At 42.2% G+C, this 72089-nt stretch overlaps 1 protein-coding gene across 1 annotated transcript; it reads left to right on the forward strand.

Moving 5' to 3' along the window:
• Nucleotides 1-26833: 26833 nt before the first annotated feature.
• AKR1E2 (aldo-keto reductase family 1 member E2) lies at nt 26834-46124 on the forward strand. Its single transcript, XM_062180244.1, has 10 exons — nt 26834-26872; nt 28373-28540; nt 31226-31342; nt 33624-33701; nt 35772-35894; nt 38602-38699; nt 40664-40736; nt 41635-41718; nt 45100-45182; nt 46082-46124. The coding sequence occupies exons 1-10, from the start codon at nt 26834-26836 to the stop codon at nt 46122-46124; spliced, it is 906 nt and encodes a 301-aa protein (XP_062036228.1).
• The last annotated feature ends 25965 nt before the right edge of the window (nt 46125-72089 follow it).

Raw genomic sequence — 72089 nt, forward strand, 5'->3', positions numbered from 1 at the left:
CTTCTTCTGGGTCTCCCATGAAGGTTCAGAGGCCCAAGTACTTGGGCCATCTTCTGCTACTTTCCCAGGTAACCAAGCAGGGAGTTGGTTCAGAAAAGGAGCAGCTGGGACTCAGGCAGTGGCTATACCTCTATGCCACAGCACTGAAATGGAGTTGATATTTTTGTATCCCAGGATGTTCACCAGCATAAAGTTGTAATCACGGGTCAAGTGGGACTAGAAACCAGGCACCCTGAAATGATCTGCAGGTGTCTAATCTCCTGGTTTAACTGCTAGGTGAGATTTGGGACCCATAAAGTCTTTGAAGTTCCCTTGAGTTTACAGAAACACACACACAGGAGTGACACAGTAGCGAGGCCGACAACACTAAGGTATGATCATGGCCCAGGTGTCCTCAGTTAAACTGTGGGTGCTGAGCACCTTCTACAGAATGTCCTGATCTTCCAGGGTAACTAGCGAGATTGAGGTTGGGTCAGCTCCCCATGCAGCTGGAATTTTTCTGCAGAGAAATCAGTGACTGATGAGGTTTAAACACCCTCAGGCGGTGACCAATGAAGTTGTAACCAGATACCCTCAGATGATCTCACTTATTCTGATTTGGTACATTCAAATGCCTTTTTCACTTTCTATATACCTTTGAATATTAGGACTTACATTGCAAACTTGTCACAATTGATTATTTTTTATTAAACTTTTATTTAATGAATATAAATTTCCAAAGTATAGCTTATGGGTTACAATGATTTCCCCCCTCCCATACCTTCCCTCCCGCCCGCAACCCTCCCCTTTCCCGCTCCCTTTCCCCTTCCATTCATGTAAAGATTCATTTTCAATTCTCTTTGTATACAGAAGATCAGTTTAGTATATATTAGGTAAAGATTTCAACATTTTGCCCATATAGCAACATCAAGTGAAAAAACTACCATTGGATTACTAATTATAGCATTAAATAGCAATGTACAGCACATTAAAGACAGAAATCCTACATATTTTTTTTTCAAATTAATTAATTTTCTATGCCATTTCCATTTTAACACCAGGTTGTTTTTTTTTTATTTCCAATTCTCTTTATATACAGAAGATCACTTCAGTATATAATTAGAAAAGACCTCATCAGTCTGTGCCCACACAGAAACGCAAAGTATAAAAATACTGTTTCAGTACCAGTCATAGCTTCACTTGGCTTTAGATGACACATTAGGGACAGATCCCACATGGGGTGTAAGTACACAGTGACTCCTGTTGCTGACTTAACAATTTGACACTCCTGTTCATGGCGTCAGTAATCTCCCTAGGCTCTAGTCATGAGTTGCCAATTGATTATTTTGATATGGTCATTACTGAACAGCTAGGATTTCTTAGCATGTGTAGATAAAATTTAATCTTATTCATTATTTGATTCTCTTCATTTGGAAGACTTTTCTAAAATGTCGACAAGCTGCTTGTTTGATTCTGTAGCATGAGATCTAGGCAGGGCCTTATTGACACTTTTGAATGGTGATTGGGCTGGAAATGAAAAGGGGACCAGTGTCCTACCTTTCAGCCTGTGTGCCCTCTAACACTGTGTACCTGCATTGGACACAATGATAGAACCTTACATCAGGGTCACATCACCACCACAAATGAAAACTTATGTATGCACTGGTGATGCACAGGAGAATGGAATTCCTCTCTCCAATAGGCATGAGCCCCACCCTGAGGAGGGGCTTTAAAAGGCAGATGGAGCACATCTTTGAATACCTTGTTTCTAGTTGTGGTTGTGTGATTTTCTTTTTTTTTTTTTTAAGATTTTATTTATTTTACTTGGTAGGTAGAGTTTGAGACAGTAAGAGGGAGAGACAGAGAGAAATGTCTTCCCTACATTGGTTCACTCCCCAAATGGCTACAATAGCTAGAGCTGCACCAATCTGAAGCCAGGAGCCTGGCGCCTCTTTCTGGTCTCCCAAATGAGGGCAGAGACCCAAAGATCCAGGCCATACTCCACTAATTTCCCAGGCCATAGCAGAGAGCTGGATTGGAAGTAGAGCAGCCGGGGCTAGAATCAGCACCCATATGTGATGCCTGTGCGCCAGGCAGAGGATTAACCTACTGCACCACTGTGCTGGGCCTGGCTGTGTGATTTTCATCATTTAGCATTGGAGCATGGGTGTGTCATGGTTGGCCATTCCCTAACACCATGGCTGATCTCTGCTCAGGTTTGCAGTTTTAGGCACCATTTTGAGCTGCACACACAGAATTTTCCACATGAGGCTGCCCTTCTCACCTCATGGAACTTACAATTTAGACATGGCAGGCTAGAATATAAATCTTTCTAAAATATAGGGCTGGCATTTTGGTGGAATGGGATGCCACCATCCCATTAGGGCACTGGTTCACATCCTGTCTGTTCCAGTTCTGATCCAGAACCCTACTAATGAGCCTGGGTAAGCAGTGAAGGATGGCACATGTACTTGGACCTCTGCACCCATGTGGGAAACTCAGATAACTCTCCTGGCTCCTGACTTCTGCCTGGACCATCACAGGTAATTGCAGCCATTTGGGAGTGAACCAGCAGAATGAAGACCTCTCGCCAATTCTCCCACTCTCCATCTGGAACTCTTTTTTCACATAAACAAAACTAAATGTTTCAAAATAAAGAAATGGCAGGTATGAAATGCATTATTTCATAAAGAAGCTTTTTTTTTCATTCACTGTTCATTGCAGAAGGTCAGAGTTCATGCATTGTGATGGTGCAGCCTGTAAGAACTGAAAATACTGTCAAAACTCTCCAGGCATAAAATTCTCCATGTGGTGAATGAAATTTTGTCTGGAATTAACCTTACAAGGAGAAAGGTGTGGTGGCCACATGGCGCATCCCCTCCTAATGGGATTCCCTGTTCCTACTTCCCTCCCTGCCCCTGGGCAAAGTTTTAAAAGGACCTGATCCTGAACATGTCTCTCTCTTTCTCTCTGCTTTGCTCTCTCCAGGACCACATCCATTCATATTTCCATCTCCACCTCCTGACCTCTGTCTCTGTCTCTGTCTCGCCCTTATGCTTTCATTCTGCCTCTTTTCCTTCATTGCCCCTTCCCTCCAGGCTCTCAGGTTTCCCCCAACAAACTCTTTCTATAAAAACAGAGAGAGAGAGAGAGAGAGAGAGAGAATATAGAAGAGAGAGAGAGAGTAGGCTGCAACAAAAAAAAGTTCTGAGCCTGCAAGGAGGGAGATTGTGTTGGAGTGGAAATAAAACATCAGACTACTATGGGACTCTCAAGTCACGAATGTGTGTTTTTAACCATATATTGAGGACAATAAATTTCCTTTAAAGAACACAAGTGTTTTTACATATTTACAAACTTAAATGTAGTCTCCATCAAAAATCATCAAAATAAGCTGGCTAGACATGCATGAAGCTGTGAAGTAATTTTTTTAAACACTCAGGTAGCTGAGAAATGTATCTCAGCACAAATATATTAAACCACATAATTGTAAAGGAGTAATAGCTGCCATAATTAAGGGACTGACAAAATTCAAAAGCAAAAATTTCCCTATTAGGTATCAGCAAAGTGCCCTCACGTGTGTTTTTCCTGATAAGACTTATGCATGTCTAACCAGTATTTGAAAAGGGATTAACATCACTCATCATCTAGGAGAGGCAAATTAGAACTATAGAAAGCGTTCATCACACTTTTTTTTTTGACAGGCAGAGTGGATAGTGAGAGAGAGAGAGACAGAGAGAAAGGTCTTCCTTTTTGCCGTTGGCTCACCCTTCAATGGCCGCTGCGGCCAGCGCATCTCGCTGATCCAAAGCCAGGAGCCAGGTGCTTCTCCTGGTCTCCCATGCGGGTGCAGGGCCCAAGGACTTGGGCCATTCTCCACTGCCTTCCTGGGCCATAGCAGAGAGCTGGCCTGGAAGAGGGGCAACCGGGATAAAATCCAGTGTGCCGGCGCCGCAAGGCAGAGGATTAGTCTGTTAAGCCACAGCGCCGGCCTCATCACACTTCTTAAAATGGATATATGTTTATTTCTTTTTTAAAAAAACCCGTTAGTTTATTTAAGAGTCGGAGAGAGAGAGAGAGAAATAGAGCAGGCAGAATGAGTAAGTTAGAGAGAGACAGATGGAGGTCTTCCACATACTCACTCATTCCTCCAAGTTCCTGCCACAGCGGTGGCTGGGTTGGGTAGAAGTGGGAGCCAGGGATTCTCTGGGGATGCATGCATGGCAGGGATCCAAGATTTGACCAGCGTCAGCTGCCTTGCAGAGGCATTGATTGGAATGGGAGTGTCCGAGAATCTGACAGGCCCACTGCAGTGGATTTGGGCATCACAATCCACAGCTTCACCTGCTGCATCATGAAACCCACCTCAGGTATTATTTTAAAATGTCAAAGATGCGACACCCCACTGACTGCAACAAATAGCCATCTTTGCATTGTTGTGGGGTCCAGCTCCCCACTCATCCACCGCCTCTGCTGCCTTGGAATCCCGCAGCTTGGGCCCCAGTCTCTGCACTCTCACCATGTCAGACCAGACCACCCTGGTCAGACACCCACTCTGAGATCACCACCAATGACTTACAGAGAACAAGGACTACCTGGAGGAGGCTGGGAATGGAAGAGACGCCCCTGCCAAATGGGAACGCTCATGAGGAAAAAGGGGAGTAGGAGGCTCACAAGGAGGTAGGGGTAGAAGGTGGAGAGGAGGAGGGCGAGGAGGAAGAGGGCAATGGAGAGGAAGAGGATGGAGACGAAGGTGAGGAGGCTGAGGCAGCTCCAGGAAACAGGCACCTGAAGATGATGAAGATGACTCGACAGCAGAAAAGGAAAATAAAACTTAAAAAATAAATAAATAAAAGGCAGCAGTGACCCATTTCTCTTCCACTTCTGGTCTCAGAATGCAAACGTGATCACTTTGGAGCAGAGGCCACTGCCACCGCCCCCTGCCTACAACGCGCTCTGTGCACCTCCCAACCAAGATCAAGTGTGTTTGCAATAGGGTAGGGGGAAAAATGAGCTCTGCTTTTATCTGAAAAGTATTTCAGAAGGGGAGGTTCCTTTGTATTTTTTTTTATGATTTGTATTTGTGTACATATTGGTAGGGAGCAGCCATTTTTAATGATCTTGGGATGACCAAACCAGCCTGCAGGGTGTTCTCTGTATGCTTCTGACTGTACTTGTGTTGTGACCATGTTCATTTACATCTCAGAGGAGAAAAAAAACTGTGTAAAACAGTAAAATCAACAACAGAAAATCTTGCATCAAGAATTCCTCTATTTTTTTTGTATGTACTTAGCTGTACTTTAAATTTTTGGTTTGTTTGGTAGAGTGGGCTAAGCATCTGCTTGTGGTGCCAGAATCCCATATGCGTGCCAGGTTCGAGTCCCACATGCCCCTCTTCTAAGCCAGCTCTCTGCTACAGCCTGGGAAAGCATTAGAAAGGGGCCCCAAGGCTTGGACCCTTGCACCTGCATGGGAGAGATGGGAGAAACTCCTGGCTCTCAGCTACAGCTGTTTAGGCCATTTCCAGAGGAACCAGCAGAATGAAGACCTTTCTGTCTGTCTCTCCCTCTGTAACCCTCTCTCTCAAATAAATAAAATTCCCCCACCATAAGCCAAAGGATTTCTTTTCTTTTTCTATGAATTGCTGTTTACTTTTTGCTTTTGGTCTTTGATGCATTTGTGAAACATGTTATCCAACAATAAACCAGAGTTTTATTTTGCTGAGTTCTAAAACAAAGATAAGACATGTAGATAAGGATATGGGTAGAGGAGGATACTTATCCAATGTTGCTGGAATATATGTTATTACAGCCAATATGAAAAACAATGGAGAGGTTGTACCAAAAATAAAAATTTAGCTTTCCTCAGAATATTATAACAAATAATTACCAAAGGAATAAAGCAATTTTAAACTAATACTGCTATAGATCCTGCAAATCCCTATCCTGTGTATAAATCCAAATAAATGAAATCTCTGTGTAGAGAGAGATGGCACCTCACGATTCATACAGAAATGCTCATGAGTAGTGCCAATGTAAGTACCCATCGGCAGACAGATGAGTATGTGCTATCCATATGAAATATTTTATTTCTAGGTTACTCTGGGCATGAGGATCTTCATAGGTTTTTGTAAAAACAAGTTACACAAAAAAATTTCATATATATAATTTCATTTATTTATTTAATTTGTTTATTGACACATAGGGATGGGGAGAAACCGAGAGAGAGAGAGAGAGAGAGAGAGAGAGAAATGTCTTCCTTTAGCATTGGTTCACCCCCCAAAGGACCGCTATTTCTGGCACACTGGGGCCGGCGTGCTGCGCTGATCTGAAGCCAGAAGCTGGTTCTTCCTCCTGGCCTCCCATGCGGGTGCAGGAAACAAGACTTGGGCCATTCTCCACTGCCTTACCAGGCCACAGAGTAGAGTTGAACTGCAAGAGGAGCAACCGGGACAGAATACTGAGCCACAATCAGGACTAGAACCCGGGGTGCCAGCGCCACAGGTGGAGGATTAGCCAAGTGAGCTAAGGCACCAGCCCTGAATAGGTTTTATTTATTTTTCTTTTTTGTTTTCTTTTTTTGGACAGGCATAGTGGATAGTGAGAGACAGAGACAGAGAGAAAGGTCCTTCTTTTTGCCGTTGATTCACCCTCCAATGGCGGCTGTGGCCGGCATATCTCGCTGATCTGAACCAGGAGCCAGGTGCTTCTCCTGGTCTCCCATGCGGGTGTAGGGCCCAAGCACTTGGGCCATCCTCTACTGCCTTCCCGGACCATAGCAGAGAGCTGACCTGGAAGAGGGGGCAACCGGGATAGAATCCAGTGCCCCAACCAGGACTAGAAACCGGTGTGCCGGCGCCACAAGGTGGAGGATTACTCTGTTACACCACAACATGGCCTCTGAATAGGTTTTAAACAACTTCAGGCAGTCACTGATGGGATTGTACACAGACACACTCAGGTGATCTCACTTAATCTAATTTGGCAGCATGGAATGCCTGTTTTCACTTCTCACATTCCTTCGAATATTAACATTTATGTTGTGAACCTGAGGCAATTGATTCTTTTTATATTGTCATTGCTGAACAGCTAGGATTTCTTAGCATGAGTCTAAAATTTAATCCTAGTGAGTATTCTCTTCATATGCAAAACATTTCTTTTTATCTCTTTCTTTCTTTTACTGATCTATTTACTCTTTGAATGGCAGACCTACATGGAGGGCAGAGGCAGAGAGAGCAAGTTCTTCCCTCTGATGGTGCACTCCCCATATGGCTGCCATGGCAGGAGCTGAGCCAATCCAAAGCCAGGAGCCAGAAGCCTCCTCCTGGTCTCCCACGTGGGTGCAGGGGCCCAAGGACCTGGGCCATCCTCCACTTCTCTGCCAGACCACAGTGGAGAGCTGGATAGGACCAGACCAGACCACAGTGGAGTAGCTGGGACAGAAAGCGGCATCCATATGGCATGCCAGCACTTCAGGCGGCAGCTTTACTAGCTATGCCACAGCAATGGAAGCAAATGGAAAACTTTTCTAGAAATGTCTACATGCAGCTTGTTGGATTCTGCAGCTGGAAATCTAGGCAGGGTCTTATTGACACTTTTGGGTGGTAATTGGGCTGGAAGAAATGGGGTCCAGTCACCTGCCTTTTGTCCCAGTGTCCTCTCACACTGTATTTCTGCATTGGACACTAAAAACGGACCTTCCCTCCATGTCACACCACCACAAGTGAAAACTTAGGCATGCACTGGTGATTGACAGGATAAAGGAATTCCTCCCTCCAATAGGCATGAGCCCTGCCCTCAGGAGGGGCTTTAAAAGGCAGATGGAGCAGGGCCATCCTCCCTCTCTGCACACTTGGGCCTGGAACCTTGACCTTCAGGATGGCACAGGAAAGTGCAGACCAGGAAGCGCTTGGGCTCTCAGTTGAGCTGCCCTCTTCCCCACAGAGGTCTGTTAAAGATGGGGGCACAGAGGAAGAGGAGCAACCACCACAAGGACAAGGTGAGACACTGTTTTCTGATTTCTCGGAGAGCTGCCTGCAAAGGCAAGGTAGGTCCTTGGGATGTCAGGGTGAGTGTGGAAGGTGGTTTGGAACCTGGAAACTGGTCTGTGTGTGTGTGTGTGTGTGTGTGATGGAGGGTTTCATTTCAAAATGGGAAATGGGAAACAGCTTGTAGCCCCAGGGGCCTATTGAGAAATGTGGCAGTGAACCTATGGAACTCTAATGTGCTCATTTTCCTTTGATCCTGGCTTAGCTGGCTCGGCCAACAGGATGCCAGAAACTTGAAATCTGAGACAAAATGGGGACCGGGGGTATAAAATGCATCCATGTGATTAGTTTTTCATTCTCATGACAAATATCTGAGACATGTTTCTGTAGAAGGAAAGTTTATTTCAAAGGACATTTTGGAAATTCACAATAAAAGTCTTCACATCCCTAACAGTTCATGACCCTAATGTTCTGGCAGTTTATGAGGGTAGGGGAGGATTCAGAATGAGTATGGAGGAAAACTCATAGGACAATCCAATCTGTCAGAGAGCTTGCTGTGCAAGTGATCTCTCCTTCTTCAGATACCAAGACTCCTACAGCCGGGCTCCTCCTTCCCAACATAACCCAGTCTAAACATTGTCCAAGTCTCAGTGTCAACAACAGAATTAGATCATTCCCCACTCTTCATCCATTTCTATTTTCATTACTTTCCCCCTTAATACTTTTTTGTAAAAGAGATTTATATATTTATCTGAAAGAGGTACACAGAACGAGAAGGAGAAGCAGAGTTTGGGAGAGGTCTTCCATCTGCTGGTTCACTCCCCAATTGGCAGCAAAAGCCAGAGCTGCGCTGGTCTGCAATCAGGAGCCAGGAGCTTCTTCAACATCTCCTTCAAGGGTGCAGGGGCTCAAGAACTCGAGCTATCTTCTCCTGCTTTCCCAGGCCATAGCAGACAGCTGGATTGGAAGCGGAGCCGCTGGGACTCGAACCAGTACCGTAATGAGATGGCAGCACTGCAGAACGTGGTGTTTCCTACTATGCCACAGAGCTGGCCCCTGATATCAGTAAATAACACAGAGTATTTATTATTTATGGAGAGAAGTAGAGACAGATAGAGAGAGGTCTCCCATCCCCTGGTCACTCCCCAGTTGGCCTCAATGGTCTGAGCTGCACCTAACAGAGGCTAGGTTCGAGGGGCTTCTTCCAGGTCTCCCACATGGATGCAGGGACCTTAGGTCTTGGGCCATCTTCTGCTATTTTTCCAGGCCATAGGAGAGAGCTGGATCAGGATGAAGGACTTCTGAAAATTTACCTGCTAAAAAAACTAGGAAGTTTCAAGAAAGGTCAGTTAGTTTCTGGGAAACTGCAACTTAGCAGATAACAGGGAATAGCAGTTTGGAAACCCCCCTTGTGCAATGGTAAAGATAAGTAAAACTGATGTGTACTGAGATAAGCAGGAATGCTGTATACTAAGATAAGTGAAATTACTGTAAACAAAAACCCCCTTCCCCTTTGTATTCATTTGCTTAAGATAACTTTGTGGTTTTTGCCTTTAAATACTGCCTGTAACCCTTGTCCAGTACCTCACTCTCTCAGGAGGGAGGGGTCCGTTTTGCGCAAAACGTAAATAAAGCCACCTCTTGCATTTGCATCGTCTGGTCTGAGGATTTTTGAGTCTGGGGTCGCGATCTAAAGGACCCAGCGGGGATTAGGGTCCTTCATTTGGAGGTCCCACGGAGACTTGACGACCCACAAGCCCTCAAAAGGCCAGCTGGAGGTAAGGCAATCCCCCTCTCTGTGTAAGTGTCGTGACGTTGAAGGGGAATAAAAGAATGAAAGCATTAGGGGAATAAAAGATATTAGGCAGGGAGATATTAGGAAGGTTTAAAATGGAGTTGCTGAGCTAACTGCATATTGTTCTGCTTTTGTACAAAATGCTTTGGCTTGCAAAATGTTTTTTTAAGATAACTAGACTTTAGCTGACCTTGTAACATGTGATGATTGTGCTAATGCCTTTATGAGATAATGGAGCATGTGAGACCACAAAAACAGAAGTTGACTGGAAATGTACCCAACCTATGTCATGATGACCCCGTGTTTGTGCTTGCTCAAGGATTCTGTCCCCTCACCCTGGAAAAACCCTTTTACCTTGTGATGAGTTTGTCATGCTGCGGTTTATCTTGTGATCTTTGGTCATGCTGTTGTTATGCTATGGAGATATGCTAATGTTGTGGTTTTAAGCCTTAAATATTCTGTTCGGTTGATGATCGGGGCCTCTCTTCTTGCACAGAGACGGCCCATCTGCGCAGATGTAATAAACTTCCTCATGCACTTGCAGCGATTGGAATGGATTTCGTGTTTCTGGGGTCGGTAAAAGTGTGAGACACCTGTCGGGGGTCTTACAACGTGTGTTTGTCTCGATTAGCGGCGCCTTCTGAGATTGTGCCTGTACAGGACCTGTATCTGTATCGGACCAGTGGGGGAGACAGACGTGTCCTAAGATCCCTGGTCTTACCGTGGAGGACGCTCCAGCAGTGTTCTGGGGGAAGGAGAGAGACCACGTCTTTCTCCTTCCCGGGGAGAGCCTGGCTGTCGTGCCGCTCCCGTCTGAATATTTGAGTTTTCTGTTTTGTCGTGCCGTGATTGTACGTGTTGTGTCGTTTGTTCTTTGTGTGTCTGTGTTTTTATTTTTATCTTCCCTGACTTTTTCCTTTTGAGACTATGGGACAGAAATTAACCACCCCCTTAAGTTTGACTCTAGGATGTTGGAAGGAGGTGCAGGAACAGGCTTATAACTAGTCCGTGGAAGTGAGGAGGCGAAAGTGGGTGACACTGTGTTCCTCGGAGTGGCCTACTTTCAACGTAGGATGGCCTTCTAACGAGTCTTTTTCCCATAGTCTCTTCCTGCAGGTGAAAGACCGAATCTGCAAACCTGGTCAAGAAGAACACCCGGATCAGTTCCCCTACGTTACAGTATGGGAGGACCTGATATTGGAGCCGCCCTCTTGGGCTTCTCCCTTCTTGCAGGACAAGAAGGACATAAACCACCCCCTCCTTCGGTTGTCCCGATGACTCCCGTCCCCACCCTGCGCCGGCGCCGCCCCCTACCTTTCCTGCCGTCTCTACCTTGTATCCCTTACAGGAGCTGAGAGAACAGAAGCCTCGGAGCCCCCCCCCCGTGCTGCCAGACAGCCAGGGGGACCTCCTGATGCTGGATCCTCCTCCCTATGGACGTCAAGCAGCGAGGCACCCGCCGTCAGACTCTACCACGGAGTCTGAGGAGGGAACAACTCCCACTCCCGCTGACCCATTCTCATCACCCCCAAGCAGCCAATTGCGGTTGCGTAGGAAAATAGGGGAGGGGGGTGGTGGGGAATGGTCTTCCCAGGCTTTTCCCCTGAGGACAGTAGCTGGACAGATACAATATTGGCCGTTTTCTGCCTCTGACCTGTATAACTGGAAAACATATAACCTGTCTTTTTCACAGGATCCACAAGCCCTGACCGGACTCATAGAGTCTATTTTACTAACACATCAGCCTACCTGGGATAATTGCCAGCAGCTCTTGCAGACTTTACTAACCACTGAAGAAAGGCATAGGGTTTATTTGGAAGCCCGTAAAAACGTGCCGGGAAATGACGGGCGACCCACGCAGCTTCCAAATGAGAGAGATAAGGCTTTCCCCTTGACTAGGCCTGACTGGGACTTTAACACCGTGGCAGGAAGGGAAAGACTCAGACTCTACCACCAGATTCTCCTGACCAGTTTGAGGGGAGCGGGGAGGCGCCCCACGAATCTGGCAAAAGGTTAGGGCCATTGTGCAGGAAAGCAAGGAAACCCCAGCAGGATTTTTAGAAAGACTGATGGAAGGGAACAGGATGTACACCCCCTTCGACCCTCTGGCCCCGGACCGGCAAGCCGAGGTCATCATGTCCTTTATTGGACAGTCGGCCCCTGACATCCGGGTGCGCCTTCAGAGGCTGGAGGGGCTTCAGGGGTATACATTGCCTGATTTAGTAAAGGAAACGCCTGAGGAAAGGGAAGACAGGCTAAGGCGGGAGCAGGATTGAAAAAAAAAAAAACGGAGGGAAAAGCGTAGAAGGAAGGAACTGACTAGGATCCTGGCCACCGTAGTTTCCAAAGCAGAGCAAGGGAGGACCAGGTCAGGAAGGGACCCGGGAGACCGGCAAAGGCCCCGTCTTGACCGAGAACAATGCGCGCTGGGCAAAAGAGTGCCCGAAGAAACAAGCTCGTCTGAGATCCGTTCCTGTACTATCTCTGGAGAATGAAGACTAGGAAGGGGATCCAGTGGTGCATGACTGCCATCAAGTCCTTGCTGAAATCCACGGGACTTGAGCCGACCTGACCGACATTTCCCTGCCAAATGCGGACCAACCTGGTATACCGACGGGAGCAGCTTCCTGCAAGACAGCGAGAGAAGAGCCAGGGCAGCGGTGGTGGATGGCCGAACAAGGTCAGTAGTCTGGGCTTCTGCCCTGCCCCCCCAGAACCTCCGCTCAGCGGGCAGAGCTGATCGCTCTGACCCAAGCACTCTGCGCAGCCAAGGGAAAGCGGGTGAACATCTACATGGACAGCAGGTACGCTTTTGCCACTGCCCATGTCCATGGGGAAATCCATAAGCGAAGGGGGCTCCTGACCTCCACGGAAAAGGACATTAAAAACAAACAGGAAATTTTAAACCTCCTAGAGGCCCTGCACCTGCTGCGAGAACCTAGTATCATCCACTGCTTGGGCATCAGAAAGGAGGGGGTCCCGTGGAGGAGGGCAATCGGCTCGCAGACAAAGTGGCTAAAGAGGCAGCCTTGACTAGCCAACTATTGGCTGTAAAGGACTCTCCTAATGCAAGATGGACAAGGGTATTTCATCATTGGACTGGACACTCTCCTTCAACAAATTACTGAGGCCTGTGTACCCTGTGCTAAAGTAAACCCCAAGCACCTCAAACCCCCAGAGGGGGCCAGGATCAGAGGGGCACGACCTGGCGTAAACTGGGAGGTAAATTTTACAGAGATTTGCCCCGGCAGGTATGGAGTTAAATATCTTCTAGTATTTGTAGACAACTTCTCAAAATGGACAGAAGCCTTCCCGACCAAGAAAGAAACCGCGCTAATAGTAGTCAAGAAAATCCTAAAAGAAATATTCCCCCGATTTGGACTACCAAAGGTACTGGGGTCAGACAACGGGCCGGCTTTCGTCTCCCGGGTAAGTCAGATGGTGGCACAGGTGTTGGAAATAAAAAGTTGCATTGTGTTTATAGGGTAAGTCAGATGGTGGCACAGGTGTTGGAAATAAAAAGTTGCATTGTGTTTATAGGGTAAGTCAGATGGTGGCACAGGTGTTGGAAATAGAAAGTTGCATTGTGTTTATAGGGTAAGTCAGATGGTGGTACAGGTGTTGGAAATAGAAAGTTGCATTGTGTTTATAGGGTAAGTCAGATGGTGGTACAGGTGTTGGGAATAGAGTAAAAGTTACATTGTGCTTATAGACCGCAGAGCTCGGGTCAGGTAAAAAGAATAAATAAAACTCTTAAGGAAACTTTAACAAAACTGGTCATGGAGACTGGCACTAGGGACCGAGTCGAATTGTTACCTATGGTGCTGTTCCGGGTTCGAAACACCCCCTCAGCCTTTGGCTTGACGCCCTATGAAATCCTGTATGGGGGGCCCCCACCCATTGCCGATCTGTTGGGTTCCAGCATTGATTGCTATGCTACCTCCCCTGGCTTGCAGACGCGGCTACGCGCTTTGCAACTAGTCCAGGAGTATGTCTGGAAGCCACTAGCAGCAGTCTATCAGCCCCAGAACATGGGAACTCCACACACCTTCCAGTTCGGGGACCAGGTCTACGTGAGGAGACATCAGGTGAAAAGCCTCAAACCTCGCTGGAAAGGACCCTTCACCGTACTTTTAACAACTCCCACAGCGGTCAAGGTGGACGGCATAGCTGCCTGGGTGCATGCCGCACACGTCAAGAGGGCAACTCCAGAGTCCCCAACAGAGGGTCAGACCCCGACACAACCGGAAACGTGGAAATTGCAACGCACACAAACCCCTTAAAGATAAGACTCTTTTTAAAACTGTGTAATACTTGAGACAACTGTAATAGTTTAATTAGAATCTGTTTTGCTGTTATTTGAGAGCCTTTACCCTTCCCTTCAATACCATCCCCTGGCTAAAGTTCATTCCAGAGGGGATGCAGATTTGGATGTAATCTCTCTGCCCCAGGCATTGCAGAAAACTGCTGGCTCTGCTTACACCAGGGTCCCCCCCCCTCTTGCTGTTTTCCTGCCGCTTAATGATACCCTTGGGTTTAATAGCTCTGTTAATTGCCCTCCCATACAGCCTTTCCCTGTCCTTCCTGTTCCAATGGCCTAAAAATGATTCCTTTAACATTAATATGGCCTATACCATTTTACCGGCAAATTGGACTGGTAGCTGTGCATATGCTATGCTTCTGCCCAGTGTAGACATTATTAGTGGAGATACCCCTGTCCCGATTCCTTCCTTCGATTATATTGCAGGAAGACAAAAACGAGCTGTACAATTCATTCCTATATTGGCTACGTTGGGAATTTCCACAGCTATGGTTACAGGATCCGCAGGACTGGGAGTTGCGGTCCAAAACTATAAAGATTTGTCCCAACAACTTATTAATGATGTACAATCCCTATCCTCCACCCTTCAGGACCTCCAAGACCAAATCGATTCCCTAGCGGAAGTGGTCTTACAAAACTGTAAGGGCTTAGACTTGCTTGCCGCTGAACAAGGAGGTATTTGTTTGGCTTTGTAGGAAAGGTGCTGTTTTTATGCTAACAAGTCCGGCATGGTTCGCGACGATCTGGAGTGTTGCCGCCATGCCATGGCTAAAAACCTCCTGTGGACAGGATTCAATGGACTGCTTCCTTACTTGCTACCACTTCTAGGCCCCATTGCTGGTTTGCTTGTTACACTATCTGTGGGTCCTTGTATTCTTAATAAGCTGATGTGGTTTGTTCGTGAACGCCTTTCAACCGTTCAGGCTCAGAGTGCTAAAAACCGCGGAATCTAGCCTGTAAATTTTAGGATTAAAATTTGTACAAAAACAAAAAGTGGGGAATGAAGGACTTCTGAAAATTTACCTGCTAAAAAAACTAGGAAGTTTCAAGAAAGGTCAGTTAGTTTCTGGGAAACTGCAACTTAGCAGATAACAGGGAATAGCAGTTTGGAAACCCCCCTTGTGCAATGGTAAAGATAAGTAAAACTGATGTGTATTGAGATCAGCAGGAATGCTGTATACTAAGATAAGTGAAATTACTGTAAACAAAAACCCCCTTCCCCTTTGTATTCACTTGCTTAAGATAACTTTGTGGTTTTTGCCTTTAAATACTGCCTGTAACCCTTGTCCAGTACCTCACTCTCTCAGGAGGGAGGGGTCCGTTTTGCGCAAAACGTAAATAAAGCCACCTCTTGCATTTGCATCGTCTGGTCTGAGGATTTTTGAGTCTGGGGTCGCGATCTAAAGGACCCAGCGGGGATTAGGGTCCTTCAAGGAGAGGAGCATCTGGGGCTAGAACCAATGCCCATATGGGATGCTGGTACTTCAGGTCAGGGCTTTATCCCACTGCACCACTGTGCCCGCCCCCAACCTCGTGTTTTAATTGTTGGCCTGTGTCCTTGGGCAGGGTCCAAAGCTCTGTGTTACAATCATGGCCCTGTTCTCCTCCTCAGCTAGACCTATTGTGCTGAGCACCCTCTACAATGCTTGCTGACCTCCCAGGATGACTGGGGCTATGAGGCAAAGAGCCAGTTACCATCTCCAGTTGGGTTTTCTGCTATCCCAGGCATCAGTTATTAATTAGGTTTTAACCAAAAGCTCTGCTAATCTCACTTGATCTAATCATGGCCATCACTTTCAAGATAAATGAATTATTTTGGTTTTTATTTTCCTCTACTTTTTTATTATCAACTATGTGTGTTTGTAATACATTAACTCTGTTTTTCCCTCAGAAACATTTTATTTAAATAATACAAATTTTGTGCATTTCATAATTACAACTTTAGGAACACAGTGATTTTTCCCACCATATCCACCCCCATCCCTCTTCCTCCTCCCTTTCCTATGCCCATTCTTATTTTTTAAGATCTGTATTGAATTAACTTGATAAACGTATGATTAATTCTATATTAAGAAAAGAGTTCAACAAATAGTATAAAAAGAACTTCCTCAACAGTCGAGACAAAAAGCTGTTCAAAGTCATTGCTTCTCAAGGTGTCAATTTCACTTCTATAGATTGGTTTTAAGTGATCTATTAGTATCACAGGTCAGGCAGAATATTTGGTATTTGTCCTTTGGTGATTGGTTTATTTCACTGAGTACATTGACTAATTTGAGATTTGTCATTTCTGAACATTTGGGAATTTAAACACATCTGTTCAAAATTTAAGAGTATTTATTATTCTATCATGTGCCAAACATTTGTAAAAATGCCAACATCCTCATTGATCCTGCATCTTGAAATTAGGGCAGAGTCAGAAAAATGCTTCAGCATGGTAATCGAGTTGGAATTTGGATCAGGACCAGTCCTGTCCCTGTGACCTCTAGCTCTATTATCCTGATTTTTGGCACAAATATTGGACATTATATCTGGGTCACCACTCCAGCCACAGACCAAAGCTTCTTATTGAGACACTGGTCATCAATAGTAGGAAGGAATGCCTTCCACCCATAGAAGAGAGCCATGACCAGAGCAGAGGCTTTAAAAGGTAGATGGATAAGGGTCATCCTCACTCTTTGGACACTTGAGTTCAGGAAGGGACTGGGAATTGAGACCATGCCCCTGAGCAACCTCCTTCCCCACAGATGTCTCTTAAAGATGAGAGCACAGATGAGGAGGGGCAATTACTGGAAGGAAAAGGTGAGACACTTGCTTCTGATTTCTCTGAGCTATGTACAGAATCAAGGTAGAGATGTGAGATGTCTGCAAGGAATGTGGAAGGTGATGTGGAATCAGGAAACTGAGTTTTGTATCTTTGGGTGGGTGTAATTTTGAAATGGGGAATGGGAAATGGCTTGAAGCTCCAAGATATATTGAGAGATGTGGCAATGAACCTGTGACCCCTAATCTTTTTGTTTGCCTTTGACACTGGTATAACAGGGCTAAGGTAACAAAATGACTCAGAAATATGAATCAGGGACAAATCTGGGGAACTCCATGTGTCTGGAAGTTATTAGATTTTCATTCCTATAACAAATATGGGGGAGAAGGTACTAAGGAAGGAAGGTTCATTTTAATCCACATTTTGAAATTTCACAGTTAAAGGCTGGGTGACCCATGAGTTTGATGATCCATTTATTCTGGCCTCTGATGAAGGTGGCTGGAAGTGCCAAGGAAAATCACATGATAATCCAGGAAACAAATGTGATTTCCCCTTGTACAGACACCTTGATTCCAACAGGGGGTTCCATTGTGACAATGTAATCCAACCCCAGCATTTCCAGTCACCCTCAGCAGGAGAATTAGATCAACACTTCACCCTTGTTCAATTTCCATTATCATTACCACTAATCATTCAAGCATTAACAGAAGACTTTTGGGACAAAGAGAATAATATACTGGATGTGAGTGGACAGGAAAACTTAGATCCGAGTTATATTATGGGGAAAGTCAGTCACTTGAACTCCTTTTGATCTAGGATCGGAGCCCAATGCAAGTGAGGAGATGTCCCAGACTACTAAGCTCAAAGCCAGAAACAGCATTTCTGGATCAGGTAAGATGTGATGGTCCTGAAGTGAGGAGGGACAAAATATGGTATGACACAGTCTCCTGTGTCAGGGAACAGGGATCTGGTTGGCAGCCAGGACTTCTAAATACTGCAGTGTAGGGAACGGAGGTGAAGGCAGAATTGGTGGCAAATGGTGCTCCTTGTGTGTTCTGGATGGAAGAGGGTTGTGGGAGTCCATCTGGAGGCCACCACTCAAACTCTCTATCTCAGAATCTGAATCTAGCTGTGATAGGGTGAACTCCAAGAATAGGAAAATCAGTTCGAAGGACAATCGTCATGTTGGCATAGAGAGGATCTTGCTTTCCCCACCTAGGGGCAGCGTTGGGCTGGAAGGTGATTGTTAGGGTCTGAGTGGTTGAGAGGAGGATGGTGCAGCCTTCTGGAGTCCAGAGGGTGGGGAAGGAAGGAAGAGTTAGGTGGGGTTCACTTGAAGACATCTGGATTCAGACTTTAGAGCCCAAGGAACCAATACTGGTCTCTTGGGTGTGTTTTCCACAGGCAACTGTGTGTATATGCTCAGTGTGACTTTGCAAAGAAGGCAGAAACCTTCGGACTCTGGAAACCACACAGAAATTCAGCAAGCTCCCAATGACCATTACAGGGGATCCTGGACGATCCACTCTGGGCACAAGACGAAGCACAGATCCTGGTCTCAAGCAGACCCACCGCCACCCTTTGGGGAGAATCTGATAACCTCCCTGCACTCTCTGCCAGAGGCGGTTTATGAAGATGTCGCATGACCACAGGCACAGCAGGAGCAGTTCCTGTGGATCCAGGAGCAGCTGTGCACACTGGAGCAGCTTCCTGGGTCTCTATGCGCAGCTATGCACTGGCCTCACAGGCATCCTGGGCTGTGCTGCTCAGTGCTTGCTCCTTCTGGCCCCTCAGCCTGAGCTCTACAGTCGTTCACTCACTTGTGTTCATAGTTTCACCGGGGATGGGAAAGGCCAGTCACACACTGTGCAGGTGGAAACTGAGGCAGGCAGAGGATTTGATTAGTTGTGCCGCCGGCTTTGGTCATGTTCAGAAGTGGATGTATCTCTTGTAGAGACAAAGACTTGCTTTTGCTCCTTCTCAGGATGACCCGCGGAGACCCAATATTCAGGAATTGTTGATTGGTGACAGAATGGGGGCAGTACTGGGAAAGCAACTTGATCGACATCCTCAGAATTATAAACCTGTTTAACCTAGGTTTATGATGGTGAGAATGTTAAATTTCATGTTAATCGTCGGTTGTCTTGCAACAGTCATACATTTAAAAAAAAGATTTATGGGAGCTGGCACCATGGTGCAATAGTTTAATCCTCTGCCTCTGGCACCAGCATCCGATACGGACACCGGTTCTAGTCCCAGCTGCCTCTCTTCTAATCCAGCTCTCTGCTGTAACCTGGGGAAGCAGTAGAAGACAGCACGAGTGCTTGTGCCCCGCACCCACATGGGAGACCGGGAAGATGCAGCTGGCTCCTTGCTTTGGATTGGTGCAGCTTTGGCCATTGCAGCCATCTGGGGAGTGAACCAGCAGAAGGAAGACCATTCTCTTTGTCTCTCCCTCTCACTGTCTGTAACTCTACCTCTCAAATAAATAAATAAAAGATCTTTTAAAATATTTATTTATTTGAAAGAGTTACAGAGAGAGGGAGAGAGAGAGAGAAGAGAGAAGAGAGAAGAGAGAAGAGAAAAGAGAGAAGAGAGAAGAGAGAAAGAGATCTTTCATTCTTCTGGTTCACTTCCCAAATGACTACAATGGCCAGAGCTGAGCTGATCTGAAGCCAGGAGACAAGTGCTTCCACCAGGTCTCCCATGAGGGTGCAGGGGCCCAAGGACTTGTGCCATCTTCCACTGCTTTTCCAGTCCATATCAGAGAGCTGGATTGGAAGAGGAATAGCCAGGATTTGAGCCAGTGCCCATATGGGGTGCCAGCACTGCAGGCTGGGGCGTTAGTCCACTGTGTCATAGTGCCGGCCTAGAAAGTCATGCATTTTTAAAAATAATCAGATAAATGTTAAAGAGGCATCATTTACACTTCTGTGGGCTTTTTCTTTTTCTTTTTTTTTCTTTTTGGTCTTAAAGCTTTTAGGCTTGGAGAAGTCCTGGTGAAGTGGGACGAGTAGTCACCAGGAGAACTATGACCTCCTCTAGTCTGCTCTGAGGGAGATGACAGGGTGGGTCCACCTGGTACAGGGATTCAGAAGTGGGTGGTTATCCCACAGTGGGCATTGGTGGGTCTCAGGTTTTTTTTTTATTTTTTGACAGACAGAGTGGACAGTGAGAGAGAGAGACGGAAAGGAAGGTCTTCCTTTTTCTGTTGGTTCACCCCACAATGGCTGCTGTGGCCAATGCGCTGCGGCCGGCACACTGTGCTGATCCAAAACCCAGAGCCAGGTGCTTCTCTTGGTCTCCTATGTGGGTGCAGAGCCCAAGGACTTGGGCCATCCTCCACTGCACTCCCGGGCCAGAGCAGAGAGCTGGACAGGAAGAGGAGCAACCAGGACAGAATCTGGCGCCCAGACTGGGACTAGAACCCGGGGTGCCAGTGCTGCAGGCAGAGGATTAGCCTATTGAGCCATGGCGCCAGCCTCTCAGGCTTCTGAGACCTTTGCTGGTCAAGTATGGACTGTCTGTATTGCCCAAAAAGAAGCTGACACTGAGATTCTTTGGGATTTTATTGTGTTGAAGCCACTCTTCTTTTCCATTTTATGATATAATGTGACAAGCAATTTAACCTAAATCCCTAGAATCTTCTGGAACAATTATATTAGCTATTAAGCAGCTAATTCATAACAATACAAAAGCAACAAAATCATAACTTTAGAGACAGGCATTTGATGTAGTGGTTGGGATGCTGACTGGGACACCTCCATCTTATGTTGAAATACCGGGACCGCTGCCCAGTCCAACTCCTGACTACCAGATTCTTGCTAGTGCACACCCTAGAGGCAGCAGTGACAGCCCAAGTGTTTGAATCCCTTCCATAGAGCTGGATTGGTGATTCATGATTCTGGATTCTCTTCCCTCCCCAAAGGTTGCTATGCATATTTGGGGGAGTGAAACAGCAGATGGTACTTCTCGCCTATCTCTGTCTCTTAAGTCAATCATAAAAATAAAACAGTAATACTTCCATCAGTGCCTTCAGAGAGCCCAACAAGAATCTGATGGAAACTGACAAAACTGAATCTAAAGTCTCTTAAAAACCTCCCTTCACTGGTACTGAGCCCACAATGCTGAGTCTTTTGTGACTATGTGTTATTTTGTGGGTGATTTCTTTTGTTTACTATAATAACTTCAATATTCATCTATGCTGATACAAATATCAGCTGTTTACTGTTCCCATGCGGAATAATATTTCTTTGCATCTATTTACCTCTTTAAAACTGGTAGTGGACATTGGGTGGATTCTACTTTTTGTATTTGGAGTAATACTTTTGGAAACTATGATGTACATCATTTTTTTCACCTATGGTATATCACTCTTCTGAGTTCTAAGTCACTTAAAAATCTACATGATCTAGAGGAAAGAGATTATCCCACTTCCTCATTGTTTGGGTGAAATACTACCTTTTCCTCTGGTGATATTTTGTTCATTTCACAGCTTTATTGAGATAGTGTCCACACACTGAACTATATATTACAGTGCACAACTTGATGTTTTGATAGATGTGTGACATGTTCAAAATGTACCTAAGTAACACATCTATCAACTCTTCTTTTTTCATTTAATTTTAATTAATTTTAACAGATTCTCTAATGTGATTTGTACATACACATCTAAGAAAATAGTGATATTCCCTTTCTTCCTCCCTGCCTCCCACTCTTATTCCTTCTACCATTTGTTTTGTTTTTCAGTTTTTGAGAGTAAATATTTTAAATTTACATTTGAAGAAAAAGGCTTAATAATTCACTAAATAAGAATTTTAACAAGTAAAAATCAAATAAAAACCTCTAGTTTAGTGATAATTATACATTACATATTTTGTACTCTATTGGTTACCACAGATCAGGAAAAAAATACGGTATTGGTTTTTTTGAGATTGGTTTCTTTCACTAAGTATAATTATTTCCAGTTTTATTAGCTTGCTGCAAAAGACAGGATTTTACTATTGTTTGTTGTTGTTTTGTTTTTTTACAGCTAAATAATATTCCATAGTGTATATATTCCACATTTTCTATATCCAGTCATTGGTTGCTGGACATCTGGCTTGATTCTATATCTTAGCTATTGTGCATTGAGCTCTAGTAAACATGGGGGTACACATAACACTTTCATATGCTGATTTCATTTTGTTTGGGTAAATTCTTAGGAGTGGGATGCCTGGGTTAAATGGTAGATCTATTTTCAGCTTTTTGAGAAATCTCCATACTGTCTTCCACAATGGTTGTACTAGGTTACATTCCCACCAACGATTAGGTTGGGTACCTCAGGGTACCTTTTCCCCCATATCTTCCCCAGCATTTATTATTTTTTGATTTCTGTATTAGAGTCATTGTAACTGGGGTGAGGTGAAACCTCATTGTGATATTTATTTGCATTTCTCTGATGGCTAGTGAACCTGAGGTTTTTTCATGTGTCTGTTGGCCATTTGGATTTCATCTGTTGATAAAATGTCTGTTCAAATCCTTTGCCAACTTCTTAATTGGATTTTTTGTTTTGTTGTTGAGAATCCCATTTGTCTATTTTTACTTTGATTGCCTATGCTTCTGGGGGTCTTTTCCAAGAAGTCTTTGCCTATGCCAATGTCTTGCAGATTTTCTACCATGTTCTCTAGTAATTTGATGTTATCAGGCTATAGATTAAGATCCTTGATCCATTTTGAATTGATTTTTGTATAATGTGTAAGGTATGGGTCTTGTTTCATACTTTTACACATGCAGATCCAATTTTTCCAATACCACTTGTTGAGGAGACATTCCTTTTTTCAGGGATTGATTTTACCTCTTTTATCAAAGGTTAGTTGATTGTAGAGGTGTGGATTGATTTCTGGAGACTCTATTATGTTGCAGTTGTCTACACATCTATTTTGGTGCAAGTACCAGGTTGTTTTGATTATAATTGCCTTTATAGTATATCTTGAAGTCAGGTATTGTGATACCTCTAGCTTTGTTTTTGTTGTTTAAATTGCTTTAGCTATTCATAGTCTCTTGTGTTTCCATATAAATTATAGCATCATTTTTGTAGATGTGAGAAGGATTTGGTATTTTGATTGGGATCACATTGAATCTGAAAATAGCTTTGGTAGTATGGACATTTGGTTTATATTAACTCTTGCAATCCACAGGCATGGAAAATTTTTCCAGTTTTTACATTTTCTTCTATTTCTTTCTTTCATGTTTTGTAATTTTCATTGTAGAGATCTTTCACATTATTAGTTAAATTAATTACAAGGTAAGCCATTCAACCTCCTCCTGGGTTGTACTCTGTATAGTCTTCAATCCCATATAGCTGTCTGTATCTCGAGAAATGACCACTAGAGGGCAGAAAGAACTGCTTCTCTTGAAAGTTCTTCATGGCTTGGGCAAGCCTAATTTCTGTTAGGCAATCCCGTTTCCTACTAGTATACATGTAGCTATCTTTATCTTGCAACTATTTTTCTTCAGTTTTATTTCCTAAGCAAACTCTCGTCTCTACAGAGTCATAGTGTTACCAAAGCACCTTCTAAATAGTAATCACCTGGATTTTCAACTCTTGCATATTTTCAGACTCTATAAATAATCAATAAAAGCATTTATGAACAAAGTTTATGAGAATACTTTTTATACCAATATTTTGGCTTTTTCAAGGAAACTTAAGAATTCCCTTCCTCACATCACTTCAATTAATGTACTTAGAGAATTATAAAATGAAAGTACATACTTTATTAAAATAGTGTTACATTATACAAAATATATAAAATTGTCTTATAACTCACTGCCCCCATGAGAATTCATGGTTAAGTTTTTATGTACTTCAAAATTCTCTATGAATGTTTTTCACAGAGTTGGAGGGGAAGAAGTGTGTGTATGTATGTGTGTAATGTGTATGTGTAAAAGTGGAAGTAAAAGATAAGTTTATGTTGGTGGAAAAAATTTCTTAACCGATGCAGAGTTTTCCTTTTAGTAAATGTGCTGCTGTAGTGAGCATTATGCAGAACTTTCAAAAATACTTATTTATTTATTTGAAAGAGTTTAGAGATAGAGAAGGAGAGAAAGAGAAAGAGATCTTATTTCTGCTGGTTCACTTCTCAAATGACCTCTTTTTGAATTTCACAGAGAAAGAATTGCAAATCCCATGCCCAGAAGGAAATGAAGAGGGAGGAGGAGAGGAAGAGAGAGAAGGCACAGAGGTCAGTATGTGTGGACACAGCCTGGCCCGTAACAGGTGGTCCATTCCCACCCTTCTCTAATTCACACAGTGCTGCTGTGAAGAGAAACAGATTGCATCATTTAAAAATTATTGCCATCCAAATTATGGACCTTCCTTCTTTCCCATATTCTCAGGTGTATGTAGTTGATAATTCAACTATATTAATGTTAAACCACCATACTCTAGTCTAAGGGGGACCAAATATGGTCATGCCTGGATCCTTTATTTATTTTTTTACGAGTTCTGTGGCCCTGAGAAAGTCCTTGTTTCTTTCATAGCCTTCCCAGTCCCTCCTCTGCACAACTGGAATAATTCTAGCATCTCCATTCTTGGTTTCTCATGGGGCATATGGCATATAATACCTATAAAACCCATGAGCCAATATCAATGCAGCTAATGCACAGACTTAGAGATGGACAAACTGAATTATGAAATGAGCTGGGACACAACATGGGATACTACTAAATACAGGACTGGTCAGCAGAATGGCATGATCCTGTGAAAGTCACTTCACTTCCTTCACTTCTTGGCTTCATTCCTAGTCTGCATTAGATTTGAATTGACCTGAGTTGACCTGAGTTGCAACGCACCCTTTGTATTTGGAATCAGACCCAAATTCCTCCCCCTTACCTAAGTATTGGGCAGTCGCCATGTGGTTTACTATGACTCCTACCTCCTGGTGTGCACAGCCCCCTGAAATCCCTCCCCTAGGAGTTACACAAAGTTGGTGACTTCTGTCTGTCTCTGTCCTACATTCCTCACCTCTCCATATGCCTTGGTACCTTCCTCTAGGGAAACAACCTGAGGTATAATGAGCTGTTCTGTGGAAGGGCCCCCATCACAAAGAACTGAGGGAGGGCAATGGAAGCAGAATGAAGAGATTTCAGCCAAGCTTGAAGCTTTCCAATAACTTACTAATAAGCTTGGAAGTGAATCTTGCCTAAGCAGCCTCGGTTGAGATAGCAGTTCCAGCTTTCTGTGAGCCCTTTAAGCAGAGGCACCAGGCTTAGCTCTGCTTGGAACCTACTCCACAGTAACTGGGAGATAATGTCTGCTGCTGTAAGCTGCTGAATTGGGGATAGGAGTGATGTCATCACATAACAATAGATGGGTAGCACTGTCTTCCAGGCCCCAGAGCCTGTCCCTCTCCGCATTCCTTGTTCCCCAGCTCACCTACAATTCTCTGCATCCACCCTGGCTGCCTTTGTAACCTCCTCTCTGGCTCAACTCATGCCTGCCTCTGCCTCTGTGTCTCTGCATAGCCGTGCCTCCCCCTAACACATTGCTCCCAGACTTGTGCAAAGCTGGATCTCTGAGCTGCAGGAAAAGTGTCCTCTCGCTAAAGCCTTCCAGATCCTCTCACCTACTCCCCTCTCGAGTTCCTCTCACAGAGTCCTCCTTCACTCCCCTATAGCACTTGCTCCTCTTTTTCACATCATTCTCCTTTTGTGCCTCTGCCCTCTCCCATCAGACTGTGAGCCCCTGGCAGGGTCCATTTCAGTTTTTTTTTCAGAGCCTCACTCAGGTCCTAACATTGTCCCTCCATGAAGTGGCTGCTGAGGGTACAGGTGCTGAATAGACATGAGAGGAACTCAGAGCCGCCTTCCTGCCTTTGGGCAGCTCATAGCGTGGGGGTGGACACTAGCAACAGGAGGTGCCAGGTGGATGTGAGTTAAGAGGACACCCAGAATGACCTTTGGAGGCTTTACCCTGGCTCTAGCTGCTTCACTGAGCACAGTGGGTTCTGCCATCCTCACCTGCTCAGCTCAAACACTATGGCCCCAGGTAGGAAATCAGAAACAAAATCTTCACATGGTGTTGAGTGTCCACATTAGGAGCCCAGGACTGAAGGGGATGAAGGAGCAGGACCTGCAAGCACTAGTAACAATGAGAGGGACCTCAGAAGACTCCCTTGTCTCACTTTTTTCTACCTCTGGAGGCGTCCAGGTCACTCACTGTAGCTGGGGTAATGACTCTTGTCCTGCACCCACTGAGGGCCTTGAGGCTCCAACAAGGGCTGTGCTAGCCCTGGAGAAATGATCCTGAGCTTGGCCACATCCTACACCACCCAAATCCTCTTTACCCCAAGCCCCACGTCTTTCTGCTTGGGAGGACCCACCATGGGGTTGAAGGCATTTCCAAAATCTCACGGGGCAGGGGATTCATTGATGGAGAATTGAGGCCAATAGACTTTTGAGAGCCTTTGGAATTCTTGGGGTCACATACTCCCAGCCCAGCACCCTAATTGTATAAGGGAAAGCTGAGGCCACCTCTCTTGCATTTTGTGGCCCCATATACAACGGATTGGCCCTGGAAATCTTACCCTAGACCCAACTATTCTGGTAACTGCCACAGAATCACAGATCTTGTCCACTTGAAGTGCTCTGGAGATAGCTCCTGCCAGGGGAGAAATGGAACCTAGAGGAAGCCATTCACACACACACGCACACATACACACATACACACACACACATATACACATGCATGCATGGTAGGCACCAGCTACGTTGCTAGGAGACAGCAAGCCTGGCGCCACTTTCCTAGCCAAAGAACCCGACCACTTGTTTGATTCTAGAAGAAACCCCCCCACTCTCCACCCCACATGATGTCTTCAGCCAATCGGGATGAGTTCCATCAACCAATCAGGGGGCTTGCAGTGCACGTGGGGTCTCCAAGTAACCAACATGGCTGCTGCTATCCTCACCAACTGATCAGAGCCACCCGTCACTAACAGTGCAACACCAAGAATGACGAAGATCCCTGTTGTGGGGCTGGGCACCTGGAAGGTGAAATGGTCAGGCATGCCGGAAGTGGCCGCCTCTTCCGCCACTGCACACCTGACTTAAGTGAATTCTGGAGGGTGGGGGCTGGGCTCTGGACGGGTGAATCTTCGCCTTGGGGTCTCCGGCACCCAGAACTTCCCAGGATTCTCGCCCTACTCCTCAGACCACGGCAGCTCCACCTGATAGGGATCCAAACTGGGATCCGCAACGGGTCTGGGAAGTCGCTTGTGCCATGCTACAGGTCCACTCCTGCCTGAGGAAGACGAGGCTGTTAACCTAAAATGGCATCTCGCTATGACATGAGCGGGACTGAAACTTTTGTAAAACAAATTTTAGTAAATTATCTGAAAATCTGGTGGCAGCTATGGCATTTCATAGTCGCTTTTAATATTTTTTATAGAATTTTGCCTGTTTTTGAGTTTAGGGTTATGCTGAAGAGTTTAGGACACTTGCTCTCTTATTACTTTATTACACGGCTATTAAACCTTCATTTCTTCTTGAGTTTTTAATTTATTTTTAGAAACCTTTCCATTTTATGTTATTTTTCTAATAATACGTATGTATAGCTATAGGTAATATTTTCTTTTATTTGGTCTGCATATCCTTCCTTTTCATATCATTTTACAAAGTGGGCTTCTATCAATTAATCTTTCCCGAAGGTTGTGTATTTTATTATGGTGGTAATTATTATTTATTATAGTCTTTCCCGATGATTGTGTATTTATTATTATTTTCATAGAACAAATTTCTGGTTCTGTTGATTTCCCTGTTTCAACTTTGTTTCCTATTCCACTGATTTCCTTCTTTTTATGATTTTGTTCTCTAGTCCTGTGGCTATTCCTTTTCTAACTTAAGATACTCACTTTTTTTCATTGTCATTTGGCTACACTGACATCTATTGCTTGTTAAATGAAGACCACTGTACTGATACATCTCATAGATTATGGAAAAGTTCAAATATAAAAGTGGTTTATGAACTATCAAGCCCACTATGAATCTTCACGTAAGCTTATGATCCTCCTCCATAGTCTTGCCCACATTCTAGACTCTTCTCTCGCTTGAGCCCAGTTGATGGCGACTGTGTGTAGCATCTGTGGTATTCATTTGTGTTTAGCTCATGTTCCCTTGTGTCTGTTACTTTCATACAGTATGGTCTTGAAAAACACTGGACAGGTCCTATCCCTCTTTGTCACAGTAATAATAATGATTATTATTATTAATAATTCTACATTTATTCTTTTGATTATTCAAGAAGCATGGCATCTCTGCAGACATGAAAAAGACCTATGGTTTTTGCCCAAATAAAGGAACTGGAACTTAAATGATCTGTAAAGAAGTTTCTGACTCTGATTCCCTAAGTTATGACTGATTGACAATAGTACCAGTTCAGTGACTAAATTTTCTATGTATTATGTGACTCCACATTCTTAAGTGAAAGCAGGGGGATTTGGGTTGGATCACTTTGATTTTGGAAGGAACACTTTTGTTTTGCTGGTTCCACAGGCAGGCCCAGGAGAGGTGACTGAGGCAGTGAAGCTGGCCATTGACTTGGGGTATAAGCACTTTGACTGTGCTTCCTTATACCATAATGAAAGTGAGGTTGGAACAGCCGTCTACTCCAAAATCGTAGAGGACATCGTGACGCGAGAGGATCTCTTTATTGTCAGCAAGGTAGGTCTTCTTAGTTGCATGGGTAACAGAGTCTCAGCCATTCCAGCATCCACTAACAGAAAAGCTAAAATTGCATAGCATGGAGACGTTTCTAATTTCCTGATAAAGTTTTATGGCTTTGCTCCATACACGGACCACTACTCACAGAAATTTCACATATTCATGAAAAATGTCACTGAGACATATTGCATGTGGGTCAATTTCCCTCATGTTATTGATTTGACCATTAAGGAGGGATTGCACAGATATCTTCCAATTAATGATATATTCTTAAAACAAACATCAAGAGTTGGGTGGTGAGGTGCAGTAGGTTAAGCTGCTATAAGGTTTGCCTGCATCCTGTATCAGAGAGCCTGGAATAGATGCCCAGCTCTGCTTCCAGTCCTGCTGGTGCATACACGGAGACAGCAGTGGATTTTTCCAATGCTTGAGTTTCTCCCATTCACACAGAGACCTGAATGATATTCCTGGTCCAGCCCAAGCCACTAGTGCATTTGCAGAGTGACCAGTGAATGGAAGATTTCTTCCTCTTTCTGCCTCTCCATCTCTCATCCTCATTCTCCCTTAAAAATTGAGTAATCTGCACTTGAACTTTGTCTACATAGCAGTTCTCAAATTTAGAATCATTCCAGAGTGATAGTGAAAATGCAGGTTCAAGTTCTACCCCAGACTTCTGATTAATAAACTCTGGGCATAGTGCAGGTGAAGAGGTGGGGATAGCATTACAAAAGGAACAATTTCAGCCAGTGCCCCTACTCAATAGGCTAATCCTCTGCCTGTGGCACCGGCACACTAGGTGCTAGTCCCGGTCGGGGCACCAGATTCTGTCCTGGTTGCCCCTCTTCTAGGCCAGCTCTCTGCTGTGGCCCGGGAGTGCAGTGGAGGATGGCCCAAGTCCTTGGGCCCTGCACCTGCATGGGAGACCAGGAGAAGCACCTGCTCCTGGCTTCGGATCAGCGCAGTGTGCTGGCTGCAGTGCGCCAGCCGCAGCAGCCATTGGGGAGTGAACCAACGGGAAAAGGAAGACCTTTCTCTCGGTCTCTGTCTCTCTCTCACTGTCTACTCTGCCTATAAAAAAATTTAAAAAGGAACGATTTCAATACAGTCATCAGGCCCAAAGGAGACAGCAGATGCAGGAATCTCTAAGAAGTTTGGTGCTATTGGATCACACAGTGAGAAGCTTTAGAGGGGAAAAAGATGTGAAATTGGAGATGTGGCCAGAGGACAGGTCAGGAGAGGCTTGGAATGTAATCTTAGGAGCTTGTACTTTGTCCTTGAGATGCAGGTCAATTGGCAGGCTTTTAAGCAGCTAATATGTAAGAGGTGGGGGGGTCTGTGTTGTATACGGGGTGTTGTAGCAGCTGAAAGGAGCAGGCATTTGAGTCAGAGGCAGGAGACAAGTAAGGAGATATTAACAACAGTATAGGTGGGTGTTGAGGAAGGTCAGACTTGGAATAGTGGGGGGGGATGGGAAAGAGGAAGTGGACATGAGGATGGTGAAAAGGCAAGCCTTCTAGAAAATACAGGGGGTAGATCGAGGTAGTGGAAAATTAATGAATTCCTTTACCTTTGACTTTGAAGCAGAATGTTAAGACCTTGATATCGAGAACCATGTGTTCAAGTTCTAGTTCTCTGTAGCTTTCAGTCAGGAGTGTGGGTATCAGACAGCAGATGGATTAGCACTACAGCTTCAGCACCTGTGAAACAAGGCTTTGAGAAATTTCTAGACTGAAAATTTTACAATTACAATAGTGCCTTTCTGTTTTACTCTAAGGCAATTAATTTTTGCCTTTCATTATTGCTGTCTAATAAGAGTGGTAAGGGTTAGGGCACAGTGTTTGCTTGTATAGGAATTTCTTCTGAATACTCCAAGTAGGGAGACAGACAATTGGGATTTCTAAGGTTCACCCCACTGTCTGGAGACAAGTTGCTTCTGAATAAGTCACAGCTGTTGCAGTATACTCATTATTTTGGAAATTTGGAAAAGTCATCAATATGTTCACAATATTTTGTTAAAATATTGTGTTTATTTTCATTTATTTTACATTCCTTTTCCTTTCATTCACCTTATTTTTGCTTTCACTCACTTCTATGGAGACTTCAGGTTAGCTTTTGTCACCATAAGCAAAAACAGAGTGGAGAAAAAATGAGGGGAAAAACAATTATATATTTTTTATTTAATGGAGCAAATGGGAAGAAATACCTACATCAATATGACAATACACGTTAGCTTATGGAGTTTATCCAACAAGGCTCCATTAGCTTCAAATAGAGAACCATTCACATGAAATCTGTTAGTGAATATGACTTGGAAACACAACACATAAATATTTCTGATTTTTCTTCATATTCTTTCTGCCAGCAGATATTATTGGCAGCCCCAGAGAATCCAAATAATAACCATCATAACTTCTACCAAGCTTTTCTTGGTGTCCTGAACTTCCCTTGAGTAGGAATTTGACAAAGGAGCCCTATTTGAAGACCCTTTCCAGGGGGTCTAAGAAAGTTTTTGAGTACAATATCACTTCATGTTCTCCTCAGAACTTGTTATGTTGTATTGGCCATTTTCTCATTTTAAATATTTTTGATCTTCCAGAGAGTAGCTTTTGTGGGACTGAAGACCCCACTGTTTTGTTAGCTCTGGGATATGGCTGTGTGTCACAGTGGCCCCTCTGTCCTTTGCAGCTGTGGTGCACCTGCCACAAGAAGTCCTTGGTGAAAGCAGCATGCATCAAGACTCTGAAGACACTCAACCTGGAATACATCGACCTTTACCTCATGCACTGGCCTATGGGTTTCAAGGTACTGTGCATTAAGTGGTTAGACATCCAGCTTTCAGGGATTCTTCTCCACAGTCAAACCTCATTTCATGGCAGAAACAGCATGGGCCAGCATTCAGGATGTGTTTCTGCTACTGCAGACAGCACATGCTGGCTGTGGTCTGGGAAGGCATCTTAAAATCTCTGGATCTTAGCTCAGGAGAGGATTGAATTGGAGAACCTCGGATGATTTCATTTTTCTGTCTTTAAGTCTGGCACTTTTCTTTCAAGCCAAAAGGGAGTGAGTTTTTTGTATCTATGTATAGGTGAAAGAGGTATCTGATGAGGAAATACTACTACTCAAGACTTCTGATTGTGCCATTCTTAGCTTTCCAGTGATGTCCTTGGCCCTACCTCTTCTTGCAAGTTCCATTCTCTTTGGAGGGATTGTTTTTGTGCATGATATGCTTTTCATCGCTACAGGGTCTGGTTGATGATGAAAATAGATGATTCTTCTGCTTAGCTTTATGTTATTCCATTAATGGCTGATGTTACAATCACCCCTCCCACCCCCTGCTTTAACTCAGCAGCATTCCCTGCCTCAATCTCTTGGTTTTTTTATCTTTTATTTAATGAATATAAATTTCCAAAGTACAGCTTATGGATTACAATGGCTCCCCCCCCATAACTTCCCTCCCACCCGCAACCCTCCCCTTTCCCACTCGCTCTCCCCTTCCATTCAATCTCTTGTGAGTGCTGCCTAGGTTGTCCCTGCACATCAGCCCTAGGTGAAAATGGAAGCCTTCCTGGACAAGGAGAGGTCACTTGGGTGGTGCCTGGGAAATGTAGAAGTCTTTGAAGTGTGGTGATTCTTACGTTGGAATGGGTGACAGTTGACCACAAACTTTCCTTGAGTGACTGCTGCTGCCCCAGTATGCCTGCCTTGTTTGAGGGTCTTATAGTGTGCACCAAAATGTTGGCTATCACTTTGGATTAAAACAACAAAACCCACTCCATTTCCAGTGCAGCTTTGTATCTAGTTTCAGTAAATAACACGGGTACATGAGTCACATTAACACAGAACAGAAGGTGCATAGAGAGCAAAAGAGACAGAAATAATTAAAAATAATTCTGTTTTTGAATATCACCACAGTAAAGCAGTGATAATAGATATATTGCACTTACTTTTTCCTCTCATTATTTTAATTAGGTGCCAGGTCCTGTTTAGGTACCTAATGTAAAGCATTCATTTCACCCTCACAGCATTACTGTGAAGTATGTGCTGTTAATCTTCCATTACATAGATGATGCCACTGAGGCAAGGAAGTTTAAAGAAGATTACTGGGACCCAGAAGCTTATGTTTAGGTCAGGCATTTATTGCTCTCTGCCAGGAGATTCCTGCTTTTGGATCTCTGAATGGTAGAAAACAAGGCAGCACCAGACCATTCAACAAACTACACAGTAGAATAATAGTGTAGCATCAATAGCATGTTTTCTGACCAGTAGAAGCTTCTAGGCCTAGTATGATGTCAGAGGCAGAGAAGAGCAGTGTCCAGCTGTGAAACCAGGACAAAATTTGTGTGGGGGACTTGAAGAATGTCAACATAGGGGAAGGCTTAGAAGCAAGACATGTCCTTCATTTCATTATGGAAATTTCCTCTGAGACACAGATCACTTTGGGTCTTCTGTCATTTTGGTAGATTGCATGTGGTCAAATAAACATAAGTCTCTCACCACTCATGCTATAATATGCTGGGTAGGTAGGGAGTGAGTGTGAATGAGGCAGGAGAATTGCAAATCAACATCTGCAACTGTTCAGAAGGGACTTTGAAATTTTACCATTTAAAAGTGTTTTTCTTGGCCATGTACCTTCCTTGTACCTTTGAATTCTCAGTTAATTATTTCTCGTCCTGATGAGAATTCTAAGAAAAGAGGAGTAAGTACTAAGAATGGAGTTGAGAGAAGGTTTTCTGTGTTCCTTGGACATGAAGAAAATTACTTTTGCCCTCTTCTTCACCCGAAGTTACTAGACTGTTCTCTGGCAATGAGTGATGACTCAATGCCTTTCCTTTCTCCCTTATGAGAGGTAGGCAGTGAACTGGAAGGCTGGTGAGGACTTTGTTGTTTATCTGGTCTGCTTGACCTTTGGTTTTACAAAGGTAGGAAACCAAGGCCTATAAAAGGCACTGCCAGGCTGCAGCTTGGATGTTGATCTCGTGACACATAGAGATCTTTCCAAGTATCTTGATCCTCTCTCTACCCAGGGTCTTCATCAGTGGTGACCAGAGGCCATAATAAGCTCATTTTCTTCATATTCTCATAGCCAGGAAAGAAAGAGTTGCCTTTGGATCATCATGGCAGTGTTATACCAAGTGATACCGACTACCTGGAAACATGGGAGGTAAGCTGAGCCATGTCAGGTGGCAACTTCATCCTTGCTGGTGGATCACCAAAAATAGGAAGTTGTGAGACACAGAGCTTCTTGTGTTAAGGACACCAGGTTTGTCTAGTTGAGACACAGGGATTGCAGTATGAATTAGGGATGGATGCTTGAAGAACTCGGACAAATCAAATGACTTCCCTGTTAGCATTAGCTTATTGTTTTACTTCTCTCTAAAATTTTAAGAACCACTAAAGAAGCCTTGCTTTTTTTTCTCAGATGCTTTTTGTTGAGATAAAAAATATTTATTTTATAAAATGCAGAATAACACAAAAGAGAAAATTTTAAAATTTGTGTTTCCATTACCTATTGGCACCCACTATTAATACTTTATAGTTCTTATTATGTCTCTTTTAAATATTCTAAATGATAATGTTGAGAGCATAGTGAAACACATGTGAGGGAGATGGAAGGCAAATAGAAGGACAGTTGAAATTTTCACAAATTTCTAGAGTCTGGGTGATAAATGGTGAGGCTTGAAGTAAAGTAGAGATCAGGGGAATAAAGGAGGTGTTAATTTTAGGAAGCTCATGAAGGTTAACAAATGGATTGTAGGCAGGAGTAGAGAGTGAGGATATCAAGGTTCCTTTAGGACATAGTCCCTAGCATGCCTGACTGAATACATATATTTTCCTAACCAGTGTGGGAGATAGAGAAATGGAATGGTTACAAATCATGAATAAAGAGAGTTCAAACTTGAACTGAGTTTAGTGGAGAGCTTGCATTCAGGAGATGGAATCATGGAGCCACTACTTGAGAATGATGAGTATGTCATTTAAGAGTCCACAGCCATGGAACAGGGAGACAATAGGGAAACCACAGAGTGAAGACCTTGGACTAGCTGCCACCATCCTCATCACCTGTGAATCAATGAAACACAGGCTGACTCCATGTCTGAGATATCAGGACCAGTGTCCAGGAATTCCAGCACTGTCACTCCTTTAAGATTTGGGTTAAACTTTCAGTGTAGCGACAGGGAGTTCCTGGTGATTGTTGCAGAGCAGAGGCAGTAATGGTTGCACACTGACTCACTGCTAATGGCCCAGTGACCATTCAGGACTTATTGCTGACTAGGGGTACTGGCACAGAGGTCATCTTCATTCTGATGCTGAGGGCTAGGCTGACTTGTTCATCAGTGATCTTTGTAGTGTTGTACCATTGAGTTCTTTATCATACTAAGTGGTAAAGATGAGACAAGGAAGTGATATATAATTGTGATAAGGAAATGTAAAGAAATAAAATCAGCAATAGACATATTTGTTTGACAGCATACCAATGGATATTCAGATTACTAGTAATCATAGTAGTTGAATGTATGGAATGTTTATTAGATTCCAGGTTTAAATAATTTTTTTGCACATCATGTCATGGAACCCTTCAAAGTATCCTGTGGTTGCCTGTGAGGAAATTCAAGCTTCATAAAATCGTATAATTTGCCCAGCATATACCAGATATAAAGAGATGAAACTGAGAGCAGACTTTGGGTGCAGAAATGCTTTTAGGGGCCGGTGTTGTGGTGCAGTGGGTAAATCCTCCACTTGCAGCACCAGCATCCCATACGGGTGATGGTTCAAGTCTTGGCTGCTCCAATTCTAATCTAGCTCCCTGCCAATACACCTATGAAAGCTGAGGAGGATGGCCCAAGTCCTTGGGCTCCTGCACCCAGGTGGGAGAAAAAGAAGAAACTCCTAGCTCGTGACTTTGACCTAGCCAAGCACTGACCATTGCAGCCATCTGGGGAGTGAACCAGCAAATGGAAGAGCTCTCTCTTTCTCTCTCTCTATCTCTCTCTCTCTCTTCCTCTCTCTCACTCTCTTCCCCCCTCCATTCCTCTCTTTCTCTCTCTCCCTGCCTCTCCTTCTATGTAACTCTGTCTTTCAAATAAGTAAATAAATCTTAAAAAAGAAATGTTTTGAAATTTTAAGTAAGAGACCCTAAAAATTCATTGTATATAGAATACTATGCCAGATTGCTAAGAGGCATGACGTCAGGGGAGTATACAGAGACCCTGAATTCTTTGCTCTTTTTCAGGCCATGGAGGAGCTGGTGAAGGCAGGGCTGGTAAAGGCCATTGGAGTGTGCAACTTCAACCATGAACAACTTGAGAGGCTTTTGAGAAAGCCTGGTTTGAGGATCAAACCAGTGACTAACCAGGTGAGTGGTAGAAGTGTCAGAGGGTTTCGGTGGTATTGTTAACTTCCTAACAGTTAATGTAACTATGTTGGAAATGAGAGGATGAGGTAAGCACACAAGAAGACATTGTCCTCTAGGGACGGTCACTGTCATGACTTGCAGTAAAAGTTGCGCTCATGACAGGGTGAGTAGGCAAGTGGGTTTCTCTAAGGCTTATCTGTAAGGTGGTAGTGTTGTCAGTCTAGATATGAGCTGGAGCTTGGTTCTCCATATGCAGTCATAGGCAGGTCATCAGGTGTGTTATGAAGGCTCAGGGTGCTGGAAGGCCCTGTGCCCTCATTAGATGAAAACAACCCTTTTCTCTTTCCTGCATGCCTACGCAGACAGGCAGCAGGAATGGGTGGTTGAGGAAATGCCTTCACCTCAGGCTCACAGGGGCTGGCCCTTCTCATTTTAATGCAGAGAAAAAACTTGTGGAAACAGGACTATTAAATTTTCTAGACAGATTGAGTAGCTTAACATTTCCAAAGAATATTTTTGCAGTAACATGTTTTACTTAAACATAATAATTAAAGTGCAATGCACATGTACAGGAAAGTGTACATGTGTAAAAGGAGCTTGATATGTCCTCATAAAGATAGCACAGCTTCCTAACCAGAATTCAGGTCAGGAAAGAGAGCAGGATCAGTACTCCAGAAGCTCTCAATCATGCTCATTTCTATTAAGCACCCAGATCCTGTGAAGGTAACCATTGTTCTGATTTCTAGAAATACAGATTGGATTTTCATCTCTTTACAGATAGAATAATAATGGTTTACAGACAGTTTTTGTCAGGTTTATTTCACACACATTATGTTTCTTATATGAATTCCTATGTGCTTGCGTGTGTATATAACTCATTGATCTATAAGGGATTCCATTGTGTGAATACCCCGTGATGTAGTTATTCCTTCTGTTGTTGATATGCACATGGATGGTTTTCAGTTTAGAATTATCAAGAAAAGAGCATCACTTTGTGCTTATTAAAAATCAGGTTTTAAAAAATTCATTATGACAGTGGTGAGTGTGGAAGACTTAGGTTGAGTTCTAGGCTCTTGGATTAGGCCTGGCCCGGACCTAGCTGTTGTGGACCCTTGGAGAGTATCTCTGCAGTAGGAGACCTCTCTATCTCTCTTTCTCACTTTCAAGTGAAATGAATATAAATAAATCACTATAAAAATCCAGTGTGACATCCATACAGAGAAGTCCATGGGTCATTAAGGGTACAACTGAATTTTCTCAGTTGACCACACTTAAATGTTCAGCACCCAGAGCAAGAATGAACATCCTCAGCTTTCCAGAAGGTCTTTCTGTCTCCCGTACAAGTCACCATCTCAAAGAGAAATCTCTAATTCAATGTCTAATATAGTTCAGTTTTGCTTCTTCCAAACCTTACACACATAGCATTTGTTTAAATGAACAATAGCTTCTTTGTCGTGTATTTTTGTTGTTGATGATGATGAAATGCATTTTAAATACCTAGTAATAGTTGCTGGAAATGGAGAGAGAGGGCAACTTGGAGAGTCTGCTTTCGTAGAGTTGTAGACTCAAGAATGCAGGATTTGGAATGTTCTAGAAGGCCTGGATTTTCTGTTGGAGGATTCTTGGTAGCCAATCTTGCTGGGCTGGTTGTATCCCTGAGAGTAAAGGCTCTATTCATAGATCATTTCAATTCACTCTAAATGTACGTTTAAGTCCACTTATAACCTGGCATTGTACATGGGAATATAGAGAAAATGGAAGAGGTAGCAATCCTGCTCTCAAACTTTTTAAAATATTAATGGAAGTCACCTGTACCATACATTTATCACATGTAACTCCTCAATTTAATTTGTTCATTTCTGCATGCCTAGGTTTGTCTAGGTGTTGAGGTACATTATACCTACAAATCACATTGAATCTGTAAAAATTAAATTAAAATTAAAAGTGAAACAAACAAAACAAAAATAAATGCACATAAAAAATCCTTGTCTCTGGGACCAGCATTGTGATGTAGTGGGTTACGCTGGTGCCTGCTATGTTGGCATCCCATATGAGTGGCAGTCCATGTCCTGGTTGTTCTATTTCTGATCCAGCTCCCTGCTAATTGTCTGTGAAAAGCATTAGAAAATGGTCTAAGTGTTTGGGCCCCTGCCACCCATATGGGAGACCCAGGTAGAGCTCCCAGCTTCTGGCTTGGTCCTGGACCAGCACTGGCCATGATGGTTATCTGAGAAGTGAAGCAGCAAATGGAAGATCTCTCTCTCTCTCTCCCTCTCTCTCTCTCTCTCTTTCTTCCAAATAAATAATATAAATATATCTTTAACACAATCCTTGTCCTTATAAAGCTTAAGTCCTAGTAAAAACAGATATAAGAAATAAATATTATGTTGTCAGATGATTATAACTGCTATAGAGGAAGATAAAGGACAGAAAGGCGGTGGGAGATATGGTGTGTTGTAGGCCTCACTGAGCAGGAGATATTGGAGCCTCCAGATGTCACAGATATCTCTAAGTCTGTAGATTCAGCCCTTCACCGTGAGTGGACCTGGCTTAGTCCATCCTTATTACTTAAAAAGACACCCAGGCCTCAACACGGGCACTCTAGATGATTAGTGAGACCAAGACATTGATACTACTCTTTATTATATAGTTTACATAGGATATGTTTTGCCTGAGTTTTTGTGGTCATCTGTGCTTTTGTTTGCAGATTGAGTGCCACCCATATCTTACTCAGAAGAATCTGATTGGTTTTTGTCAAGAGAGAGATGTGTCCGTGACTGCCTACTATCCTTTTGGTAGCTCATGGTAAGGATGCATCCGTGACTATGCTAGTTGGGGCCTTAATGGGATATGGATGCTGCCTTTCCATTTCATTTGGACATTTAAAGGAGACTCATTAAAAGATGTGGGCACTGTGTGGAGGGACCACAAGAGGCCTCCAAAGTTCCAAGGCCCAGGGTGAAGGCCAAGAGTTTTTGCTAGAAGCTAGAGAGTCACATTTTATGGATTGCTTAAAAGGTCATTTCAAGGTCCATAACCAGCCCAAAGAGACCCTTTCATGAAGCTTTCTTTTAGTATATCCATCAGCTACTGACATCTACCAGGATGTCTCATAGAATTTTCAGTCTTTAGGTAGCACAAATCCTGGGTTTTTTTCTTTTCTCAGAACCTGATATTTATATACACTGTGTTCATAATATCAGCTAGGACACTGCCACCCACTTAGCAAATCACCAAGACACTTGCAAATTGAATTATCCCCCTAGTTCAATCCAACACCAAGAACTACTAATGTTTCTGTCAGAACTTAGAATTTGTCTTTGGAACTCCATTGTAACCATCAATGCCTTAATTAAGGAACAATTCCCTAAAGTTCTTACAGGAACCCCTTAACTATTTCCCAAGCATACCCCATCCCAACCCATCATTCACATAGTAATGGAAAGGACCTGTTTTATAATGATCATGTCACTTTCTTGCCTAAAACACATCAAATATTAGAATGGCCTATGAGTAGCAGTTTATATGGCCTCTTCCTGCCTCTATCTTCATTTTTTCCTCTTGTTGTAGAGATTCAATGCATCAACCACATGGAGCTACTTGAGTTCCACTGTTAGAACATGTTCTTTCAAGTCTCAGTGCCTTAGCATATACCATTTTATTTACCTGGAAATCTGATCTCTTTATTTGATTCAGCCAATCCATTTTTTCTAAAAATATAACATTCAATTAAGCATTCTCATCTCCATGAATCCTTCATGAATTCTGTATTCATATTTTGTGTATAGCCCTTGTCACATTAGCATTATTTTTCTCATCCTCTTTCACTAATTAAAGCTTCTTAAGTGCAAAGACTATGTCTTACTCATTCTATTATTCTTTGCCCTCAGGACGTGATAGACATCCCCCAAAAGGCTGAAATGATTTACATTTTGTCACCTTTGTGTTTTCCATTTGACATGCAGCATATGTGTTTGAACTTGGTAGGAGCTGGGGAGCTCTTAGAAGTCTGGGTTACATTCCACATTTGAGCTTTTGGGAAGAAGAGCCCATGATAGGGTGGGTGGTGCAGGCTTCAGAGGAAGGGACATGACTGCAGTCTTGGGCTTGTGGAAAGAGGAATGTTCCTTCAGGGGACTGTGAGGACTATATCCAGCCCAATATTTGAAATCCAGCAACAATTTCATAAATGTTGGTGAAAAAAATGGCTCCATAGTTATTAGCTCCTGTCACTTGCCTGACCTGAATGGATGTTGAAGGATGGACACTTGTCTTAGTCTTCAAAATGCCATGCAGTAAAGTTTCCACATGTTTAAAATCTCAACTGTTCATGGTATTTGGAGTGAACATTTCAGAGGTTATCATTGGCAGCATAATGTAGTGATCAATGGTGCTGCAGGCCATCTACCAGGTCCTATGGAAGAAATCTAAGGAGCCAGAGAATGCATACATGTCAGTGGGACCCTCCAAATCACAGAGATCCCATTGTTTTCTGTACTTTGATGGTGCCACCTGATTCTTGAAAAAAAGCACAAAATAAGTCCACATGCAAAGTGATGATGTGATGATTAACCAAAATGTTAACAATGGTCATCTCCAGATGTTGACCTTGGGGTGACGTGATTTTGTGCATCTTTTAAATTTCCTGTGGTGATTATGTATCACTATCAGGGAAAAAATCTATCACAGGGAGGAGAGTTTTTATGTTTAAAGAAAAAAAATCCATGTAGGATCTTCCAGTTCACCTCCCTGTGCTTGCGTCTTTCTAGGAAGGGAGTTGACTTGATGGATGACCCTGTGGTTCAGAGAATTGCACAGAATCATGGCAAGACTCCTGCTCAGGTACTCAAAGGGTTGTCCTGTGCTGGAAGTACCCTTACTTTTTTTTAAAGATTTATTTTATTTATTTTAAAGACAAAGTTACAGAGAAGTAGAAACATTGAGAGAGGTCTTCCACCATTGGTTCACTCTCCATTGGCTGCAACAGCCACAGCTGCACTGTTTCTAAGCTAGGATCCAGGAGCTTCCTTTAGGCTTCCCACGTGGGTGTGGGGGCCCTCCACTGCCTTCCCAGGCACATCAGCAGGGAGCTGGATTGCAAGTGGAGCAACTGGGACTTGAACTGGTGCCCATATGGGATGTTAGCACTGCAGATTGGGACTTTAACCCACTGCATGACAGCACCAGCCCCCTGGGAATGCCCTTCTTAATGTCCTCTAGGAGTCCTAGGAATTGGTACTTTTAAGGAATACATTATCTGACCTGGATGAACTGGTCAGAACTCTCCATATTGCTTTCATCCATGTCCTCATTCATCCAAAGTCTTCTTGCCTCCTAGCCTTTCAGGACTCAGAGGCCAAGCTCCCAGGCTCACTTTCTCTGTCTCCTCAGGGGCATGAACATGCTAGAGTGAATGGAACATAAAAGTCATTTATTATAGTCTTCTTCATTCTAACATCGTTTGTTTGGAGGATTTGACACATTATGGAGATCTAATTAAGGTTTGGTGGGTCCCTTGAAATTCTCCTAAGGCAATTACAGATGTACTGATAGAACTCTTCAGAAAATGCTAGTGTTATTTCTAAAGGACTTTGATCTGAAATAATTTGTCATAAATCTCTGGCTGTTCCTGACTTTTGAACATTCACTTCTTAATAAAAATCAGACCTTGAGGAAAATGGCTAAGATATGAATTCTTATGATTTCCCTTTGTGTGATATAGTCTTTTTTCTCCCTACAGATTTTGCTCCGATTTCAGATCCAGAGGAATGTGACAGTGATTCCCATAGCCCTCAACCCACAGCATATTAATGAGAATATTCAAGTAGGTGTTTTCCTTCTTCTATGTTAGAGGATTAGGATCCAATATTCGGACAAACTACCTACTGTAACAAACAGCTCCAGGATCTCTGTGCCTTTGACACAACAAAGATCTATTCCCCTGCACTGTAGATGTTTGCAGTGGTCCTTTTCCTTGGTGATATAAGGGATCCGGGCTTCATGTCAGTGGGCCGTGCCTCCCCAGTGTCCCTGGCCCAGGGTTTTGACTTTTTCTCCATTCAGCCCAAGTTGAGGAATAGGAAAGAGTCTCTTGTGAGGGATATTTTGACAGACTAAGCTTGCAGGTGTCTACCTCACTTCCACTGACATTGGTTGGTCCTGACAACCATGTGGCTGCAACAAATGGCAAGGGAGACTGGATGCTGTCCACCCATTGTCTCAGGAGCAAACCGAAGCAACGACAGCAACCCACTCTCTGCCACATGGCAGGGTGCGCACTGGTCACTTGAAAGCTGCTGCTTTGAGTGTAAGGTTGAAAGATTCCTGTCCTGACTCCTGTCTGATGACTTTTGAAAGGTGGGAGTGAAGGCCAGTCAGGATCTCCTTTTGGAAACGTGTGTATAGAACACTGAAAGGCCAGGGTCCTTTTGAGGAAAACATTTTAAATCTCTGGCAAAAACAGTTCAAGTATGTGAGCTTTATTTTTGGGACTTTGTGTGGCTTCAACTCTGAAGATGCAGTCTATAGCACAGTGGTTAAGACACAGATTTGGGATTTAAAAAGGCCCACCTGCCACCTAACAGCTAGGTCACTTCTCTAAACCTTAATTTCTTCATCAGATTGCCATCTCAGATTACTGTAGGGATTAAATATAATAAGACATGTAAAATTATTAGTGTAAGTGGCTGTTCTAAAGAAGCACCTAATGCCATTAGCTGCCGGTCATCATCAGTCACAGAAATAACCCATGGGAAATTCCTCAAGGGCATCAGTAGGCATTGCTAGTGACCGAACCCCATTAGTCATGTCAGCGCAGATTGACATGTGTGAGCCTGGGACTGTTTAGTCACTTATATCTTCAGTAGATCTGTGCACTGATACCCAGAAGTCTGCCACTGTGTTGATCATTAAGTCCAGCTTCTGGTTAACTCCATGAGTCACTGTTGTACCCTTAAGTTTTACTACAACAGCCAGAAAAGATAAAATGTATCCAGAGATGTAGTTAGCCCTCTGTATCTGCAGGGAATTCATTCTGGGGGCCTCTGTGGATACTAGAACCTGGGGATGCTCAAGTTCCCTCTATGTATTTACTTATACACATATTCTATTTTATTTAAATCATTCATAGATTGCTTATCAAACATAATACAATGTAAATGCTATATAAATAGTTATCATACAGTACTACTTAGGGAGTAAAGACAAAAGCAAATAGTTCAATAAAGAAACATTTTCCCTGAAATTTTTCAATACACAGTTGGTGGTATCTACATATATGGAACACACAGATGCGGAGGGCTGGCTGTATTGGTGCATCTGCATTTAACAGTGCAGTGTCCTCAGACCTAATGGATCCTCAGGTAGTGTGAGGTGGAACACAGTGTCATCACCAGTCAGTGTGGCATTTCCAGCAGTCGAGGCAGTCTACTCATCACAGAAAGACCTTGGGAATAAGACAGAGCATGACAGAGTACACATAGTGCTCACTGTAATGGGCTCATGCTTTTGGAGTAGAATCCTCCTCCCACCTGTCACCTGTACACTTCCCTTCAAACTTCCTGCGATGTCTTGGTCTTAAATGGTCAAGGTCAGAGGCAGTTGACCAGAAAAGTTATACTTTGAGACAATGAATTCAGCTAACTTATTGGAGGCTCAGTTATCTGGGGTGGTTACTGATAGGCCTTTTGGAGTTATGTCTCAAATCTTGGGATGGAAGTCAATATTTGGAACTGGGTGAATGACTGGCATATGCCCCATGTAGTGCAGCCAAGATTCTGACTAGAAGGAGGTAGCCTTGAGAAACTTACCTGACACTCTCAACATTTGCAGCTTAATAGCCTTAAAAGTTCATAACCTCATGTGAAAGCTCAACAAGTGGCAGTCAGAGCCACACCTGCCTCTCCACCCCTCTGGCAAAGATCGTGGTGCCTTGGGGTCTCCATTACATTGTGGCAGTTGGTGTGCTTTTGAGCTCCTCAGGGCAAAGACAAGACATCCTGATGCTTTGCATTAGGTCTGCTGCATGAAATTGGGCAAGGCTTTCCCTGGGCCTGATGGACAGCATTACACAGCAGATGTGCGACCCTAATGGAGCAAAAACAGATCTGATCTGATGGCTGAGGACATAGAGCCTGGATGGTTTCAGAAGAACAAGATTAAGCTCCAGTCATGTCAGCAGGAATCAGAATCTGGGGTCACAAGATAAGGTTCGGAGAAGAAGCTGAAAGATGTTGAGCAAGACCGGAGTTTGGGGGAATTGACCTCAGAGACAACTAGAGGTTCAGAATACAGAGTTCTGGGCCAGTTGCCTTCTCTTCTGTTTGCAGAACACACATTCATTAATGCTGCACAAATCCTGCCCTGAGCCTTGATTTGTAGAAACTCTTCTAAACATGTTCATTCCCCCAATCCAAAAATACTCCCTTGCAAATCCAAACACAATTCCAAATACATACCCTAATCACCCCCTTGTCTGAATTCCTGTATATACTGAATAAGTGCTGGCTCTTGTCTGCAGGATAATAAGCTTCCTGTGGGGTAGAAGTTTGGGTACCACCTGCCTCTCACCATACAGGGACATCTTGAAGTCACTCGATTCAACTTTATTTCCTCCTCCTCTAACACACCCCTCAGCTAGGGGTGAGATTGACACCCTTGTGAAAAGCTGTTGCTGTGGAAGCAGGTCATGGTCTTCTACTGTGTTAGTGAAAAACAAGTATGTGAGCATTAGAATGTAATGTTAGAAAAAAAGAAATGATTACTCAGAAAAATTATACTGGCATATGCATGCTGTTAGTGTGGGTCATCCCAGGGGCCATGTGGCTCCCTAGGTGGTGGGATGGCCCTGTGGAGCAAATGGTTTTGTTGGGTTGATCTTGAGGGAATGTTCAGTGGTAAAAATTCCTTGCAGTAACTTTTAGCTATTTGAAGGTATCTTTTACTTCTTAAATGAATGAAATAAATATTCCGTCTTTCCAAGGTTTCCTAAATAAGACTGAGGCTAAGTCAATGCCAGTTAAATGAAAGGGCTCAAGATGTGTTTGGGAAACAGCCTGTAATTCGGGGGGTGAGGGGGGGGTTCCAGGTGTCTATTGAAGCATTGTTTTTATTTTGGCCTGACCTTACAGTCCTAGATTATAGGTAACATATGCTCAATTAAATGTAACACAAAATATTTTCTATGAACATTATATTTTGATTCCAGGTGTTTGATTTCGAGTTAAAAGAAGAAGATATGGATGACATTCTTGGTCTAGACAAAAATCTCCGATGGGTCACATTCCCCACGTAAATATAGATCCTTTAGTTCCATTTAAAGTAGAGGGGGCAATATACAAATTGGATGGTTGGTTCCTGAATAGGTGTCATAATCAGTTTAGGGTAATTTAGCCTTCTTACCTTAATTAATTCTTGTGCAAAGGTGTTCTATTCAATGAAGCCAAAGACCAATTTGATATACTTTGGAGTTAAAAAATACATATCATTTAAAATGTTTACCTGGGGGCTGGCGCCATGGCTCACTTGGTTAATCTTCCGCCTGCAGCGCCGGCATCCCATATGGGCACTGGGTTCTAGTCCCCGTTGCTCCTTTTCCAGTCCAGCTCTCTGCTGTGGCCCGGGAAGACAGTGGAGGATGGCCCAAGTGCTTGGGCCTCTGCACCTGCATGGGAGACCAGGAGGAAGTGCCTGGCTCCTCACTTTGGATCAGCGCAGCGTGCTGGCCGCAGCGGCCATCTGGGGGGTGAAGCAATGGAAGGAAGACCTTTTTCTCTGTCTCTCTCTCTCTCACTGTCTAACTCTGCCTATCAAACAAAAAAAAATGTTTATCTTAAAAGTGGATCTGTTTTTGAAGCCAGCCTTGTGGCGCAGTGCTGCATGCAATGTCAGCATCCCATATGGGCACAATTTATAGTCCTGGATATTCCATTTCTGACCCAGCTCCCTGCTAATGAACCTGGAAAATGAGTGGGAAATGGCCCAAGTGTTAGGGCCCCTAAACCCATAGGTGGGAACTGGATGAAATTCCAGGCTCCTGGCTTTAGTCTGGCCCAGCCTTGGTCATTGCAGCCATTTGGGAAGTGAACTGGTGGATGGGAGACTCTCTCTCTCTCTAACTTGACTTTCAAATAAATATTAATTAAAACATTACTCTTTGTTTCTATTCTTGATTTGTTTCTGTTTTTCAGAACTGAAAATCATAAAGACTATCCTTTCCATGCAGAGTACTGAGGGCAGCTTCCTTCTTCCTCACTCCTGCTCCACCCAGACCAATGGATGCCAACAATCTCATCATCAAAAAAGGGTATGGAAGACACATGAATTAATCTGCATATTTTAAGAAAACACTGTCTTATGTAAATTTTTAAACAGTATACAAGGATTTTGAAAATAGTGTAACGAAGCTCTAGCTCATTACTCAGCTTCTACCACCATCAACTCATGAGCAATCTTGTATTCCCCTTACTCTCCTCTAAAAATCTCTACTGTCACACATTGAAAGGAAAACAAAAATCTGGGATGTGCTCTCCATTCAAAACAGAGCCTTCTTTAAAACCCAATATTATTTTTAAAAGATTTAATTTTTTTTCTGGTAAGTCAAATTACACCCAAGGAAACCTCACATCAGAGAGGAAGCATGGCTCACTTTCCCCTCATGCACTCACTGTTCAGCCTGTTCACACTCACTGCATCAGGACCAGGTGCTGAGCCTTGCTCTCTGCTTGAAGGACAGAGGCATATTTTTCTTTTTTCTCCAGTTTATGAGCAATTATGTGGCCCACTCATCACTCTTGTTGGGTGTTCTTCTTTTGGAGGTAGCTCACACTTACATGTGAACATATGTTTATTTTTTCACTGTCAAATAAACTCTGTTCCTATTTGCTTACTACACCAGTCTCCACTTACAATTGCTGTCTCTGGGCTCTGCAGGAAAGCACATTGGTGAGAGGGCAGTAAAGGGGTAGGAGATAGGACTTTGGGTGGCCAGGAAGGGGGTGCTCACTGCAGGGTAGGCAAGAGAAGGTGAGGAGAGGGTCAGTTGGCACCAAGGGTGGGAGACAGTGGCTTTTGTTCATTTTTGCTTATTTATAGTGTAGAGTCTCTCCCTCACACCTCTCTCTCTCTCTCTCTCTCTCTCTCTCTCTCTCTCTGCACACACAAACACACACTCAGGAGAGAGAAAGAGAGAGAGCCCATCTCACATAATGGCTTAACATCCCATAACACACCTGCTCTGGGTATATTCTTAATGCTTTCTTTCTTTCTTTTTTTTTGACAGGCAGAGTGGACAGTGAGAGAGAGAGAGACAGAAAGGTCTTGCTTTGCCATTGGTTCACCCTCCAATGGCCACTGTGGCTGGTGCACTGTGGCCGGCGCACCGCACTGATGCGATGGCAGGAGCCAGGTGCTTATCCTGGTCTCCCATGGGGTGCAGGGCCCAAGCACTTGGGCCATCCTCCACTGCACTCCCTGGCCACAGCGTAGAGCTGGCCTGGAAGAGGGGCAACTGGGACAGAATCCGGCACCCCGGCCGGGACTAGAACCCGGTGTGCCGGCGCCGCAAGGCGGAGGATTAGCCTGTTGAGCCACGGCGCCGGCCCTTAATGCTTTCTTAAAACACTAATTTTTGAGAAGATGCATACTTTCATGGTTCAAACTCCTAACAATCCATAGCAATGTATAGTAAGTAGCATGCCCTCACAGAGCAGACTGGATTATTGTTATTTTGCTCTCCAAAATATCCTTCCAGAGATATTTTAAACAGACAAATCTTACAAATATGAGTTCTTTTATCACCAGACCTAGATTAAACACTGTTCTGCGTCTTGCTTTCCCCAATTTGACCTATATTAACTTATGGAGTGCCATCCATGGCAGCACAGTATAATACCACAATTTAGCCAGTTCCCTAGGATAAGTCCCTTGACTGTTTCCAGTTTTCTAGTATTAAAAATAATGTTTCAGTGAGTAACCATCGAGCTGCCTCATCCTCCCAATGTGGTCGCCTATCTGTGGGTTAAGTTCTTACAGGAGAATGTCTGGGATTATGCACATTTGTTATCTGGATGGACACTGGCAATCTTACCAACACAGAGCAGTGGTTTAAACCAGGGGCAGTTTTTCTCTGCAGCAAGATGTTGGTGACAACTTTGTATACCCCATTTAAAGGAGAAGTGTATATGCTCCTGCTGCATAGGCATTTGATTTCTGTGGACTCTTTTTTTAAAGAGATGCTTATTTATTTCTTGTTTATTTATATATGCTGAACACATCTCATATATTTTATATATACAGATTTAAGGACTTAGTGATAATTCCCATCCTATTCTCCATGTTGCCCATTCTCCCACTCTCCTTCCTCCTTCCTTTCTTATATTTTCTTTTAGTTTTTAAAATGGTATGCTTTGTTTATTTTCTAATCATAAGCTTACCCACACCCACACTAAGTAAAGAATTCAGCAAATAGTAAGAAGAGAAAAAAAAACACTGTTCTTTAACAGTATATACAAGGGCTGCAAGCAATAATAAGTTCTCAAAAATGTCAATTTTGTTCATTTACATTCCATTTTTGCACTCTATTAGTTACCACTTATTAAGGAAAACATATAATATTTGTCTTTTGGGGACTGGCTTATTTTACTAAGTATAATGGTTTCCAGTTGCATCCATTTAGTTGTGAAAACAGGATTTTAGTTTTTTATAGCCTAGTAGCATTCTATAGTGTTTATATACAATGATTTCTTTTTTTGTTTGTTAAAGATTAATTTATTTGAAAGGCAGAGCTACAGAGAAAGAGGAGAGACAGAGAAATAGCTTCCACCTTCTGGTTCACTCCCCAAATGGCTGAAACAACAAGGTCTGGGTCAGGTCAAAGCCAGGAGCCAGTAGCTTCTTCTGGGTCACCTATGTGGGTGCAAGGGTCCAAGGAATTGGGCCAAACTCCACTGTTTTCACAGGCACATTAGCACGGAGCTGGAACTGACACCCATATGGGATGCTGGCTCTGCAGGAAGTGGCTTAACTTTCTGCACCAAAGTGCCAGCTGCTGTTTATTTGAAAGTCGTTTACAGAAAGAGAGGAGGAGGAGAAATCTATCTGTCATCTGCTGGTTCACTCCCCCTACATGGCTGCAAAGACCTGGTCTGGGCCAGGCCAAAGCCAAGAGCTTCATCCGGGTCTCCCACACTGGTGGCAGTGGTCCAAGTACTTGGGCCATCTTCCATTGCTTTTCCCAGGCCATTGGCAGGATGCTGGATCAGAAACGGAGTAGCTGAGACACAAACTGGTACCCATATGTGATGCTGGCATTGCAGGAGGTGGCTTTACCAGCTATGCCACAATGCTGGACCATGATTTATGTTCAGGTACTTCGTTCATTTTTTTTTTAATTTCAAATAATTTGTCTATTCATCTATTTGTCTTTTGATTTCTGCCTGGGAAAGACACTGGACAGCTTTGAAAACATACTGTATGTAATGCAAATCTTTGAGTTTTGATTGGAAATGCCTTCCCTAGCCATTAGTTATTTAAGGTTCTTCCATTTTGTGCATTTTGTTCATTGATGCATTTGGAATTTATCTTGGCATCAGGTATTAAGTATGAACACTACTCTCCCCACCCCATCGCTGTTTAATCAGCCTAACATCATCTACTCATAGTTCTTCTTTTCCCACGGATTTAAAATCATATTACCAAATATTAGAATCTCAAATATATATTTGATTCCAAAACATTTTTAATGTCTGATATAATGGGAATGTTAAGTCTCACCTTATTAATTTTTGTTGATTTTTCTGTGTACTTTATAATTAACTTTATGGTTATGCAGATTAAGTAGAGTTTAAATGTTGATATCTTTTATTGCATTGATCTCTGGGAATGTGGATGTGCATTTTAGGAATGTTTCCAGGATTTCTTTACAAAAATCATGTGTGCTTAGATATTTCTGTGTTTTAATTCTATTTTTGCTTACATTTGTAAATGGGATCATTTTTCCTTTTCCATTTTCTACTTGGTTATGGCTTTTAAAGCTTATTTTGAATTTGCTAATTTATATATAATCAGCACTTCAAATTTTATTGTTTTTATTAATTTTCAATTTATTTTCTCACATGCAAGCATTATATATAAAGAGTAATAATTTTTATCTTGACCTACTCAAATGATTATGACTTTAATTTCTTTTTCTATATTTGCATTTGTTAGTAATTCCAGAACAATACTAAATACAATAATGATTAAAGACATTGTGATAAAATAAACATCCTGGAAATTTCTTATATTATAAAAGAAACACTTCCTTAATTCTTCTTTAAATTTGGGTTAAGTTTTGGTAGATGGGGATAAATAATTTTATTATATTGGAAACATTCATATTTTATTTACATAGTTTTATGTAGTATTAATATATATGTGTAAACAGCAGTGGATATTAAATTAGCTAAATGTTAGCATTCATTTATATAACTATGATTTTTCTTCTACATTTTTTCTGCTAGAACGGATCATGTAAGAATATCTCATCTTTAATCACCCTTGTGTTGTTGGGATAAGCCCTTCATTGTCAAGAACTCATTCTTTGATAACTACTATTTGTGATAGATGTTTCATATTCATTCTGACAGATATGAGAAACAAAACCAGCACTACCAAGGAAGCTATAAAGGTGATGATAATTAAAAGTGCTTTTAATATGGGATAGTTAATAATTATAAAATTATTTGATTATTTTCCTTTGAAATGATGATTCAATTAAAATCAATAAAATTTTCTTATGAATGGAATTTAGATTCACTAAATTGGATTAGTCATAATCTCTGGTTCATAAGGACCCAAACGCTGAGGCTGTGGATGTTTGTGTTCTACATTTTTATCCATTAATGTGCTTTTTAAATAATAACCTCAGAAACAATCATATAGCTAAATAATGGAACTAGAGCTTGACTTTAAGTCATTCTTTAAATAAAGATTTAAATCACAGTATATTAAAACTGCCAATTACATAAGAAGCTTGCAAATATGTGTTGTGGCACAGTAGATTAAGCCACACCCTGCAACACCAGCATCCCATAGGAGGGCCGGTTGTTCCACTTCTGATCCAGCTCCCTGCTAATGTGCCTAGAAAAGCAGCGGAAGGTGGCCCAAGTATGTGGGCCCCTGCCCGCTATGTGGGAGACCTGGATGGAGTTCCAGGCTCCTGACTTTGGCCTGGCCCAGCCTGGGCCATTGTGTCCATTCAGGGAATGAAACGGCAGATGGAGTTTCCCTCTCTCCATCTCTCCCTCTCTCTCTCTGTAACTCTGCCTTACTAATACATGAATAAATCAATCTTAGAAAAAGTGAAGGGCTTGGGGTGGGCTTTAAAAAACATGTCTTGTAGCTTTAAAGCATTTTTATAGAAATTCCCCATGTATATTCAAGCTGAGTATTGTAAGCTTCTAGAGCAGAATAGTGAATAATAGAGTGATGTTAAACAGGTTTAAAGTAAATGTTTGCACAAAGGTATATGTTTCTACATATTTGTAGCTGAGATGTTATAAAAAACAGTGATCACCATAATGAGCTAAAATCAATTCCTGGAGAAAGGACAGTCTCTTCAACAAATGGTGTTGGACAAACTGGATCTCTGTATGTAGAAGTATGCAACAAGACACCTACCTTACAGCTTATACAAAAATAAATTCAAAATAGATCAAGGATCTAAGTCTATGACTTTATATCAAATTATTTAAGCAAAACATCAGGGAAACACTGCAACACATCGACATAGGTAAAGACTTTTTGGAACAGACCTCAGAAGCACAGCAAATAAAAGCCAAAATAGATAAATGGGACTACATCAAGCTAAGAAGCTTCTGCCTGGCAAAGGAAACAGTCAATAAAGAGAAGAGGGAACAGATTGGGATAAAATATTTTTGAACTACGTGACTGATAAAGGATTAATATCTAGATGCTATAAAGAGTTTAAGGAACTCAACAACAACAAAACAAATAATCCAGTCAAGAAATGGGCAAAAGACTTGAAGAGGTGTTTTTCAAGACAGGAAATTCAAATTCCCAACAGAGACTTGAAAGAATGCTGAGAATCACTAGCCATCAGGGAAATGCAAATCAAAACCACAACGAGGTTTCACCTCACTCCAGTTTGAGTGGCTCTCATACAGATATCAACAAACAACAAATGCTGATGAGGCTGTAGGGGGAAAAAGGTACCCTGATCCACTTCTGGTATGAATATATACTGGTGCAGCCACTGTGGAAGACAGTACAGAGATAACCTCAGAAATTTGAATATAGACCTACCATATGATGTAGCCATCCCATTTCTGGGAACTTACTCAAACCAAAAGATATCAGTATCTGAAAGAGTTAACTGTACCCCCATGTTCATTGCAGCACAATTCACAATAGCTAAGATACAGAATCAACCCAGATGTCCATCAGCTGTTGACTGGATAAAGAAATTATGGTATATATACACTATGGAGTACTGCTCAGCTGTAAAGAAAATGAAATCCTCTCTTTTGCAACAAGCTGGAGACAACTGAAACCATTATACTTAGTGAAATAAGCCAGCCCCAAAAATACAGATATCATACATTTTCCCTGATTCAAAATAACTAATAGAATATCTAGAATGTTTAACAGTGAAATGGACATTTTGAGATTTAATGATTGTTTACAGCCCTTGTCTCTTCTGTTGAGGAGCTGAGTTTTTCTTTCTGAATACTATTTGTTGAACTCTTTTACTTAGTGTAGGGTTAACTATACAATCATTAAATAAACTGAAAATAGATCTTTGTAAAAATTAAGAATGAAGATGTGAGATGGAGGAGGAAGAAGGGTTGAAATTTGGGTGGGAGGGAGGGTAGTGGGTGAAGCATCACTATGTTCTTAAAACTGCATATATGAAATATATAAAACATATAACTTAAATTGAATTTTTTAAAAAAGCTGAAATCAATTTTGTCAGATATTCTGATTATTTATAATGTTCATAACAAACAAGGGGTAAAATCAAGACACAGACAAATTGTCCTCTAAATAGTGAATGCATTAGCTACAATATATTTTGGAATATTTTCTACTCATACTGATTTGTAAATACTTTAAATTCAAAAATGTTCTTGCTCTTTATATTGCCTCATCTGTTCAGACTTTGTGGTTTACTAAAAAGTACAAGTAAACAAATATCAACAATAATAAAAAAGAAATGGGCAAAAACATGAATAGAAATTTTTCTAAGGATTAAATACAGATGGCCAACAGACATAAAAAATGCACTGGATCACTAGCCATTAGGGAGATGCAAATAAAAACCACAATGAGGTTTCATCTCAACCCAGCTAGAATTGTTATCATCCAAAAGTAAAAATATATATATATATAATAAATGCTGATGAGAATGCGGGGTGGGGGGAGTTATACCAATACACTGTTGGGAATGTAGACTAGTACATTCATTATGGAAGACAGCTTGGCAATTCCTCAGAGATCTGAAAATAGATCTACCATATGACCCAACCATCCTACTCATGGGAATTTACCCAAATAAAATGAAATCAGCATGTGAAAGTTATTTGTACCCCTATGTTTATTGCAGCTCAATTCAAAATAGCCAAGGTATGGAATCAACCCACATGTCCATCAACTGATGACTAGATAAAGCAAATATGCAAATATCACCCATGGACTACTACGCAGCCCTAAAAAAGAAAAATCATGTCTTTTGCAATAAAATGGATGCAACTGGAAATGATTATGCTTAGTGAAAAAGCCAGTGCCAAAAAGACAAATACTGCATACATGTTTTCTCTGATATGTGGTAGTTAATACAGAAACAAAATATGTACAGGAATGAGATGACTGTCTTGTCATTTGATTATTGTTTTTAGCTCTTGTTTATACTCTTGTGGACCTGTGATATTTCTACTCTTTCACTTGTAGAATGTTATAGTTAGTGGTCCATTAAGCCTTTGATTATAGAGTGAGAACTAAAACAAAAAAGAAAGGAAAATGATTGAAGGAGGCAGAAAATAGGGTAGGGAAATGTGGTTATGTTCTTAGAATTGTACCTATGAAATCCATGAAATATTTCTTCTTTGTATTAATAAAAATTGAAAAATAGCTTACCTTCTATAGTTTGTCATGTCCACCGAACCTTGACATTGAGCCATACCTGTATGATTATGTTATTAGAACACCTACCAAAATCAAGAAATCACAGGTTTTTGTCCTTACTATTGCTATGCATGAAATAACTGAAGCTGAAAGAGGTTTTAGTAAATTATATTAAAGTCAGACCAGCATACCAATATATGCTTTTAATGAAATTAAGAATTGTTTGCATCTCTAAAGCAGATTTTCTCTTTAATGCTTATTTATAGATATATCTCAGGAAAAGATAATTGAGATGGATAGCAACAAAAATCATAAAATGAAAGGCAATAACTATTATTACTTGGTTTATGAGAATATATTTGCAATAATCAAAGTACTTAAAAATCCTTCAGTCATAGGAAAATTGAAATTTTATGTACTACAATTTGTGAAAAGTATCCTAAACTGTAATAATAACTTTTTTCCAACTGCAGCTTCAAAAAAGTGAATGATTGGAGCTTTATTTGGTTTCTGTTTTAAAGATTTATTTATTTGAGAAGCAGAGTTATAGACAGAGAGAGGGAGAGACAGAAATATCATCCATTCACTGGCTCACTCCCCAAATGGGCTGATCTGAAGCCAGGAGCTAGGTGCTTCCTCCAGGTCTCCCTATGGGTGCAGGCACCCAAGCACTTCTACTGCTTTCTAAGGACATCAGGGATTTGGATCAGAAGAGGAGCAGCTGGGACTTGAAACAGCACCCATATGGGATACTGGTGCTACAGGCAGAGGCTTAACCCGCTACACCACAGCGCCAGCCCAGGTATTCTATTTCTATTTTAAATAAATTTTAAGATGTGTCTTTTGGGGGCGGAGCCAAGATGGCGGATAGTGAGGACGTGTGCCTTAGTTTGGGAAAATAAACTTTCATAAAAGTGGAATTACTGTAGCCTCAGGAAAAGACTCAAGAAAAAAACTGCAGAGGAAACTCTTCCGGATCTAGTGGATGAGACACAGAGGACTTACAGGGAACCCACCGCGTGGAAAACCAACCGAGACGAGCCGAGCGGCAGCGGCGGTAGAGGAGCCAGAGCCACAGAATCTCGCCAGCGCGGGAACGGAGGACAGTAAGACAAAAGACCTGAGAAGTCTGAGACATTGGGGGGAGGGGGAACAGAGGCCTCTCCCTTCACTCACCAAGCAAAACAAAGAGCACCGCGATTTTACATATGTAAAGCTCAGCCAAACTCAGTATCTTTAGCAAAACTGGAGAACACATTGAGGGCTGCATAAACTGTGTATGGTCCCAGGGGTAGATCAAACGAATACTCACAGAGGCCAGATTTCAACTACCCTCAACTCCACTCCCAACTGAGTCAAAAAAAAAAAAAGAGAGAGAGAGAGCGAGCCAGCAAGGAGCAAGTAATCTGGGAGAGTCGCTCTTTACACAGCCTTAAACCTCAAGAAACAAGCATAGCTCTCTGGCCACACCCATCACAGCCCCTAAGGCTCCAACAAAGCAGACAGCTCACTTAGAGGCATAGTATAACGAGAGAAAAAAACAAAAACAAAAACACCACAAATTATCTCTAACATGCCAAGCAAGAAACATAGAAGCGGAGGCACGAAGAACAAGGAAAGCACTATGACGCCCCCAAGTGAACAAGACACGCCAATGCAAGATTATGAAGATGAAGACATAGAGGAAATGCTTCAAGAAGCAGATTTCAAAAAATTGATAAGAACATTAAGAAGTTCTCAAAAACAAATTCTTGAACTACAGAAATCCTTAATGGACAAGATAGAAAATATCTCCCGTGAAAATGAAATATTAAGGAGGAATCAAAATGAAATGAAAAAACTAATGGAACAGGAATCTGCGAAAGTGACAAAAACCTCAATGAAATGAAGAACACAATAGATCAAATGGCAAACACATTAGAGAGCCTTAAAAACAGAATGGGTGAAGCAGAAGAGAGAATATCGGAATTAGAAGACAGAGAACAGGAAAGGAAACAGTCAAATCAAAGAAAAGAAGAAGAAATCAGAAATCTAAAAAATACTGTCAGGAATCTACAGGATACTATTAAAAAACCCAACATTCGGGTTCTAGGAGTTCCTGAAGGCATGGAAAGGGAGAAAGGTTTAGAAAGCCTTGTAAGTGAGATACTAGCAGAAAATTTCCCAAGTTTGGAGAAGGACAGAGACATCCTAGTACAGGAAGCTCAGAGAACCCCTAATAAACATGATCAAAAGAGATCCTCACCACGACACGTCGTAATCAAACTCACCACAGTGAAACACAAAGAAAAGATCCTAAAATGTGCAAGAGAGAAACGCCAGATTACTCTCAGAGGATCTCCAATTAGACTTACAGCTGATTTCTCATCAGAAACCCTACAAGCCAGGAGAGAATGGCGAGATATAGCCCAGGTACTAAGAGAGAAAAACTGCCAGCCCAGAATATTATATCCTGCAAAGCTCTCATTTGTGAATGAAGGCGAAATTAAGACCTTTCACAGCAAACAGAAATTGAAAGAATTTGTCGCCACTCGTCCAGCCCTGCAAAAGATGCTTAAAGATGTGTTACATACAGAAACACAGAAACACGGTCAACAATATGAAAGAAGGTAAAGGAAGGAAACCTCACAGCAAAAGATCACAGGAATCTCAAACCAGATATTAGAAAATATCTTTGGCAAATGGCAGGCCAAAGTTCCTCCTTCTCAATAGTCACATTGAATGTTAATGGCTTGAACTGTCCAGTTAAAAGACACCGATTGGCTGATTGGGTTAAGGATCAAAACCCATCTTTTTGCTGCTTACAAGAAACTCATCTTTCCAACAATGATCCATACAAGCTGAGAGTGAAAGGCTGGAAAAAGATATACCACGCCAACAGAAATGAAAAGAGAGCAGGCGTAGCCATCTTAATATCGGACAACATAAACTTTACCACAAAAACTGTTAGGAGAGACAAAGAGGGGCACTATATAATGATTAAGGGATCCATTCAACAGGAAGATATAACGATTATCAACGTATATGCACCTAATTACAGGGCACCAGCTTATTTAAAAGACTTGTTAAGGGACTTAAAGGGAGACTTAGACCCCAATACAATAGTACTGGGGGACTTCAATACTCCACTCTCAGAGATAGACAGATCAACAGGACAGAAGATCAACAAGGAGACAGTAGATTTAAATGACACTATAGCCCAAATGGATCTAACAGATATCTACAGAACATTTCATCCTACATCTAAGGACTTTACATTCTTCTCAGCAGTACATGGAACCCTCTCTAGGATTGACCACATACTAGGCCATAAAGCAAGTCTCAGCAAATTCAAAAGAATTAGAATCATACCATGCAGCTTCTCAGACCACAAAGGAATGAAATTGGAAATTGGCAACTCAGGAATCCCTAGAGCACGTGCAAACACATGGAGATTGAACAACATGCTCCTGAATGAACAATGGGTCATAGAAGAAATTAAAAGAGAAATCAAAAATTTTCTGGAAGTAAATGAGGATAACAGCACAACATACCAAAACCTATGGGATACAACAAAAGCAGTGTTAAGAGGAAAGTTTATATCAATAGGTGCCTACATCAAGAAATTGGAAAGGCACCAAATAGATGAGCTTTCAAGTCATCTCAAGGATCTAGAAAATCTGCAGCAAACCAAACCCAAACCCAGTAGGAGAAGAGAAATAATTAAAATCAGAGAAGAAATCAACAGGATTGAATCCAAAAAAACATTACAAAAAATCAGCCAAATGAGGAGCTGGTTTTTTGAAAAAATAAACAAAATTGACACCCCATTGGCCCAACTAACTAAAAAAAGAAGAGAAAAGACCCAAATCAATAGGATCAGAGATGAAACGGGAAACGTAACAACAGACGCCACAGAAATAAAAAGAATCATCAGAAATTACTACAAGGACTTGTATGCCAGCAAACAGGGAAATCTATCAGAAATGGACAGATTCTTGGACACATACAACCTCCCTAAATTGAGCCAGGAAGACATAGAAAACCTAAACAGACCAATAACTGACACAGAAATTGAAACAGTAATAAAGGCCCTCCCAACAAAGAAAAGCCCAGGGCCAGATGGATTCACTGCTGAGTTCTACCAGATATTTAGAGAAGAACTAACTCCAATTCTTCTCAAACTATTCAGAGCAATCGAAAAAGAGGGAATCCTCCCAAATTCTTTCTATGAAGCCACCATCACCTTAATTCCTAAACCAGAAAGAGACGCAACATTGAAAGAGAATTACAGACCAATATCCCTGATGAACATAGATGCAAAAATCCTCAATAAAATTCTGGCCAATAGAATGCAACAACACATCAGAAAGATCATCCACCCAGACCAAGTGGGATTCATCCCCGGTATGCAGGGATGGTTCAACATTCGCAAAACAATCAACGTAATACACTACATTAACAGACTGCAGAAGAAAAACCATATGATTCTCTCAATAGACGCAGAGAAAGCATTTGATAAAATACAACACCCTTTCATGATGAAAACTCTAAGCAAACTGGGTATGGAAGGAACATTCCTTAATACAATCAAAGCAATTTATGAAAAACCCACGGCCAACCTCCTAATGAATGGGGAAAAGTTGGAAGCATTTCCACTGAAATCTGGTACCAGACAGGGATGCCCTCTCTCACCACTGCTATTCAATATAGTTCTGGAAGTTTTGGCCAGAGCTATTAGGCAAGAAAAAGAAATTAAAGGGATACAAATCGGGAAGGACGAACTCAAACTATCCCTCTTTGCAGATGATATGATTCTTTATTTAGGGGACCCAAAGAACTCTACTAAGAGACGGCTGGAACTCATCGAAGAGTTTGGCAAAGTAGCAGGATATAAAATCAACGCACAAAAATCAACAGCCTTTGTATACACAGGCAATGCCACGGCTGAGGAAGAACTTCTAAAATCAATCCCATTCACAATAGCTACAAAAACAATCAAATACCTTGGAATAAACTTAACCAAAGACGTTAAAGATCTCTACGATGAAAACTACAAAACCTTACAGAAAGAAATAGAAGAGGATACCAAAAAATGGAGAAATCTTCCATGCTCATGGATCGGAAGAATCAATATCATCAAAATGTCTATTCTCCCAAAAGCAATTTATACATTCAATGCAATACCCATCAAGATCCCGAAGACCTTCTTCTCAGATCTGGAAAAAATGATGCTGAAATTCATATGGAGACACAGAAGACCTCGAATAGCCAAAGCAATCCTGTACAACAAAAACAAAGCCGGAGGCATCACAATACCTGATTTTAGGACATACTACAGGGCAGTTGTTATCAAAACAGCATGGTACTGGTACAGAAACAGATGGATAGACCAATGGAACAGAATAGAAACACCAGAAATCAATCCAAACATCTACAGCCAACTTATATTTGACCAAAGATCCAAATCTAATCCCTGGAATAAGGACAGTCTATTCAATAAATGGTGCTGGGAAAATTGGATTTCCACATGCAGACGCTTGAAGCAAGACCCATACCTATCACCTTACACAAAAATTCACTCGACATGGATTAAAGACTTAAATCTACGACCCGAAACCATCAAATTATTAGAGAGCATTGGAGAAACCCTGCAAGATATAGGCACAGGCAAAGACTTCCTGGAAAATACTCCAACAGCACAGGCAGTCAAAACCAAAATTAACATTTGGGATTGCATCAAATTGAGAAGTTTCTGTACTTCAAAAGAAACAGTCAGGAAAGTGAAGAGGCAACCAACAGAATGGGAAAAAATATTCGCAAACTATACTACAGATAAAGGATTGATAACCAGAATCTACAAAGAAATCAAGAAAATCCACAACAACAAAACAAACAACCCACTTAAGAGATGGGCCAAGGACCTCAATAGACATTTTTCGAAAGAGGAAATCCAAATGGCCAACAGACACATGAAAAAATGTTCAAGATCACTAGCCATCAGAGAAATGCAAATCAAAACCACAATGAGGTTCCATCTCACCCCGGTGAGAATGGCTCACATTCAGAAATCTACCAACAACAGATGCTGGAGAGGATGTGGGGAAAAAGGGACACTAACCCACTGTTGGTGGGAATGCAAACTGGTTAAGCCACTATGGAAGTCTGTCTGGAGATTCCTCAGAAACCTGAACATAACCCTACCATTTAACCCAGCCATCCCACTCCTTGGAATTTACCCAAAGGAAATTAATTTGGCAAATAAAAAAGCCATCTGCACATTAATGTTTATTGCAGCTCAATTCACAATAGCTAAGACCTGGAACCAACCCAAATGCCCATCAACAGTAGACTGGATAAAGAAATTATGGGACATGTACTCCATAGAATACTATACAGCAGTAAGAAACAACGAAACCCAGTCATTTGCAACAAGATGGAGCAATCTGGAAAACATCATGCTGAGTGAATTAAGCCAGTCCCAAAGAGAAAAATATCATTTGTTTTCCCTGATCGGTGACAACTGAGCACCAAAGGGGAAACCTGTTAAGTGAAATGGACACTATAAGCAACAATGAACTGATCAGCTCCTGTCCTGACATTAGATGTACAATGTAATACTTTATCCTTTTTAGTATTTGTTGTTATTGTTGTTGTTCTAGTACTATTGGTTGAACTCAGTAATTAACACACAATTATTCTTAGGTGTTTAAATTTTAACTGAAAAGTGATCCCTGTTAAATCTAAGAGTGGAAAAAGAGAGGGAGGAGATGAACAATTTGGAACATGCTCAATCGGACTGGCCGCAAAGGGTGGAGTTAGAAATGTGCCAGGGGATTCCAACACAATTCCATCAAGATGGCATGTACCAATGCCATCGCACTAGTCCAAGTGATCAATTCCAGCTCACAATTGATAGCTCTGATAGGTCGAAGAGTCAAAGAGATCACACAAACAAGACAAGTATCTGCTAATACTAACTGATAGAATCAAAAAGGGAGAGAAAGATCCAACATGGGAAGTGGGATACACAGCAGACTCATAGAATGGCAGATGTCCTAAACAACACTCTGGCCTCAGAATCAGCCCTCAAGGCATTCAGATCTGGCTGAAGAGCCCATGAGAGTATAGCAGGCATGGAAAGCCAAGATATCATGGAAAAAAAAAAGACCTAAATGAATGATCTCTGTGAGTGAGATCCCAGTGGAAAGAACGGGGCCATCAAAGAAGGAGGTACCCTTCTCCAAAGGGAGGAGAGAACCTCCACTTTGACTATGACCCTATCGGAATAAGATCAAAGTCAGCGAACTCTAAAGGCTTCCATAGCCCTGGCAACTCATGACTAGAGCCTAGGGAGATTACTGACGCCATGAACAGGAGTGTCAAATTGTTAAGTCAGCAACAGGAGTCACTGTGTACTTACACCCCATGTGGGATCTGTCCTTAATGGGTCGTCTAAAGCCAAGTGATGCTATGACTGGTACTGAAACAGTATTTTTACACTTTGCGTTTCTGTGTGGGCGCAGACTGATGAGGTCTTTGCTAATTATATACTGAAGCGATCCTCTGTATATAAAGAGAATTGGAAATGAAAAAAAAAAAAACAACCTGGTGTTAAAATGGAAATGACATAGAAAATTAATTAATTTGAAAAAAAAATTATGTAGGATCTCTGTCTTTAATATGCTGTACATTGCTATTTAATGCTATAAATAGTAATCCAATGGTAGTTTTTTCACTTGATGTTGCTATATGGGCAAAATGTTGAAATCTTTACCTAATATATACTAAACTGATCTTCTGTATACAAAGAGAATTGAAAATGAATCTTTACATGAATGGAAGGGGAAAGGGAGCGGGAAAGGGGAGGGTTGCGGGCGGGAGGGAAGTTATGGGAGGGGGGAAGCCATTGTAACCCATAAGCTATACTTTGGAAATTTATATTCATTAAATAAAAGTTTAATAAAAAAAAAGATGTGTCTTTTATTTTAAAATTCATATTTATTTCCCTATTTAGCTAAGCAGTATTATAAAGTTAAGTGGCTAAAAATAGTGTTTCTCTGAAATCTTTTTAAGCATTGAAGGACACCCCTCCTATGTTATCAAAAAGAATATGTGTAAATTAGTGTATCATAAGGTGTGGTCCATGATTATGTTTCTATTTTTCAAGACAGCTTTACGTCAAATTCAACATAAGTTTCAACTTTATATGGATAGGGGATGATGCTGTTTTTCTTGGAAAAATATATTTGTAAGCAGTAGCTTTCACACCCACCACATTAAGAATAAGTAGTTATTTGTCACTAAAACATTGAAATTAACTTTGCAAATATTCTTATTGTTAATGCAGTTGTTACCTGCATTTGGACTCACAACTAAGATGTCTTCATGGTTAACCATTTTTCATATTTCTAAAAAATGCTTTTGAATTTGGGAATTGTTAGACTTTTTCTCTGCCTTTCCCCCTGCAACTACAAATTAAACTTTAAAAATCTAAGCACCTTTTTCTGTGGAGTCTATTTTTATGTTTCTTATCTTCCCAACCATCTCTGAAGCTGCTGTGCAAATATTCAGTCCAAAAATATATCAAGATAATTTAAAAATTAAAATTGATGTAACTCTGTGTAACTCTGACTTTTAAATAAATAAATCTTAAAAAAAGAATGAGTGCATTTTACATAGGGACTTGAAGTTTTTCCTATTGCTCAAATGGTTAATAGCTGTGATACTTCTGTGGGAATAATTTGAAGTCAGAATAGTCAGAAGTTTTTGTTTTCTCTTACAGAATGGACTTTCGTTGTTATTTGGATAAATGTTAAGGTCAGATGATAAATACTATTTTGAGTTTTCACAAGAAAAGATTTTTCTTTGGTTTGTGATGGTATCAGCATGTACACAATGAATTTATTTACCTTTTATAAGATTCTATTTATTTATTTGAGAGGAGGATTAAGGTAGTGAGAGGTAGAGACAGAGAGAGAGGTCTTCCACCCGCTTGTTCACCCCCCGGATGGCTGCATTGGCCAGAGCTGCGCCAATTCAAAGCCAGGAACCAGGAGCTTCTTCTGGGTCTCCCATTTGAGTGCAAGGGCATAATGAATTTACTGAACTTAAGTGTTCAATTTTTTACACATATTAAGTCAATAAAGTCTGAATCAACCATTCATGATTTTTAAAATTTGTATCTGGAAGACACTTTTGTAAATTCATTGTATTACCTTTATTAGATTATGCATCATGTTTTGTTTGAATAAAACAAGATGTCCCTTTTTTAATGGCAAGTGCTCTAAACTAAATGTCTTTTTAACTTTTTTCCAGAGAAAGGATTAACATTTGATTTTTTTACATTTTTGTAATCACTGATATCCAGTGCCCTTTTTATTTAATAAGTAAAGAGCATGTAACAGAGTAAGTACCTGCTTATGTAATATACATTTGAATTTTTACTGTGTATTTCCTGTCTTTTAGGATTATGTTGCAGTTTACAAGAGTGGGGATAAGTGATCACTGTTCACCAAGTGTATTTCAGCATGCAGACAATTAGGAAACAAATGACATAAGGATACCATTTGAGTTAGTAGGTTTATCATAGTTCTCTGCCCTTAGGAAACATAGGGGTGATTTTAATGTATTTCTTATGAAATGGACTTACATAAAAGGACTTCAAAAATTGTAAGTATGAATAAAACATTTCTCAACAAAATTTAAATTGTATAATGATTTTATAATATTTCTTGAATTGATATTTTATCTATTTTTTTGACAGAGTGGACAGTGAGAGAGAGAGACAGAGAGAAAGGTCTTCCTTTTTCTGTTGGTTCACCACCCAATGGCCGCTGTGGCAAGCGGGCAGCAGCCGGCACACCGTGCTAATCCAAAGCCAGGAGCCATGTGCTTCTCCTGGTCTCCCATGCAGGTGCAGGGCCCAAGGACTTGGGCCATCCTCCACTGCACTCCCGGGCCAGAGCAGAGAGCTGGACAGGAAGAGGAGCAACCAGGACAGAATCCGGCGCCCCGACTGGGACTAGAACCCGGGGTGCCAGCGCCACAGGTGGAGGATTAGCCTATTGAGGCGCGGCACCAGCTGATATTTTATCTATTTTCAAGATTATTCATTTGAAAGTCAAAACTACACAGAAAGAAGTAGAGACAGAGAGATCAGTTATTTAACTCCCTAGATGGCTTCTTCTGAGTCTCCCAAATGGGTGGCAGGGAACCAGGTACTTGGACTACCTTCTGCTGCTTTCCTCAGGCCATTACCATGTTGCTGTAGAGAAATGGGGCAGCTAGGACGTATTGGATGCCAGCATCACAGGCAGCAGCTTTACCCACTATTCCACAACACTAGCTCCAATCTAATAGTTAATATGTGTAGAAATGTCATAAATGATAATCACTAAATCATTTTTCTAAGCAGCTGATAAGAAACAGTGATAAAAATGTTCTGTGTCTAAAGTGGAGCCTGTGGTGTTCAATTCAGTATGTCTTTGTTTTAGGTGTATGGAGAGATGTCACTTATTATTCCTCTCTACATTGCAATTTGCTCTTGTGGGGCTCCAGATTCTGTTCAACTGAAGAATAAATATTTATTAATGTTGATTGAGTATAATGCAATTTTTTATTTCTAAGATATTGTTCTCATATCATAGCTGTAAGATATATATATATATATATAATATATCAAATTTATAGCACCATGTAAGAGAAAGGAATTTCCATTGATATTCAGTTGCAATTCTCTGTTTTCAATTGAAAATGTTTGCTTTTATATTTAGAATATTATATAAGATGCAGACTGCAGAAAATTGTAGACCCTAAAAAAATTTATCTTTGAAATTACAGAAATTGTGTGCACTATTTTAAAGCATTGTCATCATTTTAGTACCATTTACTCCTAGCATTTTGATATTTTATATTTTAAATCTTCATTTGCTTTAAAAATTGTTTACAGTGCATTGCAGTTATGTTATCTAATGCTTTTAACCTTGATTTCATGTATTTTCAGGCTCAGTTATCCTTCATATTACATCCTATGTATTTGTATCCTAGAAAACATGGATTTCTTTAAAATATTGTCAATGTAGTTATTTACAGAAGCAGCAGTTACTATATAATATGTAGCCTTTCCTTTGGAGGCCAGCCTACTCAGTTCATTAAAAAATATTGGCTCTACACCACATGCCAAGCATTTTTATTCTGTCAGTATACAGCTGTGAGTCAATCAGATAAGGCTCTAATCCTTTCCAGCATTTAGTCTAGATTTGACATGGTTGGAGACTTAATCAAATAGAGAGAAGGCAGCCGTTGTGTCATAGTGGGTAAAGCTGCCACCTGCAAGGCCAGCATCCCATATGGGTGCTGGTTTGAATGCCAGTTGCTTCACTTCCCCTCCAACACCCTGTTGATGTCCTGGGAAAGCAGCAGAGGATGCTTCATGTCCTTTGGCCCCTGAAACCATGTGGGAGATCTTGAAGAAGCTCCTGGCTCCAGGCTTCCTTCTGGACCAGCCATGGCTGTTGTGGCCATTTGGGGAGTGAACCAGTGGATGGAAGAACACTCTTTCTCAGTGTCTCTACCTGCCCCACCATAATTCTTTCAAATAAACAAATTTTTAGAGACATCAGGCAAGAAAAAGAAATCAAAGGGATACAAATTGGGAAGCAGGAAGTCAAACTATCCCTATATGCAGATGGCATGATTCTATATATAGAGGATCCAAAGACTGCCACTAATCAACTATTTGAACTTAGAAAAGAGTTTGGTAAAAGTGCCAGAATATAAAATTAATACACAACAACTGGGATTACAAGTCCTAAATAGCACTAACTATTCTGATTGCAGTTAATTACCTGAGAGAGGTTGAAGGGCAGCGATACTGATTTCAGTTCATCCAAGTCTGTTGGAACAGCCTATGGTTCGACCTTCAGCAGGTGTGAGTTTGATTCTCCTAGCATTTCCAAAGTCCACTTTGTTCATGCTTACCATTAGTTACTTTTTCTTTTTTTATTTGACAAGTACAGTTATAGACAGAGAGAGAGAGACAGAGAGAAAGGTCTTACTTCCATTGGTTCACCCCCCAAATGGCCGCTACAGCCAGTGCTGCGCCGATCTGAAGCCAGGAGCCAGGTGCTTCCTCCTGGTCTCCCGTGTGGGTGCAGGGCCCAAGCACCTGGGCCATCCTCCTCCGCCTTCCCAGGCCACAGCAGAGAGCTGGACTGCAACAGGAGCAGCTGGGACTAGAACCCGGTGCCCATATGGGATGCTGGCGCCATAGACGGAGGATTAACTAAGTGAGCCACGGCGCTGGCCCCCATTAGTTACTTTTTCTTGTACAAGACAGGCACAAGGGAAATGTTGAAAATAGAAGCACCCTGTTTACATTTGTTAGTCTTTGGAAGGATAATTAGAATCACCTACATTTTGAAGATTATAAACTGAAGGTAAACATTCAATTTACAGTGCAGGAGCTTGGATCCAGTTCAAAAGACAGCCTTCTATTTGTAAATCTGTAAGGAAACCACAATGCCAAAAAACGTTCTCATCAGTGTTGCCATTTTCTAATTCTCATACTGGTTGTTCTTAACTCATCCAGGTTATGCCAGGGGCAGTGATTACAATCCCAGTAACAGACCATTTCCTACATAGCACCTCAAAATATGAGTGGCTAAAAGTCTTCTTTAAAAAAGAGTTATTCAAAAGCGTGACAGTGAGGGAGAGAGACAGATCTCCCAACCACTGATGCACTCCCCAATGCCCACAAAAACCTCATGTGCTCTGCCTATTGTCACCCAGTGCTTGGCTTGCTCAAGAATGAGGGCTGAGAGGGGCCACTTTTCTCTCCTTGGTCCATAAGTGTCACTGGCCTCTCATCTGGGTCCCCCTCTTAACTTTATTGTCTCCAAGGAGGGGCATAAGTGAAGCCTGGAGACAAAGAGGGTAACAGCTGAGATAGTGCCCTGGAGATGAAGGCAGTGCCCCAGGTCTCCAGGGGCAGTAATTCCTGTGGGACCTGATGGATTGTTAACCAAAACCATGTGTCCTAAACTAACCTGCAGCTCATGGTCCCTGTCCATTATCCAGCAGGGCACAGTCATGGCTCAAGTCTGTCTGGTCTTAGGATGGGCTGTACTGTGGTCACTGATGCTCATGTAGTCAGAAGTCTGGGGCTCTTTGGTGTGTGCCTTTTCTCAATGCTTCCACAAAAGTTAAATTAGGGTTCCTACATTGTATCCAAAGGCAGTGTCAGGAAGGCCAGCATCTAGGCCCATCCCATCCTTTCTCCTTTTCCAAAAACAAGCTTCAAGAGATGTGAAGACTCCCTAAGTAGGTGAAGATGTTAAAGAACTGGAGCAATATCAGAGAAGCAGCAAATTAAAGTGGAGATTGAGGGACTCTTTGTGGCCACTTTCTACAGTTATGGTGGAAAGCCCCCATTTCTGTGGCAAGGCTAATTCTCAGAGAGCTGGAGGCATTGACCTGACCCTGAAGGATATAGGTCTCATCTCCAGTTTCTTGTCCATCTCCGCATGGTCACCTTGCTGGAGAGATGCTTGTGCCACCTCTGGATCCAGGGTAGAGGTGCCTCCTGGGGCTAAGAAGGAGAATTCACTGGTAGTGAAGCCTGTGCTCCTGAGTTCACATTCACTTTGAAAATGTGGGAGAGGAGGTCAGTGTCTAGGCAGATCCAAACCCTCTCAGGATACTACAGAACGCAAGGCTTCCATCTTTGAAACTGCAGCCTGCATCTTTTCACCAGGGTGTTCCTGGGGATGTCTCATCATAGCCTCTTCTTCCCTGTAGTTGCAATTCAGAGTATAAAAAGCATCTTTGACTATGTTCAGGATATGGTGTGGATATGCTGCTCGACATGGACAAGGTAAAGGCTGAGCATCCAGGGGTAGCCCTCATATGTTCACACAGTTGTCTAGCACAGGCTAGAACTAATCAGTAACCAAAGTCTCCAGAGTTGGAGAAAGCAGAGGCCAGGCTATAGCTAATCCTTCCTCGGGACTTCTGGGGAATCCTTACCCATTCTACCTTCCTTTCTCTGGAATCTCATTAAACTCTTCATAGCACCTCTCAGACTTGGTTGGACCCTGGATACACACTCTTTGGCAGAGAATATGCTGCTCTTCCTGCTGGACTTTTCCATGCAGCTTGATCTAGGGAAGTTCCAGTGCATACACTGGGTCCAATGATGGACAGAGGCCACTTATCTTGAGATCTCAGTCATGTGTGAGAAAGGCCATTACCTAGGTCTGCCTTTACCTGGCCTGTACTTACCTGCGACCACATATAAGTGGCTTAGCTTCACTTGGCCTGGCCCTAAACTGTTCTGTCCACATCTACCCCTGCCTTCTTCTGGACTGGATAATCCATGTTTAGTTGCCAGGTGCTCTTGAAATGAGAAAGCTCAGCATATGAGCCATCAGATGGGTGACAGCAGCTCCTGTTTTTCACTCTCCATGGCTGGCATCAGGGAGAAAAACCCAGACCAAAACTACCCTCCCTTTCCTTACTGAGATTGGCAGGGCTCCCCTTCGGAGCAGGTCTTGGGTAGAAACATTCCAAAAAGACAACTCAAGAACAAGCAGCCACCCCATTGTCTCCAGTAGGAGCAGGCACCTCCTGCTCGAAATGGCAGTGAAGACTGGTTAGGAGTGTTGTTATTTCATTTTGAGGTCTCTGCCCCAGGGAAGATCAGGTGGCTTGATCAGAGGTGTCATTGAGCTATTTCCTGAAGGGTACAGTTGGGAGTTGAGAATGGGAAATTGTGGGACCTTGAAAGAATATCTGGACCTAACCATTAGCAGTGGCCATTTTTGTGGTTCCTTTCCCAAAAGTTACTAATCACAGTGATGATGTAGCCATTAAAGTAGACTGTCCATGGGTGACCCTCCCTGCAAACATGAACAACAGTAATCTTTCTATAGAGAAATGCACCTTCAATAGTGTTGATATGGATGTAGGATTGCTTATTTGGGCAGGAGTATTTTATCCAACCCAAGGTTTGTTACTATTTCTTGGTCCTGCTTTATAGCAAATAAATGAGCAGGGCAAGCTTTTTCTCAAAGGATGTCCACTAGATTAAATGCGTGAGAAGAAACCAGGAGTCACATGATATTCTGAGAGTACTTTGTAATCAAGTGATGACTATGGGTCAGAGAAGCTGCCTGGGGATGTAGAGTATGACATGGGGCATGTTAGGCATTTGGGGAAGACAGAGAGGTGGTCTTGGAAGAAACTGTGGGTCCTATAAGTATTTTTCATCCTATAAAAGGTTGGGGGTTGGGAAATGGGGGTGATTCCAGGTGCTGAGAGTTATACCAGCACAGATAGAATGCAACATCCTGTCATGAGCTGTAACTGAGCATGAAGCTCTGGGAAAAGACTGGGTCAGGTACAGGTACAGAACATGGGGGGGCTCCTTTGCAACCCAAATAATGCTGCCAGGTGCAAAGTGTTCGGGATGATCTGTGTGGACCTGGGGCAGGGAATTCCTTCTAAGGTATTAAGACAATGGACTAATATGAAAGGCAAGACCTAAAGGAAGACAGAGTCTGGGTATGGATGGAGTGAGATATGTGAAGTAAAGATTCTATATTAGCTGAGTAACAGGGAGCCCCTGAGCTGCAGCCTGGGTGATGGAGTCTTGAGGTGAGGCTGGAAGACTGCCCCAGAAAAGCTGGACTACCCTATGCCTTTAATAGGCCCCCTAAGGATCAGACCCTGCAGTGTGGGGACATGATAACCAGCAGAGGACCATGAGAGGAGGGCAGAGGACAGGGAACTGGCCAGTGGCAAAGACTGGGCTGGACCTGGATATACATAGAAAGAATGAAGGTTGAGGGTCATCAAAATGGTGCCATCTTTTACTATTCATAATGTGGTTTATCTGCATGCTATAACTTTTGACAATGTCAGCCAGTCATTAAAAAATCAAGAATGGATACTCTGATGAACCCCCAGTTTCCTTCTGACTGATCCAACTGTTAGTTGGGGAAGATTCTTCTAGATTCAACCACACAGTCCCCCAGCAGCAAATACTTTTAACCAAATCCAAAGCATCCACCTCCACTCTATCTGAGGGCATTTTGATGTGAATTTAGTGAAATAGCATTTATTTTATACATGACAATGATGCCATCCTTACATCTAAACTGTTGCTATAACTCCTTCATTTTTAGTCAGCCTTCACACTTCCTGACTTTTTTTACCATCTCTGAAATGTTAATTACTACAGAAGTGGGAATTTTTGTCAAGTAATTAGGGCTGGGGCAAAGTTAGTGACTCATATGGAAACTGGAGAGGAGAGACCAACAGTCCCTGATCTGCTGTAACATATTTGAAGCAAATGTGGGTAACTGGCAGGAAACATGACTAAATGAAGAATACAGTAGCTCTTTCTGGGCTGGAGACACAGGTGGATATCCTTCAAAACCCTGGTTCTAGGAGAGACCACCTCATAGAGGAAGAGCATGGCCCAGGTTAGCAGTAAAGTGGAGACAGGGCTGCCAAGGATTGTGTCTCCCAGGAGAGGAACCTGATCCTCCATGAATGTCTTTTAATCTGGGGCCTGGCATTGTGGCAAAATGGGTTAAGTCATCACTTCCAATGCCAGCATCCCATATCAAAGTGCAAGCAAGTTCTGTACCAGGAGGGCAGCTAAGGATGGCCCGAATACATAGGTCCCACCCTCCACGTGTACTGCAACAACCAGGTCTGGGCCAGTCTAAATCCAGGATTCTGGAACTCCCACATGGGTGAGGCCCAAGTATTTGAGCCATTATCTGTTGCCTCTCAGGCTGCGCATTAGCAGAAAGCTGGCTCAGAAACAAAGCAGCTAGAACTCAAACCACACACTCTGGTTTTTAGGTGTCCTAGTCAATGACTTAACTGCCTCACCACACACTTGCCTTCAGCCTTCCGAGGGCAGAAGTCAATCCTTCTGTTTCAACAACAGCTCCAGACCACATGAATTCCTTGGCCTATGGAGTGTGGGGGCTATGATACTACTGAATTGTGAGACCCTGTGAAGAGCTAAATCAGATGCCTCCCTCTGCCGTCCCCTCAACCAGAGTTTGAAGCTCAGGGAAAAATGTGGAACCTCTGAAAGTTTCCCCCTCCTTAGAATACATGAGGAAAATCCCAGAAACCCAGGGTTCTCAGTGTGTCACACAAGTGTGATGAACTATTATGGCATACAAATCTTGTAGTCTCCTCTCTCTTTGCTAAACTCTGCTTGGAATGCAGTCATATCAGAGAAATCAACGATGCTCTAATTGAAAGGCTGACTTGCATTTCCCATCAAGGGCCATCTTGTGCTGCCTCCATCTTTAGCCTCTAACTTGTTATCAGGACGAGGTGAGGGGCTATCTTCTCTGCAGTACTGGATGACTTGGTGCACAGAACAGGGCAAGGCTATGGAAGCTCAACAAGAAAGGTAGACCCAAAGCTGTGGGCTGGTTGAAGGACAGCAACATCCATTGGATTGAACAATATGGAAGTCACAGTGGACATGAAGCTCTACAGCATTCTCTGTGATAGGGATATGGCTAAAGTACCAAATGGCTTGAACAATAGCATTGAGTTTTTTTTCTTAAATCTCATAACAGAATTTATGACATAGGGTCAAATTGAGAGAAGTCATTGAGGAATTTAAGAGTAGTTCCATAGGCAACACTCCATCCATGTAGTTTTCCTTTTCAGCAGAATACTTAAGAAAGACACTTTATCAAGAAATTCCCAATAAGCATCTGCCAAAACTAAGCACCCACTCATGACAAACACTCCCATAAAACTAGCAAAGAAAATTGGAATCCGTAGACAAGTGACAACAACCAGCTGCTGAGATTAAGTGCCTTCTTTCCAAAATCTGGAACAAAACAAGAATATTCACTCTCCCGACTTCTACTCATCATTATACTGGAAGTCCTACAAGGTGAAATGAAGACAAAAGAAGAACTGAAAGTCATACAGTTCAGAAAGGCAAGCTAACACATGACATGACATGATTGTGTGAAAAATTTCAAAGAATTTACAGAAAAAGTCAACAGAATGTGATTTTAGCAATGTTGCAGGATACAAGATCAATAT

Source organism: Lepus europaeus, chromosome 21 (genome assembly GCF_033115175.1).
Source record: "Lepus europaeus isolate LE1 chromosome 21, mLepTim1.pri, whole genome shotgun sequence".
Lineage (NCBI taxonomy): Eukaryota > Metazoa > Chordata > Mammalia > Lagomorpha > Leporidae > Lepus > Lepus europaeus.

Bases quoted from the DNA above. Each gene is read 5' to 3' on its own strand.
- AKR1E2 (XM_062180244.1), top strand. From the start codon at position 26,834: ATGACGAAGATCCCTGTTGTGGGGCTGGGCACCTGGAAG. The intron at 31,343-33,623 runs GTACTGTGCATT...ATATTCTCATAG, and splicing joins ACTGGCCTATGGGTTTCAAG to CCAGGAAAGAAAGAGTTGCC. The intron at 40,737-41,634 runs GTACTCAAAGGG...TTCTCCCTACAG, and splicing joins ATGGCAAGACTCCTGCTCAG to ATTTTGCTCCGATTTCAGAT.